Here is a 72,089-nt window from a genome sequence, read left to right as displayed (position 1 = left end):
ATGTGTTTGTGACACTTCTTACATTAGCCACAGGGTGTCACTGTTACTGAGCAGTGTGGTGTGCACAAGGCTTGCCAGTGAAGAACAACTGCTAGGCATCTCACTCTGCAGTTTAACCCTCTGGGGTCCGAGGGCATTTTTTAGACAGTTCACTCACCTGGCATAAATGTTTTATTACTGCTGTTAACAGCTCTCCCTGCATCCCACAATCAAGTTTTATGTCTCTTCTTTTTCAGGACAACCTGTGCTTTCAGAATATATATGTTTTTGTTGTGTTTTATAAGTGTAATAAAGGTTTACGATCAAAAATAGGCAAGGAAAAAAATAAAGTGAAAAATAATTTTCCACACACATTTATTCAAAACACAGCAAACTACAACCCCTGGCTAAAATTATGGAATCACCGGCCTTGGAGGATGTTCATTCAGTTGATTAATTTTGTAGAAAAAAAGCAGATCACAGACATGACACAAAACTAAAGTCATTTCAAATGGCTACTTTCTGGCTTTAAGAAACACTATAAGAAATCAGGAAAAAAAAAATTGTGGCAGTCAGTAACGGTTACTTTTTTAGACCAAGCAGAGGGAAAAAAAATATGGAATCACTCAATTCTGAGGAAAAAATTATGGAATCATGAAAAACAAAAGAACGCTCCAACACATCACTAGTATTTTGTTGCACCACCTCTGCTTTTGTAACAGCTTGCAGTCTCTGAGGCATCGACTTAATGAGTGACAAACAGTACTCTTCATCAATCTGGCTCCAACTTTCACTGATTGCTGTTGCCAGATCAGCTTTGCAGGTTGGAGCCTTGTCATGGACCATTTTCCTCAACTTCCACCAAAGATTTTCAATTGGATTGAGATCCGGACTATTTGCAGGCCATGACATTGACCCTATGTGTCTTTTTGCAAGGAATGTTTTCACAGTTTTTGCTCTATGGCAAGATGCATTATCATCTTGAAAAATGATTTCATCATCCCCAAACATCCTTTCAATTGATGGGATAAGAAAAGTGTCCAAAATATCAATGTAAACTTGTGCATTTATTGATGATGTAATGACAGCCATCTCCCCAGTGCCTTTACCTGACATGCAGCCCCATATCATCAATGACTGTGGAAATTTAGATGTTCTCTTCAGGCAGTCATCTTTATAAATCTCATTGGAACGGCACCAAACAAAAGTTCCAGCATCATCACCTTGCCCAATGCAGATTCGAGATTCATCACTGAATATGACTTTCATCCAGTCATCCACAGTCCACGATTGCTTTTCCTTAGCCCATTGTAACCTTGTTTTTTTCTGTTTAGGTGTTAATGATGGCTTTTGTTTAGCTTTTCTGTATGTAAATCCCATTTCCTTTAGGCGGTTTCTTACAGTTCGGTCACAGACATTGACTACAGTTTCCTCCCATTCATTCCTCATTTGTTTTGTTGTGCATTTTCGATTTTTGAGACATATTGCTTAAAGTTTTCTGTCTTGACGCTTTGATGTCTTCCTTGGTCTACCAGTATGTTTGCCTTTAACAACCTTCCCATGTTGTTTGTATTTGGTCCAGAGTTTAGACACAGCTGACTGTGAACAACCAACATCTTTTGCAACATTGTGTGATGATTTACCTTCTTTTAAGAGTTTGATAATCCTCTCCTTTGTTTCAATTGACATCTCTCGTGTTGGAGCCATGATTCATGTCAGTCCACTTGGTGCAACAGCTCTCCAAGGTGTGATCACTCCTTTTTAGATGCAGACTAACGAGCAGATCTGATTTGATGCAGGTGTTAGTTTTGGGGATGAAAATTTACAGGGTGATTCCATAATTTATTCCTCAGAATTGAGTGAGTCCATATTTTTTTCCCTCTGCTTGGTCTAAAAAAGTCACCGTTACTGACTGCCACAATTTTTTTTTCCTGATTTCTTATAGTGTTTCTTAAAGCCAGAAAGTTGCCATTTGAAATGACTTTAGTTTTGTGTCATGTCTGTGATCTGCTTTTCTTCTACAAAATTAAACAACTGAATGAACATCCTCCAAGGCCGGTGATTACATAATTTTTGCCAGGGGTTGTATTTTGAATACTTGGATAAAGTAAAGCATTCTGAGAAATGAAGTATGCTTCCACCATTTTCCATAATTTGAAAGTTATAATACATCAAATTAAATTTTTAAATTACTTTTATTCTTATTTGTCAATGAGAAATGTTTGCTGTAATTAAAATATGTGTACCTTGAAGTTCATAGTAATAATATTTGTATGAAATATGTAAAATGGAATATTCTGTAAAGCATGATTCTGGAGTACACCAAAATTATCAATTGAAATTTCATGGAATTGCAATTCTACTTCCTGTTTGCAACTTCAATTCAAATTCATGAAATTGAATTGGAATTTGGGAGACATTTTCAATTCAGTTTGGAATTTTGCTCAAGCCTGCATATAAGGACACCAAAGTTTGTTTGAGGCATTTCAATCTAACATCAAACATGGCTGCTGTGGCAGCTATATTGAAAATGCCACCTAGAGCTGTTGTTCTGCAGTTTTAAAAGAGATCTAGCTGAAATTTGGTACGAGGGTAGTTAGTGTGTAGTTCCAAAACATATCCAAGGGGTTTTACGATGTTTAAGTTTTGACTTTGATATGTCCTTTGGAGTTTGGCAATACCCACTTTTGTAACAGAAATTCTAAAGTCTTGTATCATCCAGGTGAGCTCGTGTGCCCGTGGCACTATTTTTGTTATTGTAATATTGAATGATTTTCACAAATAAAGCCATGAAAAAATACACACAGTGCGTACAGGATTACAGCTGCCGGCGCTAATGTTCTTTGCTAAATATTGCGTCGTTGTTCCGATTGTCACATCTTTCGGAAATTTACAGACATTTTTCACAGTGTTGTCCATAGATTCAGTCACATCTGTGTTGTTATGTGAAGCATGCATGTCCACGTTCAAAAGCTTTGCTCTCAGTGGCGTTCCACATGAGCGGCTTGTGGAGTACTCGGCGTGCATGCGCCAAATAATGTCACAATGGTCTGTTGATAATGGCACGTACTGCGAGGGACAGGCAAACAGCCAATCACATAACAGGTCTGTGTAAGTTTACGCCATCACCATGTCACTCAACCAGAGTTGACATGTCTGCTGGGTGCTAAGGAGCACAAGATAATTAATGTTATTCTACCAGGTACAAAGCATGAGTAAAATGTTTTTTTTGTGTGTGTGTGTGTGTTTCTTTGTTTGTTTTGCCACTGGACAGATGATCTTATGTGAGATAAAAGTGCAGTGTAATTAAATGTTTGGAAACTAGGTGCATTGAGATTGAGGCAAGTTTTACACTGAATGCTCTTCCTGACTCAAGTCCAGTGACAAACGTACACCGCCTTATTGTCTTCCCAAGTGGTCTCTTAGCCAAGTACTGATCAGGACCCACTCCACTGAGATCTGACACCATCAGGTGTAGACAGAGCAAACTGTCTGGGCAGTTGTCTTTTCTGTCAAATCAAGAAAAAAAATGTTTGAAAGCAGGGGTCACCAACCTTACTCCTGGAGACCATCCATCTTGCATGTTTTCCCTGGTGTACAAGCTGCTACTGCAGCTAATTAATTGTTCCCCTTCACCCCGGTGGGAGACGGAGAAATGCTATTTGACCGTGCATGTCTGCCTGCATGTGTCCGGGCTAACAGAATACTCACAGTAGCTTTCCACAGGTTGAGTATAGAGAAAGAGGTGGGTGGAGATGCTGCTATTCTGGCATTGCAGTTTTTTTTTGTTGTTGTTCTTCAGTCTGGGAGACAGGCATCACCAAGCTCTGGAAAGGAAAACGTGACAGCTGTAGGAAATATTGCACTGTTCTCTGTGTTGGGAAAAGTGATTTGCAAGGACAGGATTCAGTCCCAATTACTTGCTGCTCAGCGACTGGAACAGTTTAGCTTCACAGCAAATCACCCATTGCCTGCATCCTTGCTCTGCAACATTTTATTTGCAGCCTACATTGGTTTGATTTGGTTGACCAGACTGCTCTCTGGGACATCCTGAAAAATGTCAGGATTCCTAATAAGTTGCTGGACCTCATAGCTAGCCTATATATGAGTACTGTAAGTGTTGTGTGAAACAGGGGCAGAATGTTGGGTTTTACTTAAAAATCTTCTGTTAAAAATAGACTTGAAAATGTACCATATTTATACCAGCAAAACTTTCAATTTTATGCTACTAACACCCCCATGCTCCTGACTTTTCAAAGTTGATCGTAAGGCTTTACTGGGGATTACTACTGTAGTATTCATTGTGTGTGTGACTAAATAAAAATTCATGGTCTCCTTTTCATTTTACAGCTGTATTAGTGGGGCAGATAATATCAAACACCAGAATATAGTGGATCTTTTTGGAGAGATTGACCCCAAAGTAAGTTAATTTCATGCACGCATCTTGCAGAGTTCCAATGCATTTTCACTATATCACATTTTATTACAAGTGTGCTTAATGCGCATTATATTACAAATGGTAGAAGACCCTCACGGTGGTTATAAAACCCTCTTTGCCATGCAGGAATCTAAACACAGGCGTACTGACAGGTCTGTGTTGTGTTGTTTGCTGAAAGCAGAGGCTGGGAAGTCATGGCCACGACTCACCAAGGATAAGGCAAAGGTACGACAGACAGTTAACTCACCTTGCATTTTGTGTTCCAGTTTGTTTTATATACAGACCCGTTTCTATCAATTTTTACCATAATTCTGAAAGTAAATATCTTGTCTTTAATTTGGATTAAATTCTTCTATAGTTTTCCAACCACCCCCTTCACCACTACCATACACACACATTAACAACACTACAGTTTAATAATCAGCTAAACTGTTAATAAGATTTCCATACTGGGCAAATTGGTATTGCAAGAGTATTCATTGAATTTATTTGTTTTCATGGACCTTATCCAAATTCACAAACACAATATATCAAAAATACATTCAAAAATATATAAGCAAAAAATGAAAATAAATAAATAAATCAAAAACCATCGTCACACATGGGCAAAGAAAATTGTCTATATATGTTTAAAGGTTTGACCCAGATTGCTCGTTATACCAACAGATGCAGTTTCAGAAGTTTTTTTTCAAAAGGCATTCATTAGAAGTGAGTTTAAGTAATCTGGTAATAAATTCCATTCCTTCATACCCCTAAATATGATAGTGTTCTTAATGGCATTAGTTCTAGCAACAGGTAGCATGAAGTTTCCCACCACAGCATGTCTAGTTGTGTATCTATGATTTTCTGAACTGAAAGAAAAATTCCTAAACAAAATATAAGGTAACTTAGTGACAATAATCTTCCTGGTAAACATAAGTGAATACAAAAGTCGGTCTTTAACTAACAGCCAGTTTAAATTCTTGTGCATTTTGATGATATTTGTCCTGTAACTGCACTTAAGTGCTATACGAGCAGCCCTATAATCTGAATAATCTGCAGTTTATTTATCATTTCTCCAGTAGCATTTGACCAATGGTTACTGTTCTTCCCCAAAGTAAGACTAAGGCACATTTCCACTGCAGTATTAAATAGAACTAGAAATTACTCAGGTCTGTAAGTAAATGTGGCACAAGGTTTGTGTGTGTGTGTGTGTGTGTGTGTGTGTGTGTGTGTGTGTGTGTGTGTGTGTGTGTGTGTGTGTGTGTGTGTGTGTGTGTGTGTGTGTGTGTGTGTGTGTGTGTGTGTGTGTGTGTGTCCAGTTGTCAATTTCTTACAACATTTTAATTTTTGAATGTATTACCCCTTAGTGCAACTGGCTAAGTGTGGACTTCAATAATTGGAAAGATTGGGCAGATGACTCGGATGAGGACTTGTCCAGTTTTGACAAATTCTCTGAGGTAAATGTGAAGACGTGAGTGTTTAAAGTGTTCCTACAGTCAGGTATAAAATGCTGATATGTTAATTGATGCCTTATCTATGTTTCAACAGATGATGAACAGTATGGGAGGAGATGATTTACCGGACTTTGATGGTGCAGATGACGAGGTAGGCTTATTGTTTTCGTGCAGGAGTTTTAAATGTTTCCTTTACTACAGAATCATGTCTTGAAGGATAAGTTCATTTTTTTTAACCCCTCATACAATATGAAGCAATCGTGAAAGGTGGCTGCAGCAATCAGAGACTCGATTAACAGTCTAACATGAATGGGATTAAGAGAAGTGAAATTGATCTGTGAAGTGAATTTGGACAGTTGTAATTGTTTGAAGAATTGTAATTTATGTTTTTGTTTTCTTTTTAAAAGCATGATTCTGCAGACAGTGATGATGAAAGTAAGTATACCACCCCCCACCCCCATTTTTTTTTTTTTTTTTGTAAGTAGTAGTCTTATGCATGTCTTTAGATGTGGGAGGAAGCCAGAGCCCCTGGAGGGAACCCACGCGAGCACAGGGAGAACATGTAAACCCCAGATAGAAAGGCTCCCGGTGGATAGCGATCCCACGACCTTCTTGCTCAGAGGCAACAGTGCTAACCACTAAGCCACAGTGCTGCCTGAAATTTCATGTTTCCTTCAAAATGTTCCCAAGTGTTTTTGTTTAACAGGGCAAGGAATTTTCAACACAGCATTTCTATTCCTAGTTTTATTTTGGATGCTTACATTTATTTTACTTTGCACGCACAGAAACAAAATTATTTCAACAAAACTACTAGGGTCAAAATTATTAGACTCCTTAGGAATTGACCTTTTTGTTTAGCCATTGCACATACCACCTTTGTGCAATGATGTGCTTTAACTTTGTAATGCTCAAAGCTTGTAAAATCAAGTTAAAACTGGGGGGTTATCAATTAAGATTTTAATGTTTGTTTTTAAAGCTACTGTATTTATGGCCTTGCACCTCCCTACTTGTCTGAAATTTTAACTTTGCACACTTACAGTAGGACATTACGGGTATCTGGCCAGCTTTACTTTGATGTTCCGAGGTCAAGATACAAGCGCTGCGGTGATCATGCTTTCGGGGATAGCTGGCCCCAGACTGTGGAACAAGCTACCTCTTGAATTACGTACTATTCCTGACCTAGCATTTTTTAATGTGTGTTATTTTTGTGAATTTGTGTTTTTAATGTTAAGCACTTTGGACACAAGTCGGTGCTGTAAAGCACTCTATAAATAAGTGTTGATTGATTGATTATCTTCCCATATACACATAGTATAAAAACTCCAGTAAGGGGTTGAGCTGTCACTTGAGATTTTGTATGCCTATCTTTAGATAAGTCTTGGTGGTAGCTCTCAAACTAGCTGTCATCTGTATTTTAGTTTGATTTATGTCAACAACAACATGAGAACACTGTCGTGATGAAAAAAAAGTATTACCTTCAAAGGGAGCTTAGGAGCAACACTAAATTTTTTTGTTTTATTATTCTGATCATCTTGAGATGTACAGTAGTGTTCAGAATAATAGTAGTGCTGTGTGACTAGAAAGATTAATCCAGGTTTTGAGTATATTTCTTATTGTTACATGGGAAACAAGGTACCAGTAGATTCAGTAGATTCTCACAAATCCAACAAGACAAAGCATTCATGATATGCACACGCTTAAGGCTATGAAATTGGGCTATTAGTAAAAAAAAAAAGTAGAAAAGGGGGTGTTCACAATAATAATAGTGTGGCATTCAGTCAGTGAGTTCATCAATTTTGTGGAACAAACAGGTGTGAATCAGGTGTCCCCTATTTAAGGATGAAGCCAGCACCTGTTGAACTTGCTTTTCTCTTTGAAAGCGTGAGGAAAATGGGATGTTCAAGACATTGTTCAGAAAAAACAGCGTAGTTTGATTAAAAAGTTGATTGGAGAGGGGAAACTTATACGCAGGTGCAAAAAATTATAGGCTGTTCATCTACAACGATCTCCAATGCTTTAAAATGGACAAAAAAAACAGACGCGTGGAAGTAAATGGAAAACAACCATCAAAATGGATAGAAGAATAACCAGAATGGCAAAGGCTCACCCATTGATCAGCTCCAGGATGATCAAAGACAGTCTGGAGTTGCCTGTAAGTGCTGTGACAGTTAGAAGACGCCTGTGTGAAGCTAATTTATTTGCAAGAATCCCCCGCAAAGTCCCTCTGTTAAATAAAAGATGTGCAGAAGAGGTTACAGTTTGCCAAAGAACACATCAACTGGCCTAAAGAGAAATGGAGGAATATTTTGTGGACTGATAAGAGTAAAATTGTTCTTTTTGGGTCCAAGGGCCGCAGACAGTTTGTGAGACGACCCCCAAACTCTGAATTCAAGCCACAGTTCACAGTGAAGACAGTGAAGCATGGTGGTGCATGCATCATGATATGGGCATGTTTCTCCTACTATGGTGTTGGGCCTATATATCGCATACCAGGTATCATGGATCGGTTTGGATATGTCAAAATACTTGAAGAGGTCATGTTGCCTTATGCTGAAGAGAACATGCCCTTGAAATGGGTGTTTCAACATGACAATGACCCCAAGCACACTAGTAAACGAGCAAAATCTTGGTTCCAAACCAACAAAATTAATGCCTCGCAGATGTGAAGAAATCATGAAAAACTATGGTTATACAACTAAATACTAGTTTAGTGATTCACAGGATTGCTAAAAAAGCAGTTTGAACATAATAGTTTTGAGTTTGTAGCATCAACAGCAGATGCTGCTATTATTGTGAACACCCCCTTTTCTACTTTTTTTTACTAATAGCCCAATTTCATAGCCTTAAGAGTGTGCATATCATGAATGCTCGGTCTTGTTGGATTTGTGAGAATCTACTGAATCTACTGGTACCTTGTTTCCCATGTAACAATAAGAAATATACTCAAAACCTGGATTAATCTTTTAAGTCACATAGCACTACTATTATTCTGAACACTACTGTATAACAAATCTAAAATTCTCCTTATACCTCAGAGTTCCTTGGACATTTCCATTGTTCTGAGTATATTGGTCAGTCCAGTGAGTGCTGTCAAAGAGAAACTACCAGTTGTAGTCAATCATGATCATTAACGAGAAGTTCATAGCCCTTGGCCTTGTTTGGTTAAAAGACGTAGAACCTTCATCACCACTTATTAAAAGATTAAAGTAAATGTATGTATATTATTTAAGCCTCTAAGTATTATTTTGACCCTGTGTGGATGACAGAAGAACCAAAATAAATTCTAACTTGTGCACCCAATTCTTTTTTTAAGTCATGAATGATGTATGCTGCATAATTATTAATTGTTCCACGCAGAAACTTGGTGGTTCATTTTGCTTACATTTAGTCACATTTTACAGTATAACTGGAATAGAAAGAAAAAATGTTAAAAAAAAAAATCACAATCCCAGCATGATGTACATTTGGCACCTGACCCCTCTGGTGAATTCTGTGTGCAGAAGTGCCCTCAATTCTTGCTTCCACCAAATAGCCTTCACACCAAAGTACATGCATTATATGTAATAATAAGAGTCTTTATTGTCATTGTACATACATACAATTAAATTATTCCTCTGCATTTAACCCATCCTAATTACAGTTGGACACAATCCAACCACTAAGGGGCAGTGGGCAGCCACAGTCCACCGCCTGGGGACCAACCCCAGATGTCGAGGTTCTTGCCTTGGTCAGGGGCAGAGAAAGGAACAGACCCTAAATAAGCATGTTTTTGATTGTGGGAGTAAACTGGAGTGCCCAGAGGAAACCCACGCAGACACTGGGAGAACATGCAAATTCCAAACAGAAAGGGTGGGAAATGATCCCATGACCTTCTTGCTGTGAGGCACCAGTCAAGTGCTAACCACTAAGCCACCATGGCATGCATCCTGAAGTAAGAAAATGATACAAACGCTGTATTTAAAATGTTTTGTTTGAAATGTATAGAAAACATCCCCCCACCCACCCACCCAAATGCCATATTTTAGAAGTCCACTGGAGGGAATGGAAAAAAAAATGGGATGAAAAAAGTTCATGTCAGCTCCGCTGTAGTTATGGTCAACATCATAATTTGAGATGGCTCCAAACTGAGATTTATGTTGAAATGTGTCACTGCTGGATTCCTGGTCGTTGCTTTGCAGCAGCCAGTCACATTCTTTTAAATGTTTTCAGTCATTCAAAGTCATTTTGGTCATTTTTATTTTCTCCCTTCCAGAAATGCCTGACCTTGAGTAGATGAACAGGGATGCCACCTCAGTAGTAAATAAAGTGAGTTTGGAGGAGGGACTATACATGAGTTGGTAGACAGGCTGGAGAAGAAACCTCATCTCTCTGTTTCCAAAGAGAAACTCCTCCAAGAAGTGACTGGGAATGACTGTTGGATACAGACATGCACAGAGATCCTGGGCGATGTACAGTGCTGTGCTTTGCTGTTCTGCATGAACAATTCTGTTCAAATTAAAATGTTGTTCGTTGACTTCAGTGACTGTAATGGGGCGTGCCTATGTCTTACACTTTCTCTGTTTTTTGCGCTGGCCTTTTATGTATTGAACATGGTGATTTATAATGGAAAAACTCAAAATTCCTTTTTTTTTTCTAAAGGTTTGTTTTATTTTTAATGACATATCCTCCCTTCATGTTTGTAAAGTGAATTGGCATTTTAAGTGAAAACGCAAGGAGCTTTTGTTGTGTTTGTTAGTTTAGACCACATTAATCCTAGATACGTTTTTCACCAGTTATACAGCTTCTTGAGAAAGTGGAATAGAGAAGGATTTTCTTTAAAAAAAATGTGCAGTTTGCCAGAAGGCACAATGGGAAACCCGAGCTGGGATTTGATCTGTTATTTTGCTTTACAGTCCTCTTCTAGTCCACCCCAACATGAAGCTGTGAACAGTGGTCCAACAGGAAGATGTTGCACCATTCTCATTTCTCCACTCCTCCGCAGTAGCCTGTAACTCTTTTAGCGTTGTCACTGTGTCTTGATGGCTTTCCTCACTCCTCTCCTTCCAGCAGAGTCACTGATTTTCAGATCTGCTTACTTGACTCATATTTGCCCCACAGTACCATAAGTTTGTATTTCCTAATGATTGATGTGAATGAAGTCCAAGACCTTTTCAGACTTGGAAGTGATCATGTATCCACCCAGACATGTGTCAAGAGAACTGGCTGTAAAGGTGATGATTTAATCCTTATGTTTTGGATAAATGGCCCCTGTCCCAATTTTTTTATTATTATTGAAGCTGTTACAGGTCTGAAATGCAGGAATGGATGTGTATTAACAAATGTAGTTGTCCACACAAATCATGAAATATCTTGTGTTCATACTGTCTGCAATGAAACAGTAGTCAAAGTAAATGTGAGAATCAATGCTTCCCCCCAACAGCAAAATAAAATATAAACTCTGATGGTCTGAATATTTTTGGACCATCACAGTTTAGATTTCTGGCCCTAACTGATTAGTTGCCCAGAGCGGAGTCCAGGTGAAACAATTTTCTTTGATCTATCAAATTGCTAAGAAATGCAACTAGAACAACATAAAGTTCATGTTTCTCACTTTGATTCTCAAAATGAGCTTTTTAGTCTGGCATATCTGATAACTACTCTTAAAGGCTTTGACCCCATTACCTTTGATAACTTGACTTAAACCTCCAAGAAGTCAACAGTGGGGTTAGCGTGAACCTCATCCAGCTCTGGGCTTTTGGTGAGCTGTAGGAGATTAAGATTATGTGCCATTTGAAAGAGGGCCTATAAAGGTTGAAAATTAAAGATCATGTAACAAAACTTAAGCCTGTCTTACAATGCAGCTAAAGACAGACACAAGCTTTAGTTCAAGTGACAGTGGGGCCTTCCTGTGCATTTTTTTTTTTTTATTTATTATTTGAGATCAACTGACGCAGTTGTGCATTTTCCAGCATGTGCTGAGATTACAGTTGTAGAATGATGCAATCTCTGCGGAGTTCTGTTCTATGCCACTGTACAAAAAATATTGCACATTGTAGCAGATCCAAAAATGAATTTTCTTCCATATGCATACTGAGGAAAAGGCAGAAACCTTGTTATCTATCAAACGTCTCCTAAATCCAACAGTACAGGTCACAAATGTGATTAACAAGATAGAATTGTGCTTTGAAAATGTGTTTGGTTCAGTATGTGTTGAACATTTTTGCAGTTGTCTGTGGGAGTTTGATTTTACGTTTATAATAAACTTTCAGACTGCTGAATACAAAGACGAGATGTGAATAATGTTTGAAATTGAACCCAAAGCTCAGGAAGTCTGCATGTATGCGTAATGTCGTGTTATGACCAGTAGGTGGAGCCAACTGGCTTTAACATACGGCTTTCAAGTTTACAGTATTTATATTTGGACGGGGGTCGTGCGCTTAAACTTTTGTGTGTGTCAATCTAAAACATTTTGTTTCAGTCCATTAAAATAATGCATAGAATGCTGCATTTTGACGTAATTGATGCTGACGGCATTTTGAACTTGTTTTTCCATTGTATATGATCTAATGTGCTCTAGGGAAACTATCCAAAAGGATCTGACTCCAGGTCAGAAATGTCTTTTTCTGTTATACAAGGCCAGAGAGCTGTCTGGGAGAAAACCAGTTTGAAGCTGGGGAAAGAAGGTAAATCAGTCGTTAGAACTGAGCAAACACTGAACACAGCCAATGCAACAGTTGGCCTGTGGCCTTTGTGTGGAAATTGCATGTTCTCCCTGTGTTGGCTTGAGTTTCCTCTGGGTGCTGCGGGTTCCAACCACATTTAAAAGACATGCAGGTTACGTGACTGAAAAACTAAGTCTCCCTTGTAAAAGAGATCTCAATCTCAATGGGACAAAAATAAGGTGAAATTATTGGTGAAATGTGCAATACATGTACAAAAAGCAATACATGAGTACAGTCTGGCGCCATGTGGTGGAGAGTACCTCGATTGGAATGACCCTAACAGAGTGAGATTGACAAAGACACAAGACAGTAAATGACAGCGAGACTCGGGGCCTGCAGCAACTGCATTCAAGAAGATGGTATAATCAAGAATTTGGCTGGCTGTGAGATAAGTAATTTGTGCAGCATTTTCCTTACCCAGTCATCCTGGGCTTGAGCGATGGAAGAATGATGTCTGGAGTTCCTAAGCACTGTGATTCTGGCATCTGGTAGCTTGAAAAACTTGATATTCTTTCATGGAGCTCGGAGACAGGGTTGTGATCCTTAGCTGTGGATGCACTGGAAGCTCTGGAAACAGGAAGCTTTGGTACAGATGTCTTTGGTACTAGTTCTCTCCAGACGATTCTTGGGTACACTCAGAATTACTTTGCGTCAAATAAACAGTTATTTAGTGTAGTATCTCACTGGGCTGGAGACACAAATTTGTGACCCCCCCGGTGACACATCAATTCCTCAACTACAACTGACCTCAGAACTAAACTGTCTGATATCTTTGCGTCATGTTTGGAAAATTCCCATTCAGTAGATAGTCTTGTGGACAGTTTAAACTCAGCGCTCAAAACTACACTTGACATGATTGCTCCACCTATATTAAAACCGCACCCCCCAAAACATAGTCACCTTGGTTCAATGATGATTTGCATGACCTCAAACATAAGGCTAGAGGTCTAGAATGGAAATGGTGTAGTTCAAAATTAGAAGTATTCAACCTTGCGTGGTGTGATGCTATCTTAGACTATAAGCATGCATTACTGGCTACAAAGTGGGTCTATTACTCTGATTTGGTCAACAAAAACAAGCATAACTCATTCTTGTTCGACACGGTGGCAACACGTATACATGGACAACCACCTGTAGTTCGGTCTCCTTTTACAGCACAAGATTTCCTGGATTACTTTGAGAAGAAAATAGAAGACATTAGGTTAAACATATCCCAGCATGCCTTAACCCAGCCACTACACCCTGCTATTGAGGTGGGCGCCACTACTGAGGTGTTACCTAGATTTACAGAATTTAATAGTATTTCATTAGGCATGCTGACAAAACTCGTGGCGTCTACAAAAAGCACAACCTGTTTATTCGATCCTATACCAACAAAACTGTTTAAGGACCTGTGGCCCATTCTTGGGCCAACTGTGCTGGAAATGATCAATCTGTCATTAACCTCTGGATCTGTTCTGAAATGTTTTAAATCTGCAGTGATTAAACCGTCATTTAAGAAATCAAATCATCATCATCAATTTTATTTATATAGCGCCAAATCACAACAAACAGTTGCCCCAAGGCGCTTTATATTGTAAGGCAAGGTGATACAATAATTACGTAAAAACCCCAACGGTCAAAACAACCCCCCGTGAGCAAGCACTTGGCGACAGTGGGAAGGAAAACTCCCTTTTAACAGGAAGAAACCTCCAGCAGAACCAGGCTCAGGGAGGGGCAGTCTTCTGCTGGGACTGGTTGGGGCTGAGGGAGAGAACCAGGAAAAAGACATGCTGTGGAGGGGAGCAGAGATCAATCACTAATGATTAAATGTAGAGTGGTGCATACAGAGCAAAAAGAGAAAGAAACAGTGCATCATGGGAACCCCCCAGCAGTCTAAGTCTATAGCAGCATAACTAAGGGATGGTTCAGGGTCACCTGATCCAGCCCTAACTATAAGCTTTAGCAAAAAAGGAAAGTTTTAAGCCTAATCTTAAAAGTAGAGAGGGTGTCTGTCTCCCTGATCTGAATTGGGAGCTGGTTCCACAGGAGAGGAGCCTGAAAGCTGAAGGCTCTGCCTCCCATTCTACTCTTACAAACCCTAGGAACTATAAGTAAGCCTGCAGTCTGAGAGCGAAGCGCCCTATTGGGGTGATATGGTACTATGAGGTCCCTAAGATAAGATGGGACCTGAACTTTGGATGCTGTAGCTCCTCTAAAAAAGAGAGCTTTAAATCAGAAGTGCCTGACTCCGTGGTATAACTCACAAACTCGTAGCTTAAAGCAGATAACCGTAAGTTGGAGAGGAAATGGCGTCTCACTAATTAGAAGATCTTCACTTAGCCTGGAAAAAGAGTCTGTTGCTCTATAAAAAAGCCCTCCGTAAAGCTAGGACATCTTTCTACTCATCACTAATTGAAGAAAATAAGAACAACCCCAGGTTTCTTTCAGCACTGTAGCCAGGCTGACAAAGAGTCAGAGCTCTATTGAGCTGAGTATTCCATTAACTTTAACTAGTAATGACTTCATGACTTTCTTTGCTAACAAAATTTTAACTATTAGAGAAAAAAATTACTCATAACCATCCCAAAGACGTATCGTTATCTTTGGCTGCTTTCAGTGATGCCGGTATTTGGTTAGACTCTTTCTCTCCGATTGTTCTGTCTGAGTTATTTTCATTAGTTACTTCATCCAAACCATCAACATGTTTATTAGACCCCATTCCTACCAGGCTGCTCAAGGAAGCCCTACCATTATTTAATGCTTCGATCTTAAATATGATCAATCTATCTTTGTTAGTTGGCTATGTACCACAGGCTTTTAAGGTGGCAGTAATTAAACCATTACTTAAAAAGCCATCACTTGACCCAGCTATCTTAGCTAATTATAGGCCAATCTCCAACCTTCCTTTTCTCTCAAAAATTCTTGAAAGGGTAGTTGTAAAACAGCTAACTGATCATCTGCAGAGGAATGGTCTATTGAAGAGTTTCAGTCAGGTTTTAGAATTCATCATAGTACAGAAACAGCATTAGTGAAGGTTACAAATGATCTTCTTATGGCCCTCGGACAGTGGACTCATCTCTGTGCTTGTTCTGTTAGACCTCAGTGCTGCTTTTGATACTGTTGACCATAAAATTTTATTACAGAGATTAGAGCATGCATAGGTATTAAAGGCACTGCGCTGCGGTGGTTTGAATCATATTTGTCTAATAGATTACAATTTGTTCATGTAAATGGGGAATCTTCTTCACAGACTAAAGTTAATTATGGAGTTCCACAAGGTTCTGTGCTAGGACCAATTTTATTCACTTTATACATGCTTCCCTTAGGCAGTATTATTAGACGGTATTGCTTAAATTTTCATTGTTACGCAGATGATACCCAGCTTTATCTATCCATGAAGCCAGAGGACACACACCAATTAGCTAAACTGCAGGATTGTCTTACAGACATAAGACATGGATGACCTCTAATTCCTGCTTTTAAACTCAGATAAACTGAAGTTATTGTACTTGGCCCCACAAATCTTAGAAGCATGGTGTCTAACCAGATCGTTACTCTGGATGGCATTTCCCTGATCTCTAGTAATACTGTGAGAAATCTTGGAGTCATTTTTGATCAGGATATGTCATTCAAAGCGCATATTAAACAAATATGTAGGACTGCCTTTTGGCATTACGCAATATCTCTAAAATCAGAAAGGTCTTGTAAAACTGAAGTTATTGTACTGGCCCCACAAATCTTAGAAACATGGTGTCTAACCAGATCCTTACTGTAGATGGCATTACCCCTGAGCTCTAGTAATACTGTGAGAAATCTTGGAGTCATTTTGATCAGGATATGTCATTCAAAGCGCATATTAAACAAATATGTAGGACTGCTTTTTGCATTTACGCAATATCTCTAAAATCAGAAAGGTCTTGTCTCAGAGTGATGCTGAAAAAACTAATTCATGCATTTATTTCCTCTAGGCTGGACATTGTAATTCATTATTATCACGTTGTCCTAAAAGTTCCCTAAAAAGCCTTCAGTTAATTCAAAATGCTGCAGCTAGTACTGACGGGGACTAGAAGGAGAGAGCATATCTCACCCATATTGGCCTCTCTTCATTGGCTTCCTGTTAATTCTAGAATAGAATTTAAAATTCTTCTTCTTACTTATAAGGTTTTGAATAATCAGGTCCCATCTTATCTTAGGGACCTCGTAGTACCATATCACCCCAATAGAGCGCTTCGCTCTCAGACTGCAGGCTTACTTGTAGTTCCTAGGGTTTGTAAGAGTAGAATGTGAGGCGGAGCCTTCAGCTTTCAGGCTCCTCTCCTGTGGAACCAGCTCCCAATTCAGATCAGGGAGACAGACCACCCTCTCTACTTTTAAGATTAGCTTAAAACTTTCCTTTTGCTAAAGCTTATAGTTAGGCTGGATCAGGTTACCTGATCCAGCCCTAAGTTATGCTGCTATAGACGTAGACTGCTGGGGGTTCCCATGATGCACTGTTTCTTTCTCTTTTTGCTCTGTATGCACCACTCTGCATTTAATCATTAGTGATCGATCTCTGCTCCCCTCCACAGCATGTCTTTTTCCTTGTTCTCTCCCTCAGCCCCAACCAGTCCCAGCAGAAGACTGCCCCTCCCTGAGCCTGGTTCTGCTGGAGGTTTCTTCCTGTTAAAAGGGAGTTTTTTCTTCCACTGTAGCCAAGTGCTTGCTCACAGGGGGTCGTTTTGACCGTTGGGGTTTTACATAATTATTGTATGGCCTTGCCTACAATATAAAGCGCCTTGGGGCAACTTTTTGTTGTGATTTGCGGCTATATAAAAAAAAAATTGATTGAAATTGATTGATTGATTATTCAAAACCTTATAAGTAAGAAGAAGAATTTAAATTCTATTCTAGAATTAACAGGAAGCCAATGAAGAGAGGCCCAATATGGGTGAGATATGCGCTCTCCTTCTAGTCCCCATTAGTACTCTAGCTGCAGCATTTGAATAACTGAAGGCTTTTCAGGGAACTTTTAGGACAACCTGATAATAATGAATTACAATAGTCCAGCCTAGAGGAAATAAATGCATGAATTAGTTTTTCAGCTCACTCTGAGACAAGACCTTTCTAATTTTAGAGATATTGCGTAAATGCAAAAAGCAGTCCTACATATTTGTTTAATATGCGCTTTGAATGACATATCCTGATCAAAATGACTCCAAGATTTCTCACAGTATTACTAGAGGTCAGGGTAATGCCATCCAGAGTAAGGATCTGGTTAGACACCATTTTCTAAGATTTGTGGGGCCAAGTACAATAACTTCAGTTTTTATCTGAGTTTAAAAGCAGGAAATTAGAGGTCATCCATGTCTTTATGTCTGTAAGACAATCCTGCAGTTTAGCTAATTGGTGTGTGTCCTCTGGCTTCATGGATAGATAAAGCTGGGTATCATCTGCGTAACAATGAAATTTAAGCAATGCCGTCTAATAATACTGCCTAAGGGAAGCATGTATAAAGTGAATAAAATTGGTCCTAGCACAGAACCTTGTGGAACTCCATAATTAACCTTAGTCTGTGAAGAAGATTCCCCAGCCAAAGAACGATACATCTTTGGGATGGTTATGAGTAATTTTTTCTCTAATAGTTAAAATTTTATTAGCAAAGAAAGTCATGAAGTCATTACTAGTTAAACTTAAAGGAATACTCGGCTCAATAGAGCTCTGACTCTTTGTCAGCCTGGCTACAGTGCTGAAAAGAAACCTGGGGTTGTCTTATTTCTTCAATTAGTGATGAGTAGTAAGATGTCCTAGCTTTACGGAGGGCTTTTTTATAGAGCAACAGACTCTTTTTCCAGGCTAAGTGAAGATCTTCTAAATTAGTGAGACGCCATTCCTCTCCAACTTATGTGTTATCTGCTTTAAGCTGCGAGTTTGTGAGTTATACCATGGAGTCAGGCACTTCTGATTTAAAGCTCTCTTTTTCAGAGGAGCTACAGCATCCAAAGTTGTCTTCAATGAGGATGTAAAACTATTGACGAGATACTCTATCTCACTTACAGAGTTTAGGTAGCTACTCTGCACTGTTGGTATATGGCATTAGAGAACATAAAGAAGGAATCATATCCTTAACCTAGTTACAGCGCTTTCTGAAAGACTTCTAGTGTAATGAAACTTATTCCCCACTGGGTAGTCCATCAGAGTAAATGTAAATGTTATTAAGAAATGATCAGACAGAAGGGAGTTTTCAGGGAATACTGTTAATCTTCAATTTCCATACCAATAAGTCAGAACAAGATCTAAGATATGATTAAAGTGGTGGGTGGACTCATTTACATTTTGAGCAAAGCCAATTGAGTCTAAAATAGATTAAATGCAGTGTTGAGGCTGTCATTCTCAGCTTCTGTGTGGATGTTAAAATCCCCACTGTAATTATCTTATCTGAGCTAAGCACTAAGTCAGACAAAAGGTCTGAAAATTCACAGAGAAACTCACAGTAACGACCAGGTGGACGATGGATAATAACAAATAAAACTGGTTTTTGGGACTTCCAATTTGGATGGACAAGACTAAGAGTCAAGCTTTCAAATGAATTAAAGCTCTGTCTGGGTTTTTGATTAATTAATAAGCTGGAATGGAAGATTGCTGCTAACCCTCCGCCTCGGCCCATGCTACGAGCATTCTGACAGTTAGTGTGACTCGGGGGTGTTGACTCATTTAAACTAACATATTCATCCTGCTGTAACCAGGTTTCTGTAAGACAGAATAAATCAATATGTTGATCAATTATTATATCATTTACTAACAGGGACTTAGACCACATTTAACTGTTTTAGTCTGTAGTGCAGTTGAAGGTGCTATATTATTTTTTCTTTTTGAGTTTTTATGCTTAAATAGATTTTTGCTGGTTATTGGTGGTCTGGGAGCAGGCACCGTCTCTACGGGGATGGGGTAATGAGGGGATGGCAGGGGGAGAGAAGCTGCAGAGAGGTGTGTAAGACTACAAATCTGCTTCCTGGTCCCAACCCTGGATAGTCACGGTTTGGAGGATTTCAGAAAATTGGCCAGATTTCTAGAAATGAGAGCTGCTCCATCCAAAGTGGGATGGATGCCGTCTCTCCTAACAAGACCAGGTTTTCCCCAGAAGCTTTGCCAATTATCTGTAAAGCCCACCTCATTTTTTGGACACCACTCAGACAGCCAGCAATTCAAGGAGAACATGCGGCTAAACATGTCACTCCCGGTCCGATTGGGGAGGGGCCCAGAGAAAACTACAGAGTCCGACATTGTTTTTGCAAAGTTACACTCCGATTCAATGTTAATTTTAGTGACCCTAGTGTATTGAAAAAATTACAGGCCAATATCAAATCTATCGTTCTGTTCCAAAATTTTAGAAAAGGTGGTTTCACGGCAGCTTGTAGACCACTCACTGAGAATGATCTTTTGACCACTGCAGTCTGCTTTTAGGAAATATCACTCCACAGAGAGAGCTCTCACTAAAGTGAATGATCTGCGAGTAGTGGATCTAACAACCACTACGGTTTTGGTGTTGTTAGATCTTAGTGCTGCGTTTGATACCGTGGATAATCATATTTTGCTCGATAGGTGAGAATCTTTTTGGGATTACGGTAGTGCTCTTGCGTGGCTGACGTCATACCTGTCCATTCATTCTCAATATGTTTTGTATAATAACACTACCTCTAATCTTAGTGACAAATATTTGGGGTTCCACGGGGATCCGTTTAGGCCCCTTGCTTTTCTCCCTGTATGTAGCACCTCTTGGGCGTATACTGCGGTGTTTTGGGATTGCCTTTCATTGGTATGCTAATAATACTCAGTTGTACATGCCCATAACTGTGGGAAATCTCATTCCCATAAAATTCCTGGAGGACTGTCTTCTATCAGTGAGAAGCTGGATGTCTTCTTACTTTTAAACTCTGATAAAACTGAAATGATGGTTTTGGTCCAGCAAGACATTGGCAACAATTTGACCAGCTGGTGCTCAGGCTGAGTTCATGTGTCATACATCATATGGACAAAGTGAGGAACCTTGGGGCAATTTTTGATCTCACATTGTTCTTTGACCTCCACATCAGGGATGTTACTAGGACTGCTTTTTTCCATCTGCAAAATATAGCAAGGATCCGCCCCATCCTGTCCATGGCTGATGCTGAGACCTTGATTCATGCTTTTGTTTCTTATAGATCAGATTATTGTAATGTGCTATTTTCAGAGTTACTGCAGTCCAGCATTAGGTTCAATTGGTTCAGAACACTGCTGCCAGACTTTGGCACGAAGGAGAAGGTTTGAATATTTCACACCATTTTGGCATCTTTACACTGGCTCACTGTCTCTGTGAAAGCAGATTTTAAGGTTTTGTTATTGACTTATAAAGTTGTTCATGGACTGGCACCGTCTTATCTGGCCGATCTGGTGAAACCCTATGTGCCGGCCCGGGCTTTTGCGGTCACAGGATGCGGGACTACTCTGTGTTCCCAGGGTGAAGAAAAAGTCAGCTGGTCAAGTGCTTTTTCTTATCGTGCACCCTCTCTATGGAACGGTCTTCCTGTGACCATGAGGCACTCAGAGTCTGTGGACATTTTTAAGTCAATTAAAACCTATTTTTATTCTTTTTCTTATGAATAGCTTTTTAAAATCAGTTTTATTCTTTGACTTCTGTTTTAATTATGTATTTTAATTTTTAAATTTTTATTTATTTATTTTAAATTTTATATTGAATTGTTCTGTTTGAGGCACCTTGAGACAGCTTTTGTGTGTGATTGGGCGCTTTATAAACTGATTAAATTGAAATTAATTGAATTAAGACCTCTGGCATAATTTGAACAATATATAAGCAGTATGCAGCTTATAGACTCTCCCAAATGTCATAAACTGCAACTCTGTATAAGGAATTTTAGACAATTAGAAACAATTAATGTTAAAGAATGCCTTTACTTTTGTTATTGTACTATTTATTTATTTTTTTTCTGTCTTTCTGTTTATAATGATAATACTATGAGTGCTATTGTGGCCTCGTCCTTTGTTCGTTTGCTGTCCGTTTTACTGTTAGTGTATTTGTTGAAAAAAAGGGAAAAAAAAAAAACGAGTTAAAACACCTTAATAATATTGAAATACAAATAAACTTGATTGTTGGTTTGTTTGTTTATTTTGCCATTGAAATTGGCTATTGTTGGGTATTTTCTCCTCCAAACATTCTTAAAACCTTTTATAAGACAAACAGAGTCAAGAAACACCAGTGAGACAGAAAGTCAAATTAATCACGCGCGGAGTGCAGTCCAGGCTGTACACCAAGGCTACACTAAAGTCTGGCCTGTGCTCCCGCTCTTTTTATTAGAGATGCCCTCATTACATCATAAAACTTGTCCTAAGGGGGGGGGGGGGGGGGGGGACAACGCGAGACAAGTTTCTTCCCGTAACATAAACACATACATCAATAAGCGCAGCTGTAAGGAAAAAACAGTTCTTTCTTTTACTCTTATCGTCAAGGTCAGCACATCTCGTTCGTCTGTTGCAGTTATCAGCTGTTGTGCATCTGCCTGGAGTGTCCTGGTCTTCACACTAAGCACATCACAACAGTCAAACAACCTTCAGGTCTATTACTTCCAGTTCATGACTGACCCCGTCATGCTTCACTCCCAGTCGTTAGCGGCTACAAAAACAAGTTGTATAATAATAATAAGTACATCCAGCTCTTCATTCCCAGTTCAGATTGACCCCAGCATGCTAAAACAAGGTTGAATAACACATACAGTCTCAGGGTTAGGTGCAAAACAGCACAACACCGTTCTCATGAGAAAGAAGACAAAGGTACAAATGTTTAACAGTGATAACATATATACAAAATCTTTAACATTCCCCTCCTGTTTATCGCCTGTTAAACATACAGTAGTAGTTATCACCTAGCTTAGCACTTCTTTTTGAGATTTTCACTAAGAGTTCATCATGGTATGTTCTATAGGCTTACACCCCAGAGGTGATGTCATCATTGTCACCATCATCGGTGTCTGGGTCATCATACTTCCATTGGTCTGGGTACAGGTCATGGAGTCATCGTCCTCCTCGGTGTCGTCTTGCCCAGGAGTGGATATGATGCTGGTCCCCCTCCTGGTCCTGGACTTATTGCTGTGGGTTATCATTCTATTTACAAGGCCTCGGAGACATGGAATACAACAACATCCACACAATGTTAGAATTGCAGCAAATACTGCTATAGACACTAATAGTGAAGAAATCAAAGACCTCCATCTTCCCATCCCTTCCAGCCACCAATCCCAGCCTTCGTGTTTACTCCACTGTGCTCTTTTCTTCCTGTTCAACGTCCTCAGCCGTCAATGGCTTGAGTGAGACTGCCGTCTGCAGCCGTGTTGTTGGGAATGAATGTGCAGCATTGTTCTCCGACATGGCACAAACACCTCCTTTCTCCGCCAACAACATATCCAGAGCAATACGATTCTGGAAGGCCATAAGGGACGTGGCTTCTAACTGTGAATGGACAGCCTTAAATCCTTCCTCAGTCCAATTTCCTAATTTCTGTACATTGTAGTGGATGTAGTTTATTCTGTCCACGTTTTTATTAATTGAACACCACCAACAGATGGAAGATTCGAATCCAGCTGCTATTTGATCAATCAGTTTATACTCATCGGGCACTCCTCTGGGGACTCCTATTGCGTCAATATGTTGGATTTCCTACTCCTTTCCACTCTCTTTTACTCTGTCTGGCTATGCCTTTCTGACAATCTTCAGGAATAAGAGGCGGCATATGTCGTAACGTCTTCGGGGTCATGGGTATGGCTTTAACTGGTAACAATAATGATATTAATGCACATAACCTGACACATTTCATGGCAGTCTGTCAAGATTCTGTTATCACCACACCACCATACGTCACTCCTCCCGACAGGTTTGAATGTGGGAGTACTACGGACCACATCTTACACCACAGGGTGGGCTTAAGCTACCCAAAGTCTTACTTGTCCCTGTCAAGTGTACACATGTATGGTTAGCATGCCCAACTTTGCTTGAAAATAAAGGTTTGATCTTAGTCAATTTGGTCAATGGATAGATCTTGTCCCACTTAGAACAATTGTTGTTTGCTGCAATGTATGTCTGTGTCATAACAGTCAGCAGACAGTCTTTGGGTAATGCTGCCGGTATTACCTGTAATATAGGTCTGGGTCCCATACATACAACACAGTCCTTCTTTGCTGCTAGTCCTGCTTGTTCTGCCATTAAAAGCCAATTGTTATTTTGTCCACTATTCTGTAGTTACTAGGAACCAGTCATCTGCCTTCATGTCTTTTGTGCCTTGTACGGACATCCCCTTTGCTTGTATGGGCACCCCCTTTGCTTGTATGGACACCCCTTTGACGTACTTAATTCGGTCAATATTGGTTGCTGTACTCTATCTGTTTCACAGAGGAAAAAATGGAAATACGGATCTTTTCTGGTTTGTATACCCAAAGGAGGAACAACCAACAGTCTCCCTCTATATCAGGTGGGAATATGGTTCCTTTTTCTGTGGTATTCACCACTATAGACAGCTTATCATCTGTTTGATACATTTTGAGAATTTGACTCTGGTACTTAGCCCACTCGGTTTGTGCCCATCTTGGTGTCCATCTACTCCATTCACGGCTACCAACGTTTCCATCTCTTATCTTGTTGATCATTGGTATACCATGAGAAACTATTTCCGTAATTAGTCCCTCTGTCACCATCCCCACCATCCCATATTCCATGGGTAAGAGCACTATGGTACAGAGATGACCACAGAAGCTTTTCTAGGAATGCAGGCTTGTATACCAAATCGGTACGCATTGTTCCTATCACAGCTATTAGTGGCATTTATTATTGGACTGGGGTCTTCGTTACTTCCTATGTACTGTGGCATTTATTATTGGACTGGGGTCTTCGTTACTTCTTTTTGGTCTCTGCAATCTGCGGAGGTGATCCTTATTATCATGTCCCGTGCTTATGGCTTTTAATAATAAGCCCAATCCAAAAAAGAAAAGTAGCATAACAAGGACTGTCCATGGGGTCCAGAAACCCTCGTTCTTTTGTTTTTTTTCTTTCGCCATTTCTGCACACTACAGCACACCTATGTTCAGAACAGTGGCTTCTTAATGTCTTCTACCTTTCGTGTCTAACCTGGATCTTAACACCAAGCTCACACTATTACTAGTCTTGTCCTACTGTTCTTACTGTTTGTCTGTGTCTGCAGAATGACTTTCTTACAGCGAGTAAATGAATCCATGTACTTCTTTCCCCAATTTTCAAGGTGGGGTGTTGAGTAGTACTTGATGGGGCCCTTCCCATTTAGGTGAATGCCAGTTTTCTCTTGATGCTTCTTATCAACACCCAGTCTCCAGGTACCACTTTAGGGTCCTCCTGTGGAGAAATGGGATCATCAGTGTTGGAACTCTCCCTCGTTGTCCTTCTAACATTTTTCTCATGTAATCCGCCAAATTGGTCCTCAGGTACATCCCAAATTTGCCCATAATATGGCAATCGATATTTTCTGCCAAACAATGTTTCATACGGTGTCAACCCCATGGTACTAGTTATGTTTATATACATTTTTACCAAATCTACACAATGTGTCCATGGTCTGCCTGTTTTCCTCCATTGTCTTTCTAAGTCTTTTTTACTGTTCCATTCATCTTTCACTAATCCGGCGCTTTGTGGATGATAAGCACAATGATTTTTGAGATTGACCTGTAGCGCTTCTCCTACGTATTGCACTATTGTATTAACAAAATGCGCTCCATTATCTGAATAGACTGTTTCTGGTATTCCAAATCGTGGAATGATGTCTTTGCATAATGCCTTAGCCACTGTAAGTGCATCTGCATGTTTTGTAGGGAACAATTCTACCCATTTTGAGAAGGCATCAATTATGACTAAACAAAATTCCTTCCCTTCATGTTTACTCAGCTGTATATAATCCATATGAATCACTTGAAAGGGATATTGTGGTGTTGGAAATTTGCCTCTTTGGGGTCTCAAATTGCCTTGTGAGTTGTGTTTTGCACATATCATGCATGCTCTACAATGCTGTTTTGCATATGCATCGAACCCATAAAGACAAAAAATAGATTGCAATTGCGATATCATACCCCCTGATGAGACATGCGTCACGCCATGGCTCATAATAGCTGCCCATTTAAACATATTTTTTGGCAATATGGGTTTCTTTTGTGGTCATACGTACAAATAATTTGCATACGTAGCTCCTTTATTTATCCACATCTGTTTTTCTCTTTCAGTTGCCTGCTGTTGCATGTCAGCAAGCAGTGTATGACCTAAATGCAAATCTGGAGTGGTTTCCTGTACCAAAAAAATAGAAGAAGTTGCTGCTGCCTCTTTTGCTGCTCTGTCAGCAAAATCATTTCCTTTTGAAATACTGTCAGAGCCTTTGGTGTGAGCCGCACATTTGCATATAGCAATTTGTTTAGGCAATTTCACAGCTTTCAGTTGTGCAGTTAGGAGTGTGGCATGAGTCACTGGCTTTCCAGATGATGTCACCATTCCACGCTCTCCCCACAGTTTTGCAAACACATGCACTGTGCTGAAAGCGTACTGGCTGTCTGTATAAATTGTTACAGCCGTACCTTTAAACAGATAGCAAGCTGCGTTAAAGCAACTAATTCAGCTGCTTGTGCTGAAAATGACGATGGCAATGAAGCAGAATCCAATACTTCTGAATTGTGACAACAGCATATCCAGATTGTGTTTGTCCATAAGCGTTTTAGTGGAAGAACCATCCACATACACAATTGTACTGTTTGGGATGGGTGTGTCCTGGAGGTCTGGGCGTGCTTTCGTACAGACCGTAGCTACATCAAGACAATTGTGCGGCTCACCATCCTCAGGTAAAGGTATCAATGTGGATGGATTCAATGTTGTACAGCGCTCTACCGTAAGATGTGGTTGTGATAATAGCAAGGACATACACGAAAGATGTCTTGCTGGGGACAAAAGGCTCATGTTTGTCTGCAACAGAAGTGCAGAAACTGCATGTGGAACTTTCAGTGTCAACTGATGGAATAGAACAACATTACTGCTACTTTGAACAGCCATAGAGGCTGCAATAACAGCTTGTACGCATGGTGGTAGAGCACTTGCCACTGCATCCAATTAGATGAGTAGTAGGCAACTGGCCTCAATTTTGAGCCATACATTTGAACCAAACACTAGTCATGAACTTATTCTTACAATCAACTGTTTGAATGAATGGTTTACTATAATCTGTGTAGTGCCAAACTGTGGATGACACTAATGTTGTTTTACTTTTACAAAAGTTTCCTCAGCTTCTTTGTTCCATTCCAACACGGTTGACATTGAAATATCATCCTTGTACATCAAATCAGAAAGTGGACTAGTCAATTCTGCATAGCAGGGAATCCATGCCCTGCAGTAATTAGTCAGTCCAAGAAATGACATCATCTGCTTTTTGGTTTGTGGTTTTGGAGCGTGCAAAATTGCTTCCTTCCTGTCAGACAGGATCGTGCGCCCTGTGGCTGATAATTGATGTCCTAAATATTTTACTTTATCCCTACACAACTGAACTTTGTTTTTACTCACTTTGTGGCCATTATCAAATAAGAAACATAATAATGCTACTGTGTCAGTTATGCAATTTTCTCGTGTGTCAGAGGCAATCAAGATGTCATCAACATACACCAATAGTTGGCTATCTGCCGGTGGAACGAAATTGGCTAAACATGCTGACATGACTTGAGAATAAATAGTTGGACTCTCTGCGTAACCCTGCGGTAATCTGGTGAATGTATATCGTTGTCCTTTAAAGGTAAAAGCAAACCAGAATTGACTATCTGGATGTACTGGCACAAAGAAAAATGCATTACTTATGTCAATTACTGAGAAACTATTAGAATTTGGTCTCAGCGAATTTAACAAGGGTGTGGATCTGGGACACATGGTGCTCTTTTAATCACAGCAGCATTTACTGCCTGCAGATCTTGAATCATTCTCCACCCCACTGAGGGCGGAGCTTTTTTACAGGAAATATGGTTGTGTTACATGGTGAATCTGGACATGGCACTATTACTCCTGCTGTTAATAAATTCTCTACTACTGGCCTGATTCCTTCATTGCATCAGGTTTCAATGGATACTGTCTTACACATGGTCTGTATTCTGTTTTTTGGTCTTATACTACAGGTTGTGCATTTTTTATCAGTCCTACGTCTGAAGGACCTGTTGTCCACAATCCTGATGGTACCGAAGAGAGAAAATCATCTTCTTCAGGACTCAACTGAAACACTCAGGATTGTGAAGTGGACACATCAATGTGTGTTCCAGCTGTCCAGCACCAATGAGACATTAACTGGCACTTTATACAATTTAGTTGATGGACTGAACTCCGTTCGTGGTCCAACTCTGCTCCAATCAGTAGCTGACAAAGCTGTTATGACTGTCAGTCCCAATTCTTGCCATTCTGTCAAATATGGCTTACAAGTGACACATGCAAAGGCATACCTGTGAATCTCAATTTTAAAATGTCTTCAGTGGCACCTGTCACTGTTATGACAGCTGTTGAGTTGCCATCATGAATCAAATCGGTCATTGTCAGCTTCACAGGTGAAACGTTTTTTCAATTTGTTTCATAGTCACCCATCCCGGACCTGGAGGATCTTTTATGCCACATTGTGACATGCAGGTCAGGTGGTGACATCTTTTGTTCAGGATTTTTTAGTAGGGCTGTCGCTTGCAAGACGACATCTTTACCCCCATCCTGCAGCATCTTCTTCTGAAATGTCAAATGTATAGTAATAGTGGAATGTGGGGTCATCGCTTTCTTCTCTTACCATGTTAACGCCTCCTGTGCGTTCAACAACTAATTTCCCTTGTTCCACAATTATGGACAAGCCCAATGCAGTCAATCCGTCTCGTCCTAAAGTTAACTGGACATTGTGGCATGTTCAACACTGACATAGTACATGTCAGGCCAAATGGATCTGTCAACGTTATGGGTTTAGTGATAGGGACGTCTGATGTTTGTCCATTTGCAGAGCGAACCCTAAAATTTCGTTGCTTAATTGATGGACAGGTATGTTGTCATTACATGTGGTTCTACATGCTCCTGTATCACAAAGGAATGTCACTGGTCGTCCATTTACCAACAAAGTCACTTCTGGTTTTGGTACCGGATTTCCCAGTAAGGCACACAGATCCATATCACAATCAGACTGCCTATCTGATGTGGAATCATGGATTATGGATTCTAGTCATTGTGGATACTGTGGCTGCGGAGGGATTATTCCGTTGTGGAATTCCTCCTGCTGCTCCCTCAGTAGGTGGATTCGGACAATTTCTATACTATGTCCCTCTCTCCACAGTTCCACAAATCAGGGGACCACGTGGTGGCCCTCCCTGTCTGTGCTGCTGTTGTGGTTGCATGGTCCTTGACGTTGTGGCTGTCCACCTTGTCTGTTTTGCCATGGCTTTTGGGGGCGTTTGCACTGCTTCTGCTGTCTTAAGTTACCCTGTTGGTAACATATTTCATCATCTCCTGGTGCTACATACACTCCTTTGTTGCTGTTCCCTGTCTTTTTCTGCTTTAAGACTCCTTCTGCATGACAGCAGTGTGTATGTGTTTTCTTCCAATGTGCCTGTAGGCAATCCAATCCAATGTTTCTGTATCCAAGCTTTTATATCCTTATTGGAATGTTGGATCAGAGCGTTTTTCAATTGTTGTTCATACACTGGTGTTCCTGGCAATATGCCACTATGGACCCTAAATACACTCTCAAATCTGCATCTAAACTCTGTCACATGGTTCTCCTTCTTTCTGTGTTGTCCTGGTAATTTCAGTATAATTTATCTTTGGTCCTAACACACCTTTTGACCGGTGTACTCATAGCTTCACTCTTGTTTTCAAGACTGGATCATCATGTGGCAAGGTTTACAGCCATCCTGGTCTGCAGGATTCCAGTCTCCGGCGTATCTGACTCCATTAGGGCCACATGCTTTCATCCACACCTGTTGACTTTCAGGTCCACTAAGGTGGTAAGAACTTCTAATGTTTTCTATATCCTGCATAAAATCCCTCGATATCGACATGTGGCGATGGTATCATGGTCGACTGCTGCTTTGATATCATCAGCATTCCATGTTCGATATACGAGCATGGTTGATCGATGTCCTGCTGTTCCTGCACGAGGATTTGGTACTTCTATCATAGGATAGGCACCTCCCTGGTCACTGTGTTCCACCATGGGAGGGGCTGTGGGCACTTTCGCTTGACTGCGTTGTTTGTGGTTTTTTCTGGTTTTTCTGGTTTTGTCACTTTTTACCTAGGTTTTACTGCCAAATCATACTGTGGTGGCGGTACATCGTCATCCTCTGGTAGAGGAGATAAAGGTGTTGTTGTCACCGGACGATCCAGCCGGCGGTGGTTGTTGAGGCTGTTCTGGTTCTCTGTCGCTGAATTATCACATCTTCTTCTGCCTTAACTACAGCTTTCTTTTCCCTTGCTTTCTCTAATCGTCGCTTCTCTCGCTCCCTTCTGTCTGTTCTCTGCTTCCTCCTCCCAAAATGCCACTAAATCTGCCCCTACTTTCTGCATCTTTTTCTCATCACCTTTATGTTGCTGTTCTAACTCCTTCTTTAGCTCTGTATACTGATCAGGTTCAGTCGTCCGTCAAAGTCATGTTTATTTATCCAGGTCTCCAATTTCTTTGTTGCTTTTGGATTTTTTGCTTCCATAAATTTCCAGTCGTCAGTTGATAAATTTTCCTTATTTTTAGACGTCTTACCCCCCATTTTTATTATCCCTTGTTATAATTTGGACTTCAGACGGGGGCACACCTAGGGTGTTCTAAATCTGAAGTTTTCACACTTTCTTTGGACGTGACAATTAATTTGCCGTTGTGTGGTTGATTCCTTTCACCTCCCCGTAGGAAGCGGAATCACTTGCCTCCGCATCCACACACACGGTTGTCACTAACGTTGTCCAAAGTATTACACTTCACACAGTTATTCTATTTACACTTACACAAAACACTATTTACACATAGAAACACTTTTAATAATCGTACGCGTATTTCTTATGCCAGGGGAGCTCGCCCTCCCGTGAAATTTAAACTAATGTCCTGCATTAGGGGACTCCGCCGTCCCTGCCAATTTAACTGCTTTTTTACAGTGCACGTATTTCTACCCGGGATTTCCTTTACGTATTAAAACAGAGGAGTCCGTACCCTCCTTCCGGAATTTAACTACGGGCGTCCCTCGCAACCGTAGAGGAGTCCGCCCTCCTCGCGATTTTAACTGCTTTGCATTAACAGACGATTCCACGCCATCGCTTACGGATTTAACTGTTTATGTGATCTGATCACCACTCACTCAGTACTGTTACAAAGAAATTCTACTCACTGACTCGACCTCCTGTCTGTCTTCTTCGGGAAAATCTCGTCAACCAGACGATGCCAACGGTGGTCGACAATTGCAGACACGATCAATCGATCGGACCTTGGCCAAGGATTTACGTCTGGACTTGGCGACCCCCGCCGGACACCTCCGGTGTTGTTGAGATCCCGGACGTAGCCCCCAGTCAATGTTGGGTATTTTCTCCTCCAAACATTCTTAAAACCTTTGATAGACAACAGAGTCAAGAAACACCAGTGAGACAGAAAGTCAAATTAAGCACGCGCGGAGGTGCAGTCCAGGCTGTACACCAAGGCTACACTAAAGTCTGGCCTGTGCTCCCGCTCTTTTTATTAGAGATGCCCTCATTACATCATAAAACTTGTCCTAAGGGGGAGGGGGACAACGCGAGACAAGTTTCTTCCCGTAACATAAACACATACGTCAATAAGCGCAGCTGTAAGGAAAAACAGTTTTCTTTCTTTACTCTTATCGTCGAAGGTCAGCACATCTCGTTCGTCTGTTGCAGTTATCAGCTGTTGTGCTCATCTGCCTGGAGTGTCCTGGTCTTCACACTAAGCATCATCATCACAACAGTCAAAACAACCTTCAGGTCTATTACTCCCAGTTTCATGACTGACCCCGTCATGCTTCACTCCCAGTCGTTAGCGGCTACAAAAACAAGTTGTATATAATAATAAGTACATCCAGCTCTTCATTCCCAGTTCAGATTGACCCCAGCATGCTAAAACAAGGTTGAATAACACATACAGTCTCAGGGTTAGGTGCAAAAACAGCACAAACACCGTTCTCATGAGAAAGAAGACAAAGGTACAAATGTTTAACAGTGATAACATATATACAAAATCTTTAACAGCTATCACTTCTCAAAATAACACAACTTCTCAAGGCCCGGGATCCTCAAAGACTAATTAGTCAGAGCGCAGAAAACGAGGTAAAAGCTGACTGGGTTTGAGTCAGGTTTGCCATTCAATGCGGGAACAGCCACGGAGGCATAGTGCGTGTTTGAACGTGGAGGATTGTCGATATCCCTCCGCTCAGTGCTTTGCAATTTGTCATTTTAAGGTTTCCCATAATCCCCCTGTGCTTCCCAGAATGCACCACGATGCCAGAAGCGTTCCAGTGTCTCACGGCGCATGTAAACACTGGCAAAGTGAGGATGTGAATGGCGCCAATTCAGTGGTTCACAAGCGATTATGATGATGACGCGTTCTCTCGAGTTGAGAGGGTTATCTAGAAGAGGTGTAGCACTTGTGATAAACTTCTGCCGTGCCCCGATGTTGTCTTGTCCACACTTCACGAGGTGTGTTTACATTGTGCCCTGAACCGGAAGTCTGCTGAAACCGACCTCTCGCGTGAGTCACGGACCACCAGAAGGCACAAGATTCACAACTGCAAAACACCGAATATGGCTCTGTGGCTTTGCAGCAGCAGAGGTGGGGAGACCCGCTGCCACTCGGTGATAACAGAGACTAGATCTGAGTTGTCAAACACCAGAAAAGTCTCCAGTGACGCCAGGAAAAGTAGCTTGTTTTGTCGCTAGTCCCCAGATTTAATGAGAAAGTCGCTAAGTTGGCAACACTGAGTCCCTCAAACTAGTTGAGGTGTGCCTTACAGCATTATACTTGTAATGTTGTTGTCACACTGTGGCGAACAGAGCAAATCGATTAGTTGCGTATAAAAATTTTTTTTATTTTTTGGTCGGAAAATTGCGTAATCCCTCAATCTTCCGTGGATTTGGAGTTGTGATGGATGGATGACATCACATTTCCATGGCAACACAGTGTGCTACATTCAGAAGAACAATTTTCCCAGTTTCACGACATATGCGTGCTGGGGGAAGCCGAATTTGAGCGGGATTCACAGAGATCTGAATGCATATGTGAATAGAATCCGTCTCACTTGGGAATCATGACATTATAGCTACTTCCTCACTATGTTCGTGCAATGTTAGCATCTTATCACTGTGCCAGAGTTCAGTGTGGCTGCATCACCAAGGACATCAAACAACTCTCCAGCTCCTCACCAAGAGAATCTGCTGGGTGCACTGTGACATCCAGATAAAGCACACAGCTGTGCAGTCTTTTTCTTCAGTCTGATTTTGGCTAAATGAACAGCGTGCTGCATGTTGCTGCATCTGGAACTGTTCTATCTCCGCCCTTGCAGAATGCAAACCTGGCACTGGAGCTTTGGCCAATGGGAAGTCCAGTCTGAAGCACTGGACAGCCACAGGACATAAATGCATGCGTATCAGTATAAGTAAAGTAAGTAAAGAACCAAGTAGAGGACAAAACTGTAAACAAATGTGTAGCCACCAGGAAAGCTCTCTGCCCAATGTCTGCTCAAAGTTTTGAGCATACACAAAACCTTCTGACGGACCTTTTGCCATTTCCTGCAACTTCAGCTTTACATCTTATCTAAAATTACAAACTAAGGCCTTGTCCACACGGAAACGGATATGATCCAAGAAATCCATTCCAAGAAATATCTCTGTACATAGACTGTAGTATATATGCTAGGCCTGTTTGTGGTGCTGTAACACTCCCACAAAAAATGGAGAAGACATGAAGCATGTGCATAACCGTTGTAAGGAGCTAATCAATGTAGCAGCAGAGAAGCTACTACTTTGTAAAACTGTGTAAAATAAAGCTTTTTAAGAGAAAGAGGGTTTGCGTTGATCATCTGAAATAGACTTACTGCAAGCGTGTTAAAAGCAGTGTGTTCGCATACTTAAAAAAAGGCACGCCTCCATGTTTTGGTCCAGTGGCTGCACTCCACCTTGCACATGGTGCGAAAGGACACATACTTAAAGTGCATCAAATTTAACTATTAAAAAAAAAGAAGCCTTTTTCAGGCTCATCCATATCAGATTTGATCAGCTTTTTCATCTATTCATCAACAGGGTGCACAGTGGATTTATCAGTGGGGCTTTGAGGAAAGTTACACTCACGGCCCAGTTTTCACAGGCTGCGTTCACCACACGTGCAGCCTGACTGACTGGTGACTTCACTGGCCACCAGCGCTTACAATTCAGGAAAGCTCTGCAAATTTTCCACACACTTTATTCAAAACACAGCAAACTACAACCCCTGGCTAAAATTATGGAATCACCGGCCTTGGAGGATGTTCATTCAGTTGATTAATTTTGTAGAAAAAAAGCAGATCACAGACATGACACAAACTAAAGTCATTTCAAATGGCTACTTTCTGGCTTTAAGAAACACTATAAGAAATCAGGAAAAAAAAAATTGTGGCAGTCAGTAACGGTTACTTTTTTAGACCAAGCAGAGGGAAAAAAAATATGGAATCACTCAATTCTGAGGAAAAAATTATGGAATCATGAAAAACAAAAGAACGCTCCAACACATCACTAGTATTTTGTTGCACCACTGCTTTTGTAACAGCTTGCAGTCTCTGAGGCATCGACTTAATGAGTGACAAACAGTACTCTTCATCAATCTGGCTCCAACTTTCACTGATTGCTGTTGCCAGATCAGCTTTGCAGGTTGGAGCCTTGTCATGGACCATTTTCCTCAACTTCCACCAAAGATTTTCAATTGGATTGAGATCCGGACTATTTGCAGGCCATGACATTGACCCTATGTGTCTTTTTGCAAGGAATGTTTTCACAGTTTTTGCTCTATGGCAAGATGCATTATCATCTTGAAAAATGATTTCATCATCCCCAAACATCCTTTCAATTGATGGGATAAGAAAAGTGTCCAAAATATCAATGTAAACTTGTGCATTTATTGATGATGTAATGACAGCCATCTCCCCAGTGCCTTTACCTGACATGCAGCCCCATATCATCAATGACTGTGGAAATTTAGATGTTCTCTTCAGGCAGTCATCTTTATAAATCTCATTGGAACGGCACCAAACAAAAGTTCCAGCATCATCACCTTGCCCAATGCAGATTCGAGATTCATCACTGAATATGACTTTCATCCAGTCATCCACAGTCCACGATTGCTTTTCCTTAGCCCATTGTAACCTTGTTTTTTCTGTTTAGGTGTTAATGATGGCTTTTGTTTAGCTTTTCTGTATGTAAATCCCATTTCCTTTAGGCGGTTTCTTACAGTTCGGTCACAGACATTGACTACAGTTCCTCCCATTCATTCCTCATTTGTTTTGTTGTGCATTTTCGATTTTTGAGACATATTGCTTAAAGTTTTCTGTCTTGACGCTTTGATGTCTTCCTTGGTCTACCAGTATGTTTGCCTTTAACAACCTTCCCATGTTGTTTGTATTTGGTCCAGAGTTTAGACACAGCTGACTGTGAACAACCAACATCTTTTGCAACATTGTGTGATGATTTACCTTCTTTTAAGAGTTTGATAATCCCTCCTTTGTTTCAATTGACATCTCTCGTGTTGGAGCCATGATTCATGTCAGTCCACTTGGTGCAACAGCTCTCCAAGGTGTGATCACTCCTTTTTAGATGCAGACTAACGAGCAGATCTGATTTGATGCAGGTGTTAGTTTTGGGGATGAAAATTTACAGGGTGATTCCATAATTTATTCCTCAGAATTGAGTGAGTCCATATTTTTTTCCCTCTGCTTGGTCTAAAAAAGTCACCGTTACTGACTGCCACAATTTTTTTTTTCCTGATTTCTTATAGTGTTTCTTAAAGCCAGAAAGTTGCCATTTGAAATGACTTTAGTTTTGTGTCATGTCTGTGATCTGCTTTTCTTCTACAAAATTAAACAACTGAATGAACATCCTCCAAGGCCGGTGATTACATAATTTTTGCCAGGGGTTGTATTTTGAATACTTGGATAAAGTAAAGCATTCTGAGAAATGAAGTATGCTTCCACCATTTTCCATAATTTGAAAGTTATAATACATCAAATTAAATTTTTAAATTACTTTTATTCTTATTTGTCAATGAGAAATGTTTGCTGTAATTAAAATATGTGTACCTTGAAGTTCATAGTAATAATATTTGTATGAAATATGTAAAATGGAATATTCTGTAAAGCATGATTCTGGAGTACACCAAAATTATCAATTGAAATTTCATGGAATTGCAATTCTACTTCCTGTTTGCAACTTCAATTCAAATTCATGAAATTGAATTGGAATTTGGGAGACATTTTCAATTCAGTTTGGAATTTTGCTCAAGCCTGCATATAAGGACACCAAAGTTTGTTTGAGGCATTTCAATCTAACATCAAACATGGCTGCTGTGGCAGCTATATTGAAAATGCCACCTAGAGCTGTTGTTCTGCAGTTTTAAAAGAGATCTAGCTGAAATTTGGTACGAGGGTAGTTAGTGTGTAGTTCCAAAACATATCCAAGGGGTTTACGATGTTTAAGTTTTGACTTTGATTATGTTCCTTTGGAGTTTGGCATACCCACTTTTGTAACAGAAATTCTAAAGTCTTGTATCATCCAGGTGAGCTCGTGTGCCCGTGGCACTATTTTTGTTATTGTAATATTGAATGATTTTCACAAATAAAGCCATGAAAAATACACACAGTGCGTACAGGATTACAGCTGCCGGCGCTAATGTTCTTTGCTAAATATTGCGTCGTTGTTCCGATTGTCACATCTTTCGGAAATTTACAGACATTTTTCACAGTGTTGTCCATAGATTCAGTCACATCTGTGTTGTTATGTGAAGCATGCATGTCCACGTTCAAAAGCTTTGCTCTCAGTGGCGTTCCACATGAGCGGCTTGTGGAGTACTCGGCGTGCATGCGCCAAATAATGTCACAATGGTCTGTTGATAATGGCACGTACTGCGAGGGACAGGCAAACAGCCAATCACATAACAGGTCTGTGTAAGTTTACGCCATCACCATGTCACTCACCAGAGTTGACATGTCTGCTGGGTGCTAAGGAGCACAAGATAATTAATGTTATTCTACCAGGTACAAAGCATGAGTAAAATGTTTTTTTTGTGTGTGTGTGTGTGTTTTCTTTGTTTGTGTTGCCACTGGACAGATGATCTTATGTGAGATAAAAGTGCAGTGTAATTAAATGTTTGGAAACTAGGTGCATTGAGATTGAGGCAAGTTTTACACTGAATGCTCTTCCTGACTCAAGTCCAGTGACAAACGTACACCGCCTTATTGTCTTCCCAAGTGGTTCTCTTAGCCAAGTACTGATCAGGACCCCACTCCACTGAGATCTGACACCATCAGGTGTAGACAGAGCAAACTGTCTGGGCAGTTGTCTTTTCTGTCAAATCAAGAAAAAAATGTTTGAAAGCAGGGGTCACCAACCTTACTCCTGGAGACCATCCATCTTGCATGTTTTCCCTGGTGTACAAGCTGCTACTGCAGCTAATTAATTGTTCCCCTTCACCCCGGTGGGAGACGGAGAAATGCTATTTGACCGTGCATGTCTGCCTGCATGTGTCCGGGCTAACAGAATACTCACAGTAGCTTTCCACAGGTTGAGTATAGAGAAAGAGGTGGGTGGAGATGCTGCTATTCTGGCATTGCAGTTTTTTTTTGTTGTTGTTCTTCAGTCTGGGAGACAGGCATCACCAAGCTCTGGAAAGGAAAACGGGACAGCTGTAGGAAATATTGCACTGTTCTCTGTGTTGGGAAAAGTGATTGCAAGGACAGGATTCAGTCCCAATTACTTGCTGCTCAGCGACTGGAACAGTTTAGCTTCACAGCAAATCACCATTGCCTGCATCCTTGCTCTGCAACATTTTATTTGCAGCCTACATTGGTTTGATTTGGTTGACCAGACTGCTCTCTGGGACATCCTGAAAAATGTCAGGATTCCTAATAAGTTGCTGGACCTCATAGCTAGCCTATATATGAGTACTGTAAGTGTTGTGTGAAACAGGGGCAGAATGTTGGGTTTTACTTAAAAATCTTCTGTTAAAAATAGACTTGAAAATGTACCATATTTATACCAGCAAAACTTTCAATTTTATGCTACTAACACCCCCATGCTCCTGACTTTTCAAAGTTGATCGTAAGGCTTTACTGGGGATTACTACTGTAGTATTCATTGTGTGTGTGACTAAATAAAAATTCATGGTCTCCTTTTCATTTTACAGCTGTATTAGTGGGGCAGATAATATCAAACACCAGAATATAGTGGATCTTTTTGGAGAGATTGACCCCAAAGTAAGTTAATTTCATGCACGCATCTTGCAGAGTTCCAATGCATTTTCACTATATCACATTTTATTACAAGTGTGCTTAATGCGCATTATATTACAAATGGTAGAAGACCCTCACGGTGGTTATAAAACCCTCTTTGCCATGCAGGAATCTAAACACAGGCGTACTGACAGGTCTGTGTTGTGTTGTTTGCTGAAAGCAGAGGCTGGGAAGTCATGGCCACGACTCACCAAGGATAAGGCAAAGGTACGACAGACAGTTAACTCACCTTGCATTTTGTGTTCCAGTTTGTTTATATACAGACCCGTTTCTATCAATTTTTACCATAATTCTGAAAGTAAATATCTTGTCTTTAATTTGGATTAAATTCTTCTATAGTTTTCCAACCACCCCCTTCACCACTACCATACACACACATAACAACACTACAGTTTAATAATCAGCTAAACTGTTAATAAGATTTCCATACTGGGCAAATTGGTATTGCAAGAGTATTCATTGAATTTATTTGTTTTCATGGACCTTATCCAAATTCACAAACACAATATATCAAAAATACATTCAAAAATATATAAGCAAAAAATGAAAATAAATAAATAAATCAAAAACCATCGTCACACATGGGCAAAGAAAATTGTCTATATATGTTTAAAGGTTTGACCCAGATTGCTCGTTATACCAACAGATGCAGTTTCAGAAGTTTTTTTTCAAAAGGCATTCATTAGAAGTGAGTTTACGTAATCTGGTAATAAATTCCATTCCTTCATACCCTAAATATGATAGTGTTCTTAATGGCATTAGTTCTAGCAACAGGGTAGCATGAAGTTTCCCACCACAGCATGTCTAGTTGTGTATCTATGATTTTCTGAACTGAAAGAAAAAATTCCTAAACAAAATATAAGGTAACTTAGTGACAATAATCTTCCTGGTAAACATAAGTGAATACAAAAGTCGGTCTTTAACTAACAGCCAGTTTAAATTCTTGTGCATTTTGATGATATTTGTCCTGTAACTGCACTTAAGTGCTATACGAGCAGCCCTATAATCTGAATAATCTGCAGTTTATTTATCATTTCTCCAGTAGCATTTGACCAATGGTTACTGTTCTTCCCCAAAGTAAGACTAAGGCACATTTCCACTGCAGTATTAAATAGAACTAGAAATTACTCAGGTCTGTAAGTAAATGTGGCACAAGGTTTGTGTGTGTGTGGTGTGTGTGTGTGTGTGGTGTGTGTGTGTGTGTGGTGTGTGTGTGTGGTGTGTGGTGTGTGTGTGTGTGTGTGTGTGTGTGTGTGTGTGTGTGTGTGTGTGTGTGTCCAGTTGTCAATTTCTTACAACATTTTAATTTTGAATGTATTACCCCTTAGTGCAACTGGCTAAGTGTGGACTTCAATAATTGGAAAGATTGGGCAGATGACTCGGATGAGGACTTGTCCAGTTTTGACAAATTCTCTGAGGTAAATGTGAAGACGTGAGTGTTTAAAGTGTTCCTACAGTCAGGTATAAAATGCTGATATGTTAATTGATGCCTTATCTATGTTTCAACAGATGATGAACAGTATGGGAGGAGATGATTTACCGGACTTTGATGGTGCAGATGACGAGGTAGGCTTATTGTTTTCGTGCAGGAGTTTAAATGTTTCCTTTACTACAGAATCATGTCTTGAAGGATAAGTTCATTTTTTTTAACCCCTCATACAATATGAAGCAATCGTGAAAGGTGGCTGCAGCAATCAGAGACTCGATTAACAGTCTAACATGAATGGGATTAAGAGAAGTGAAATTGATCTGTGAAGTGAATTTGGACAGTTGTAATTGTTTGAAGAATTGTAATTTATGTTTTTGTTTTCTTTTTAAAAGCATGATTCTGCAGACAGTGATGATGAAAGTAAGTATACCACCCCCCACCCCCATTTTTTTTTTTTTTTTTGTAAGTAGTAGTCTTATGCATGTCTTTAGATGTGGGAGGAAGCCAGAGCCCCTGGAGGGAACCCACGCGAGCACAGGGAGAACATGTAAACCCCAGATAGAAAGGCTCCCGGTGGGATAGCGATCCCACGACCTTCTTGCTCAGAGGCAACAGTGCTAACCACTAAGCCACAGTGCTGCCTGAAATTTCATGTTTCCTTCAAAATGTTCCCAAGTGTTTTTGTTTAACAGGGCAAGGAATTTTCAACACAGCATTTCTATTCCTAGTTTTATTTTGGATGCTTACATTTATTTTACTTTGCACACACAGAAACAAAATTATTTCAACAAAACTACTAGGGTCAAAATTATTAGACTCCTTAGGAATTGACCTTTTTGTTTAGCCATTGCACATACCACCTTTGTGCAATGATGTGCTTTAACTTTGTAATGCTCAAAGCTTGTAAAATCAAGTTAAAACTGGGGGGTTATCAATTAAGATTTTAATGTTTGTTTTTAAAGCTACTGTATTTATGGCCTTGCACCTCCCTACTTGTCTGAAATTTTAACTTTGCACACTTACAGTAGGACATTACGGGTATCTGGCCAGCTTTACTTTGATGTTCCGAGGTCAAGATACAAGCGCTGCGGTGATCATGCTTTCGGGGATAGCTGGCCCCAGACTGTGGAACAAGCTACCTCTTGAATTACGTACTATTCCTGACCTAGCATTTTTTAATGTGTGTTATTTTTGTGAATTTGTGTTTTAATGTTAAGCACTTTGGACACAAGTCGGTGCTGTAAAGCACTCTATAAATAAGTGTTGATTGATTGATTATCTTCCCATATACACATAGTATAAAAACTCCAGTAAGGGGTTGAGCTGTCACTTGAGATTTTGTATGCCTATCTTTAGATAAGTCTTGGTGGTAGCTCTCAAACTAGCTGTCATCTGTATTTTAGTTTGATTTATGTCAACAACAACATGAGAACACTGTCGTGATGAAAAAAAAGTATTACCTTCAAAGGGAGCTTAGGAGCAACACTAAATTTTTTTGTTTTATTATTCTGATCATCTTGAGATGTACAGTAGTGTTCAGAATAATAGTAGTGCTGTGTGACTAGAAAGATTAATCCAGGTTTTGAGTATATTTCTTATTGTTACATGGGAAACAAGGTACCAGTAGATTCAGTAGATTCTCACAAATCCAACAAGACAAAGCATTCATGATATGCACACGCTTAAGGCTATGAAATTGGGCTATTAGTAAAAAAAAAAAAGTAGAAAAGGGGGTGTTCACAATAATAATAGTGTGGCATTCAGTCAGTGAGTTCATCAATTTTGTGGAACAAACAGGTGTGAATCAGGTGTCCCCTATTTAAGGATGAAGCCAGCACCTGTTGAACTTGCTTTTCTCTTTGAAAGCGTGAGGAAAATGGGATGTTCAAGACATTGTTCAGAAAAACAGCGTAGTTTGATTAAAAAGTTGATTGGAGAGGGGAAACTTATACGCAGGTGCAAAAAATTATAGGCTGTTCATCTACAACGATCTCCAATGCTTTAAAATGGACAAAAAAAACAGACGCGTGGAAGTAAATGGAAAACAACCATCAAAATGGATAGAAGAATAACCAGAATGGCAAAGGCTCACCCATTGATCAGCTCCAGGATGATCAAAGACAGTCTGGAGTTGCCTGTAAGTGCTGTGACAGTTAGAAGACGCCTGTGTGAAGCTAATTTATTTGCAAGAATCCCCCGCAAAGTCCCTCTGTTAAATAAAAGATGTGCAGAAGAGGTTACAGTTTGCCAAAGAACACATCAACTGGCCTAAAGAGAAATGGAGGAATATTTTGTGGACTGATAAGAGTAAAATTGTTCTTTTTGGGTCCAAGGGCCGCAGACAGTTTGTGAGACGACCCCCAAACTCTGAATTCAAGCCACAGTTCACAGTGAAGACAGTGAAGCATGGTGGTGCATGCATCATGATATGGGCATGTTTCTCCTACTATGGTGTTGGGCCTATATATCGCATACCAGGTATCATGGATCGGTTTGGATATGTCAAAATACTTGAAGAGGTCATGTTGCCTTATGCTGAAGAGAACATGCCCTTGAAATGGGTGTTTCAACATGACAATGACCCCAAGCACACTAGTAAACGAGCAAAATCTTGGTTCCAAACCAACAAAATTAATGCCTCGCAGATGTGAAGAAATCATGAAAAACTATGGTTATACAACTAAATACTAGTTTAGTGATTCACAGGATTGCTAAAAAAGCAGTTTGAACATAATAGTTTTGAGTTTGTAGCATCAACAGCAGATGCTGCTATTATTGTGAACACCCCCTTTTCTACTTTTTTTTACTAATAGCCCAATTTCATAGCCTTAAGAGTGTGCATATCATGAATGCTCGGTCTTGTTGGATTTGTGAGAATCTACTGAATCTACTGGTACCTTGTTTCCCATGTAACAATAAGAAATATACTCAAAACCTGGATTAATCTTTTAAGTCACATAGCACTACTATTATTCTGAACACTACTGTATAACAAATCTAAAATTCTCCTTATACCTCAGAGTTCCTTGGACATTTCCATTGTTCTGAGTATATTGGTCAGTCCAGTGAGTGCTGTCAAAGAGAAACTACCAGTTGTAGTCAATCATGATCATTAACGAGAAGTTCATAGCCCTTGGCCTTGTTTGGTTAAAAGACGTAGAACCTTCATCACCACTTATTAAAAGATTAAAGTAAATGTATGTATATTATTTAAGCCTCTAAGTATTATTTTGACCCTGTGTGGATGACAGAAGAACCAAAATAAATTCTAACTTGTGCACCCAATTCTTTTTTTTAAGTCATGAATGATGTATGCTGCATAATTATTAATTGTTCCACGCAGAAACTTGGTGGTTCATTTTGCTTACATTTAGTCACATTTTACAGTATAACTGGAATAGAAAGAAAAAATGTTAAAAAAAAAAATCACAATCCCAGCATGATGTACATTTGGCACCTGACCCCTCTGGTGAATTCTGTGTGCAGAAGTGCCCTCAATTCTTGCTTCCACCAAATAGCCTTCACACCAAAGTACATGCATTATATGTAATAATAAGAGTCTTTATTGTCATTGTACATACATACAATTAAATTATTCCTCTGCATTTAACCCATCCTAATTACAGTTGGACACAATCCAACCACTAAGGGGCAGTGGGCAGCCACAGTCCACCGCCTGGGGACCAACCCCAGATGTCGAGGTTCTTGCCTTGGTCAGGGGCAGAGAAAGGAACAGACCCTAAATAAGCATGTTTTTGATTGTGGGAGTAAACTGGAGTGCCCAGAGGAAACCCACGCAGACACTGGGAGAACATGCAAATTCCAAACAGAAAGGGTGGGAAATGATCCCATGACCTTCTTGCTGTGAGGCACCAGTCAAGTGCTAACCACTAAGCCACCATGGCATGCATCCTGAAGTAAGAAAATGATACAAACGCTGTATTTAAAATGTTTTGTTTGAAATGTATAGAAAACATCCCCCCACCCACCCACCCAAATGCCATATTTTAGAAGTCCACTGGAGGGAATGGAAAAAAAAATGGGATGAAAAAAGTTCATGTCAGCTCCGCTGTAGTTATGGTCAACATCATAATTTGAGATGGCTCCAAACTGAGATTTATGTTGAAATGTGTCACTGCTGGATTCCTGGTCGTTGCTTTGCAGCAGCCAGTCACATTCTTTTAAATGTTTTCAGTCATTCAAAGTCATTTTGGTCATTTTTATTTTCTCCCTTCCAGAAATGCCTGACCTTGAGTAGATGAACAGGGATGCCACCTCAGTAGTAAATAAAGTGAGTTTGGAGGAGGGACTATACATGAGTTGGTAGACAGGCTGGAGAAGAAACCTCATCTCTCTGTTTCCAAAGAGAAACTCCTCCAAGAAGTGACTGGGAATGACTGTTGGATACAGACATGCACAGAGATCCTGGGCGATGTACAGTGCTGTGCTTTGCTGTTCTGCATGAACAATTCTGTTCAAATTAAAATGTTGTTCGTTGACTTCAGTGACTGTAATGGGGCGTGCCTATGTCTTACACTTTCTCTGTTTTTTGCGCTGGCCTTTTATGTATTGAACATGGTGATTTATAATGGAAAAACTCAAAATTCCTTTTTTTTTTTAAAGGTTTGTTTTATTTTTAATGACATATCCTCCCTTCATGTTTGTAAAGTGAATTGGCATTTTAAGTGAAAACGCAAGGAGCTTTTGTTGTGTTTGTTAGTTTAGACCACATTAATCCTAGATACGTTTTTCACCAGTTATACAGCTTCTTGAGAAAGTGGAATAGAGAAGGATTTTCTTTAAAAAAAAATGTGCAGTTTGCCAGAAGGCACAATGGGAAACCCGAGCTGGGATTTGATCTGTTATTTTGCTTTACAGTCCTCTTCTAGTCCACCCCAACATGAAGCTGTGAACAGTGGTCCAACAGGAAGATGTTGCACCATTCTCATTTCTCCACTCCTCCGCAGTAGCCTGTAACTCTTTTAGCGTTGTCACTGTGTCTTGATGGCTTTCCTCACTCCTCTCCTTCCAGCAGAGTCACTGATTTTCAGATCTGCTTACTTGACTCATATTTGCCCCACAGTACCATAAGTTTTGTATTTCCTAATGATTGATGTGAATGAAGTCCAAGACCTTTTCAGACTTGGAAGTGATCATGTATCCACCCAGACATGTGTCAAGAGAACTGGCTGTAAAGGTGATGATTTAATCCTTATGTTTTGGATAAATGGCCCCTGTCCCAATTTTTTTATTATTATTGAAGCTGTTACAGGTCTGAAATGCAGGAATGGATGTGTATTAACAAATGTAGTTGTCCACACAAATCATGAAATATCTTGTGTTCATACTGTCTGCAATGAAACAGTAGTCAAAGTAAATGTGAGAATCAATGCTTCCCCCCAACAGCAAAATAAAATATAAACTCTGATGGTCTGAATATTTTTGGACCATCACAGTTTAGATTTCTGGCCCTAACTGATTAGTTGCCCAGAGCGGAGTCCAGGTGAAACAATTTTCTTTGATCTATCAAATTGCTAAGAAATGCAACTAGAACAACATAAAGTTCATGTTTCTCACTTTGATTCTCAAAATGAGCTTTTTAGTCTGGCATATCTGATAACTACTCTTAAAGGCTTTGACCCCATTACCTTTGATAACTTGACTTAAACCTCCAAGAAGTCAACAGTGGGGTTAGCGTGAACCTCATCCAGCTCTGGGCTTTTGGTGAGCTGTAGGAGATTAAGATTATGTGCCATTTGAAAGAGGGCCTATAAAGGTTGAAAATTAAAAGATCATGTAACAAAACTTAAGCCTGTCTTACAATGCAGCTAAAGACAGACACAAGCTTTAGTTCAAGTGACAGTGGGGCCTTCCTGTGCATTTTTTTTTTTTTTATTTATTATTTGAGATCAACTGACGCAGTTGTGCATTTTCCAGCATGTGCTGAGATTACAGTTGTAGAATGATGCAATCTCTGCGGAGTTCTGTTCTATGCCACTGTACAAAAAATATTGCACATTGTAGCAGATCCAAAAATGAATTTTCTTCCATATGCATACTGAGGAAAAGGCAGAAACCTTGTTATCTATCAAACGTCTCCTAAATCCAACAGTACAGGTCACAAATGTGATTAACAAGATAGAATTGTGCTTTGAAAATGTGTTTGGTTCAGTATGTGTTGAACATTTTTGCAGTTGTCTGTGGGAGTTTGATTTTACGTTTATAATAAACTTTCAGACTGCTGAATACAAAGACGAGATGTGAATAATGTTTGAAATTGAACCCAAAGCTCAGGAAGTCTGCATGTATGCGTAATGTCGTGTTATGACCAGTAGGTGGAGCCAACTGGCTTTAACATACGGCTTTCAAGTTTACAGTATTTATATTTGGACGGGGGTCGTGCGCTTAAACTTTTGTGTGTGTCAATCTAAAACATTTTGTTTCAGTCCATTAAAATAATGCATAGAATGCTGCATTTTGACGTAATTGATGCTGACGGCATTTTGAACTTGTTTTTCCATTGTATATGATCTAATGTGCTCTAGGGAAACTATCCAAAAGGATCTGACTCCAGGTCAGAAATGTCTTTTTCTGTTATACAAGGCCAGAGAGCTGTCTGGGAGAAAACCAGTTTGAAGCTGGGGAAAGAAGGTAAATCAGTCGTTAGAACTGAGCAAACACTGAACACAGCCAATGCAACAGTTGGCCTGTGGCCTTTGTGTGGAAATTGCATGTTCTCCCTGTGTTGGCTTGAGTTTCCTCTGGGTGCTGCGGGTTCCAACCACATTTAAAAGACATGCAGGTTACGTGACTGAAAAACTAAGTCTCCCTTGTAAAAGAGATCTCAATCTCAATGGGACAAAAATAAGGTGAAATTTATTGGTGAAATGTGCAATACATGTACAAAAAGCAATACATGAGTACAGTCTGGCGCCATGTGGTGGAGAGTACCTCGATTGGAATGACCCTAACAGAGTGAGATTGACAAAGACACAAGACAGTAAATGACAGCGAGACTCGGGGCCTGCAGCAACTGCATTCAAGAAGATGGTATAATCAAGAATTTGGCTGGCTGTGAGATAAGTAATTTGTGCAGCATTTTCCTTACCCAGTCATCCTGGGCTTGAGCGATGGAAGAATGATGTCTGGAGTTCCTAAGCACTGTGATTCTGGCATCTGGTAGCTTGAAAAACTTGATATTCTTTCATGGAGCTCGGAGACAGGGTTGTGATCCTTAGCTGTGGATGCACTGGAAGCTCTGGAAACAGGAAGCTTTGGTACAGATGTCTTTGGTACTAGTTCTCTCCAGACGATTCTTGGGTACACTCAGAATTACTTTGCGTCAAATAAACAGTTATTTAGTGTAGTATCTCACTGGGCTGGAGACACAAATTTGTGACCCCCCCGGTGACACATCAATTCCTCAACTACAACTGACCTCAGAACTAAACTGTCTGATATCTTTGCGTCATGTTTGGAAAATTCCCATTCAGTAGATAGTCTTGTGGACAGTTTAAACTCAGCGCTCAAAACTACACTTGACATGATTGCTCCACCTATATTAAAACCGCACCCCCCAAAACATAGTCACCTTGGTTCAATGATGATTTGCATGACCTCAAACATAAGGCTAGAGGTCTAGAATGGAAATGGTGTAGTTCAAAATTAGAAGTATTCAACCTTGCGTGGTGTGATGCTATCTTAGACTATAAGCATGCATTACTGGCTACAAAGTGGGTCTATTACTCTGATTTGGTCAACAAAAACAAGCATAACTCATTCTTGTTCGACACGGTGGCAACACGTATACATGGACAACCACCTGTAGTTCGGTCTCCTTTTACAGCACAAGATTTCCTGGATTACTTTGAGAAGAAAATAGAAGACATTAGGTTAAACATATCCCAGCATGCCTTAACCCAGCCACTACACCCTGCTATTGAGGTGGGCGCCACTACTGAGGTGTTACCTAGATTTACAGAATTTAATAGTATTTCATTAGGCATGCTGACAAAACTCGTGGCGTCTACAAAAAGCACAACCTGTTTATTCGATCCTATACCAACAAAACTGTTTAAGGACCTGTGGCCCATTCTTGGGCCAACTGTGCTGGAAATGATCAATCTGTCATTAACCTCTGGATCTGTTCTGAAATGTTTTAAATCTGCAGTGATTAAACCGTCATTTAAGAAATCAAATCATCATCATCAATTTTATTTATATAGCGCCAAATCACAACAAACAGTTGCCCCAAGGCGCTTTATATTGTAAGGCAAGGTGATACAATAATTACGTAAAAACCCCAACGGTCAAAACAACCCCCCGTGAGCAAGCACTTGGCGACAGTGGGAAGGAAAAACTCCCTTTTAACAGGAAGAAACCTCCAGCAGAACCAGGCTCAGGGAGGGGCAGTCTTCTGCTGGGACTGGTTGGGGCTGAGGGAGAGAACCAGGAAAAAGACATGCTGTGGAGGGGAGCAGAGATCAATCACTAATGATTAAATGTAGAGTGGTGCATACAGAGCAAAAAGAGAAAGAAACAGTGCATCATGGGAACCCCCCAGCAGTCTAAGTCTATAGCAGCATAACTAAGGGATGGTTCAGGGTCACCTGATCCAGCCCTAACTATAAGCTTTAGCAAAAAGGAAAGTTTTAAGCCTAATCTTAAAAGTAGAGAGGGTGTCTGTCTCCCTGATCTGAATTGGGAGCTGGTTCCACAGGAGAGGAGCCTGAAAGCTGAAGGCTCTGCCTCCCATTCTACTCTTACAAACCCTAGGAACTATAAGTAAGCCTGCAGTCTGAGAGCGAAGCGCCCTATTGGGGTGATATGGTACTATGAGGTCCCTAAGATAAGATGGGACCTGAACTTTGGATGCTGTAGCTCCTCTAAAAAAGAGAGCTTTAAATCAGAAGTGCCTGACTCCGTGGTATAACTCACAAACTCGTAGCTTAAAGCAGATAACCCGTAAGTTGGAGAGGAAATGGCGTCTCACTAATTTAGAAGATCTTCACTTAGCCTGGAAAAAGAGTCTGTTGCTCTATAAAAAAGCCCTCCGTAAAGCTAGGACATCTTTCTACTCATCACTAATTGAAGAAATAAGAACAACCCCAGGTTTCTTTTCAGCACTGTAGCCAGGCTGACAAAGAGTCAGAGCTCTATTGAGCTGAGTATTCCATTAACTTTAACTAGTAATGACTTCATGACTTTCTTTGCTAACAAAATTTTAACTATTAGAGAAAAAATTACTCATAACCATCCCAAAGACGTATCGTTATCTTTGGCTGCTTTCAGTGATGCCGGTATTTGGTTAGACTCTTTCTCTCCGATTGTTCTGTCTGAGTTATTTTCATTAGTTACTTCATCCAAACCATCAACATGTTTATTAGACCCCATTCCTACCAGGCTGCTCAAGGAAGCCCTACCATTATTTAATGCTTCGATCTTAAATATGATCAATCTATCTTTGTTAGTTGGCTATGTACCACAGGCTTTTAAGGTGGCAGTAATTAAACCATTACTTAAAAAGCCATCACTTGACCCAGCTATCTTAGCTAATTATAGGCCAATCTCCAACCTTCCTTTTCTCTCAAAAATTCTTGAAAGGGTAGTTGTAAAACAGCTAACTGATCATCTGCAGAGGAATGGTCTATTTGAAGAGTTTCAGTCAGGTTTTAGAATTCATCATAGTACAGAAACAGCATTAGTGAAGGTTACAAATGATCTTCTTATGGCCTCGGACAGTGGACTCATCTCTGTGCTTGTTCTGTTAGACCTCAGTGCTGCTTTTGATACTGTTGACCATAAAATTTTATTACAGAGATTAGAGCATGCCATAGGTATTAAAGGCACTGCGCTGCGGTGGTTTGAATCATATTTGTCTAATAGATTACAATTTGTTCATGTAAATGGGGAATCTTCTTCACAGACTAAAGTTAATTATGGAGTTCCACAAGGTTCTGTGCTAGGACCAATTTTATTCACTTTATACATGCTTCCCTTAGGCAGTATTATTAGACGGTATTGCTTAAATTTTCATTGTTACGCAGATGATACCCAGCTTTATCTATCCATGAAGCCAGAGGACACACACCAATTAGCTAAACTGCAGGATTGTCTTACAGACATAAAGACATGGATGACCTCTAATTTCCTGCTTTTAAACTCAGATAAAACTGAAGTTATTGTACTTGGCCCCACAAATCTTAGAAGCATGGTGTCTAACCAGATCGTTACTCTGGATGGCATTTCCCTGATCTCTAGTAATACTGTGAGAAATCTTGGAGTCATTTTTGATCAGGATATGTCATTCAAAGCGCATATTAAACAAATATGTAGGACTGCCTTTTTGCATTTACGCAATATCTCTAAAATCAGAAAGGTCTTGTAAAACTGAAGTTATTGTACTTGGCCCCACAAATCTTAGAAACATGGTGTCTAACCAGATCCTTACTGTAGATGGCATTACCCTGAGCTCTAGTAATACTGTGAGAAATCTTGGAGTCATTTTTGATCAGGATATGTCATTCAAAGCGCATATTAAACAAATATGTAGGACTGCTTTTTTGCATTTACGCAATATCTCTAAAATCAGAAAGGTCTTGTCTCAGAGTGATGCTGAAAAACTAATTCATGCATTTATTTCCTCTAGGCTGGACTATTGTAATTCATTATTATCACGTTGTCCTAAAAGTTCCCTAAAAAGCCTTCAGTTAATTCAAAATGCTGCAGCTAGAGTACTGACGGGGACTAGAAGGAGAGAGCATATCTCACCCATATTGGCCTCTCTTCATTGGCTTCCTGTTAATTCTAGAATAGAATTTAAAATTCTTCTTCTTACTTATAAGGTTTTGAATAATCAGGTCCCATCTTATCTTAGGGACCTCGTAGTACCATATCACCCCAATAGAGCGCTTCGCTCTCAGACTGCAGGCTTACTTGTAGTTCCTAGGGTTTGTAAGAGTAGAATGTGAGGCAGAGCCTTCAGCTTTCAGGCTCCTCTCCTGTGGAACCAGCTCCCAATTCAGATCAGGGAGACAGACACCCTCTCTACTTTTAAGATTAGGCTTAAAACTTTCCTTTTTGCTAAAGCTTATAGTTAGGGCTGGATCAGGTGACCCTGAAACCATCCCTTAGTTATGCTGCTATAGACGTAGACTGCTGGGGGGTTCCCATGATGCACTGTTTCTTTCTCTTTTTGCTCTGTATGCACCACTCTGCATTTAATCATTAGTGATCGATCTCTGCTCCCCTCCACAGCATGTCTTTTTCCTGGTTCTCTCCCTCAGCCCCAACCAGTCCCAGCAGAAGACTGCCCCTCCCTGAGCCTGGTTCTGCTGGAGGTTTCTTCCTGTTAAAAGGGAGTTTTTCCTTCCCACTGTAGCCAAGTGCTTGCTCACAGGGGGTCGTTTTGACCGTTGGGGTTTTACATAATTATTGTATGGCCTTGCCTTACAATATAAAGCGCCTTGGGGCAACTGTTTGTTGTGATTTGGCGCTATATAAAAAAAAAAATTGATTGAAAATTGATTGATTGATTATTCAAAACCTTATAAGTAAGAAGAAGAATTTTAAATTCTATTCTAGAATTAACAGGAAGCCAATGAAGAGAGGCCAATATGGGTGAGATATGCTCTCTCCTTCTAGTCCCCATTAGTACTCTAGCTGCAGCATTTTGAATTAACTGAAGGCTTTTCAGGGAACTTTTAGGACAACCTGATAATAATGAATTACAATAGTCCAGCCTAGAGGAAATAAATGCATGAATTAGTTTTTCAGCATCACTCTGAGACAAGACCTTTCTAATTTTAGAGATATTGCGTAAATGCAAAAAAGCAGTCCTACATATTTGTTTAATATGCGCTTTGAATGACATATCCTGATCAAAAATGACTCCAAGATTTCTCACAGTATTACTAGAGGTCAGGGTAATGCCATCCAGAGTAAGGATCTGGTTAGACACCATGTTTCTAAGATTTGTGGGGCCAAGTACAATAACTTCAGTTTTTATCTGAGTTTAAAAGCAGGAAATTAGAGGTCATCCATGTCTTTATGTCTGTAAGACAATCCTGCAGTTTAGCTAATTGGTGTGTGTCCTCTGGCTTCATGGATAGATAAAGCTGGGTATCATCTGCGTAACAATGAAAATTTAAGCAATGCCGTCTAATAATACTGCCTAAGGGAAGCATGTATAAAGTGAATAAAATTGGTCCTAGCACAGAACCTTGTGGAACTCCATAATTAACCTTAGTCTGTGAAGAAGATTCCCCAGCCAAAGATAACGATACATCTTTGGGATGGTTATGAGTAATTTTTTCTCTAATAGTTAAAATTTTATTAGCAAAGAAAGTCATGAAGTCATTACTAGTTAAACTTAAAGGAATACTCGGCTCAATAGAGCTCTGACTCTTTGTCAGCCTGGCTACAGTGCTGAAAAGAAACCTGGGGTTGTTCTTATTTTCTTCAATTAGTGATGAGTAGTAAGATGTCCTAGCTTTACGGAGGGCTTTTTTATAGAGCAACAGACTCTTTTTCCAGGCTAAGTGAAGATCTTCTAAATTAGTGAGACGCCATTTCCTCTCCAACTTATGTGTTATCTGCTTTAAGCTGCGAGTTTGTGAGTTATACCATGGAGTCAGGCACTTCTGATTTAAAGCTCTCTTTTTCAGAGGAGCTACAGCATCCAAAGTTGTCTTCAATGAGGATGTAAAACTATTGACGAGATACTCTATCTCACTTACAGAGTTTAGGTAGCTACTCTGCACTGTGTTGGTATATGGCATTAGAGAACATAAAGAAGGAATCATATCCTTAAACCTAGTTACAGCGCTTTCTGAAAGACTTCTAGTGTAATGAAACTTATTCCCCACTGCTGGGTAGTCCATCAGAGTAAATGTAAATGTTATTAAGAAATGATCAGACAGAAGGGAGTTTTCAGGGAATACTGTTAAGTCTTCAATTTCCATACCATAAGTCAGAACAAGATCTAAGATATGATTAAAGTGGTGGGTGGACTCATTTACATTTTGAGCAAAGCCAATTGAGTCTAATAATAGATTAAATGCAGTGTTGAGGCTGTCATTCTCAGCTTCTGTGTGGATGTTAAAATCGCCCACTGTAATTATCTTATCTGAGCTAAGCACTAAGTCAGACAAAAGGTCTGAAAATTCACAGAGAAACTCACAGTAACGACCAGGTGGACGATGGATAATAACAAATAAAACTGGTTTTTGGGACTTCCAATTTGGATGGACAAGACTAAGAGTCAAGCTTTCAAATGAATTAAAGCTCTGTCTGGGTTTTTGATTAATTAATAAGCTGGAATGGAAGATTGCTGCTAACCCTCCGCCTCGGCCCATGCTACGAGCATTCTGACAGTTAGTGTGACTCGGGGGTGTTGACTCATTTAAACTAACATATTCATCCTGCTGTAACCAGGTTTCTGTAAGACAGAATAAATCAATATGTTGATCAATTATTATATCATTTACTAACAGGGACTTAGACCACATTTAACTGTTTTAGTCTGTAGTGCAGTTGAAGGTGCTATATTATTTTTTCTTTTTGAGTTTTTATGCTTAAATAGATTTTTGCTGGTTATTGGTGGTCTGGGAGCAGGCACCGTCTCTACGGGATGGGGTAATGAGGGGATGGCAGGGGGAGAGAAGCTGCAGAGAGGTGTGTAAGGCTACAAATCTGCTTCCTGGTCCCAACCCTGGATAGTCACGGTTTGGGAGGATTTCAGAAAATTGGCCAGATTTCTAGAAATGAGAGCTGCTCCATCCAAAGTGGGATGGATGCCGTCTCTCCTAACAAGACCAGGTTTTCCCCAGAAGCTTTGCCAATTATCTGTAAAGCCCACCTCATTTTTTGGACACCACTCAGACAGCCAGCAATTCAAGGAGAACATGCGGCTAAACATGTCACTCCCGGTCCGATTGGGGAGGGGCCCAGAGAAAACTACAGAGTCCGACATTGTTTTTGCAAAGTTACACTCCGATTCAATGTTAATTTTAGTGACCCTAGTGTATTGAAAAAAATTACAGGCCAATATCAAATCTATCGTTCTGTTCCAAAATTTTAGAAAAGGTGGTTTCACGGCAGCTTGTAGACCACTCACTGAGAATGATCTTTTTGACCACTGCAGTCTGCTTTTAGGAAATATCACTCCACAGAGAGAGCTCTCACTAAAGTGAATGATCTGCGAGTAGTGGATCTAACAACACCACTACGGTTTTGGTGTTGTTAGATCTTAGTGCTGCGTTTGATACCGTGGATAATCATATTTTGCTCGATAGGTTGGAGAATCTTTTTGGGATTACTGGTAGTGCTCTTGCGTGGCTGACGTCATACCTGTCCATTCATTCTCAATATGTTTTGTATAATAACACTACCTCTAATCTTAGTGACATAAGATTTGGGGTTCCACGGGGATCCGTTTTAGGCCCCTTGCTTTTCTCCCTGTATGTAGCACCTCTTGGGCGTATACTGCGGTGTTTTGGGATTGCCTTTCATTGGTATGCTAATAATACTCAGTTGTACATGCCCATAACTGTGGGAAATCTCATTCCCATAAAATTCCTGGAGGACTGTCTTCTATCAGTGAGAAGCTGGATGTCTTCTTACTTTTAAACTCTGATAAAACTGAAATGATGGTTTTTGGTCCAGCAAGACATTGGCAACAATTTGACCAGCTGGTGCTCAGGCTGAGTTCATGTGTCATACATCATATGGACAAAGTGAGGAACCTTGGGGCAATTTTTGATCTCACATTGTTCTTTGACCTCCACATCAGGGATGTTACTAGGACTGCTTTTTTCCATCTGCAAAATATAGCAAGGATCCGCCCCATCCTGTCCATGGCTGATGCTGAGACCTTGATTCATGCTTTTGTTTCTTATAGATCAGATTATTGTAATGTGCTATTTTCAGAGTTACTGCAGTCCAGCATTAGGTTCAATTGGTTCAGAACACTGCTGCCAGACTTTGGCACGAAGGAGAAGGTTTGAATATTTCACACCATTTTGGCATCTTTACACTGGCTCACTGTCTCTGTGAAAGCAGATTTTAAGGTTTTGTTATTGACTTATAAAGTTGTTCATGGACTGGCACCGTCTTATCTGGCCGATCTGGTGAAACCCTATGTGCCGGCCCGGGCTTTTGCGGTCACAGGATGCGGGACTACTCTGTGTTCCCAGGGTGAAGAAAAAGTCAGCTGGTCAAGTGCTTTTTCTTATCGTGCACCCTCTCTATGGAACGGTCTTCCTGTGACCATGAGGCACTCAGAGTCTGTGGACATTTTTAAGTCAATTAAAACCTATTTTTATTCTTTTTCTTATGAATAGCTTTTAAAATCAGTTTTATTCTTTGACTTCTGTTTTAATTATGTATTTTAATTTTTAAATTTTTATTTATTTATTTTAAATTTTATATTGAATTGTTCTGTTTGAGGCACCTTGAGACAGCTTTTGTGTGTGATTGGGCGCTTTATAAACTGATTAAATTGAAATTAATTGAATTAAGACCTCTGGCATAATTTGAACAATATATAAGCAGTATGCAGCTTATAGACTCTCCCAAATGTCATAAAACTGCAACTCTGTATAAGGAATTTTAGACAATTAGATAAGACAATTAATGTTAAAGAATGCCTTTACTTTTGTTATTGTACTATTTATTTATTTTTTTTCTGTCTTTCTGTTTATAATGATAATACTATGAGTGCTATTGTGGCCTCGTCCTTTGTTCGTTTGCTGTCCGTTTACTGTTTAGTGTATTTGTTGAAAAAAGGGACAAAAAAAAAAAACGAGTTAAAACACCCTTATAATATTGAAATACAAATAAACTTGATTGTTGGTTTGTTTGTTTATTTTGCCATTGAAATTGGCTATGTTGGGTATTTCTCCTCCAAACATTCTTAAAACCTTTTTATAAGACAAACAGAGTCAAGAACACCAGTGAGACAGAAAGTCAAATTAATCACGCGCGGAGTGCAGTCCAGGCTGTACACCAAGGCTACACTAAAGTCTGGCCTGTGCTCCCCGCTCTTTGTTATTAGAGATGCCCTCTTACATCATAAAACTGTGTCCTAAGGGGGGGGGGGGGGGGGGGGGGACAACGCGAGACAAGTTTCTTCCCGTAACATAAACACATACATCAATAAGCGCAGCTGTAAGGAAAAAACAGTTTCTTTCTTTTACTCTTATCGTCAAAGGTCAGCACATCTCGTTCGTCTGTTGCAGTTATCAGCTGTTGTGCATCTGCCTGGAGTGTCCTGGTCTTCACACTAAGCATCACATCACAACAGTCAAAACAACCTTCAGGTCTATTACTTCCAGTTCATGACTGACCCCGTCATGCTTCACTCCCAGTCGTTAGCGGCTACAAAAACAAGTTGTATAATAATAATAAGTACATCCAGCTCTTCATTCCCAGTTCAGATTGACCCCAGCATGCTAAAACAAGGTTGAATAACACATACAGTCTCAGGGTTAGGTGCAAAACAGCACAACACCGTTCTCATGAGAAAGAAGACAAGGTACAAATGTTTAACAGTGAAACATATATACAAAATCTTTAACATTCCCCTCCTGTTTATCGCCTGTTAAACATACAGTAGTAGTTATCACCTAGCTTAGCACTTCTTTTTGAGATTTTCACTAAGAGGTTCATCATGGTATGTTCTATAGGCTTACACCCCAGAGGTGATGTCATCATTGTCACCATCATCGGTGTCTGGGTCATCATACTTCCATTGGTCTGGGTACAGGTCATGGGAGTCATCGTCCTCCTCGGTGTCGTCTTGCCCCAGGAGTGGATATGATGCTGGTCCCCCTCCTGGTCCTGGACTTATTGCTGTGGTTATCATTCTATTTACAAGGCCTCGGAGACATGGAATACAACAACATCCACACAATGTTAGAATTGCAGCAAATACTGCTATAGACCACTAATAGTGAAGAAATCAAAGACCTCCATCTTCCCATCCCTTCCAGCCACCAATCCCAGCCTTCGGTGTTTTACTCCACTGTGCTCTTCATCTTCCTGTTCAACGTCCTCAGCCCGTCAATGGCTTGAGTGAGACTGCCGTCTGCAGCCGTGTTGTTGGAATGAATGTGCAGCATTGTTCTCCGAACATGGCACAAAACCTCACTTTCTCCGCCAACAACATATCCAGAGCAATACGATTCTGGAAGGCCATAAGGGACGGGGCTTCTAACTGTGAATGGACAGCCTTAAATCCTTCCTCAGTCCAATTTCCTAATTTCTGTACATTGTAGTGGATGTAGTTTATTCTGTCCACGTTTTTATTAATTGAACACCACCAACAGATGGAAGATTCGAATCCAGCTGCTATTTGATCAATCAGTTTATACTCATCGGGCACTCCTCTGGGGACTCCTATTGCGTCAATATATGTTGGATTTCCTACTCCTTTCCACTCTCTTTTTACTCTATGTCTGGCTATGCCTTTCTGACAATCTTCAGGAATAAGAGAGGCGGCATATGTCGTAACGTCTTCAGGGGTCATGGGTATGGCTTTAACTGGTAACAATAATGATATTAATGCACAATAACCTGACACATTTCATGGCAGTCTGTCAAAGATTCTGTTATCACCACACCACCACCATACGTCACTCCTCCCGACAGGTTTGAATGTGGGAGTACTACGGACCACATTCTTACACCAGGCAGTGTGGCTTAAGCTACCCAAAGTCTTACTTGTCCCTGTCAAGTGTACACATGTATGGTTAGCATGCCCAACTTTGCTTGAAAATAAAGGTTTGATCTTAGTCAATTTGGTCAATGGATAGATCTTGTCCCACTTAGAACAATTGTTGTTTGCTGCAATGTATGTCTGTGTCATAACAGTCAGCAGACAGTCTTTGGGTAATGCTGCCGGTATTACCTGTAATATAGGTCTGGGTCCCATACATACAACACAGTCCTTCTTTGCTGCTAGTCCTGCTTGTTCTGCCATTAAAAGCCAATTGTTATTTTGTCCACTAATTCCTGTAGTTACTAGGAACCAGTCATCTGCCTTCATGTCTTTTGTGCCTTGTACGGACATCCCCTTTGCTTGTATGGGCACCCCCTTTGCTTGTATGGACACCCCTTTGACGTACTTAATTCGGTCAATATTGGTTGCTGTACTCTATCTGTTTCACAGAGGAAAAAATGGAAATACGGATCTTTTCCTGGTTTGTATACCCAAAGGAGGAACAACCAACAGTCTCCCTCTATATCAGGTGGGAATATGGTTCCTTTTTCTGTGGTATTCACCACTATAGACAGCTTATCATCTGTTTGATACATTTTGAGAATTTGACTCTGGTACTTAGCCCACTCGGTTTGTGCCCATCTTGGTGTCCATCTACTCCATTCATCGGCTACCAACGTTTCCCATCTCTTATCTTGTTGATCATTGGTCATATACCATGAGAAACTATTTCCGTAATTAGTCCCTCTGTCACCATCCCCACCATCCCATATTCCATGGGTAAGAGCACTATATGGTACAGAGATGACCACAGAAGCTTTTCTAGGAATGCAGGCTTGTATACCAATCGGTACGCATTGTTCCTATCACAGCTATGTACTGTGGCATTATTATTGGACTGGGGTCTTCGTTACTTCCTATGTACTGTGGCATTTATTATTGGACTGGGGTTCTTCGTTTACTTCTTTTGGTCTCTGCAATCTGCGGAGGTGATCCTTATTATCATGTCCCGTGCTTATGGCTTTTAATAATAAGCCCAATCCAAAAAGAAAAGTAGCATAACAAGGACTGTCCCATGGGGTCCAGGAAACCCTCGTTCTTTTGTTTTTTTTTCTTTCGCCATTTCTGCACACTACAGCACACCTATGTTCAGAAACAGTGGCTTCTAATGTCTTCTGCTACCTTTCGTGTCTAACCTGGATCTTAACACCAAGCTCACACACTATTAATAGTCTTGTCCTACTGTTCTTACTGTTGTCTGTGTCTGCAGAAATGACTTTCTTACAGCGAGTTAAATGAATCCATGTACTCTTTCCCCAATTTTCAAGGCTGTGGGTGTTGGAGTAGTACTTGATGGGGCCCTTCCATTTAGGTGAATGCCAGTGTTTTCTCTTGATGCTTCTTATCAACACCCAGTCTCCAGGTACCACTTTAGGGTCCTCCTGTGGAGAAATGGGATCATCAGTGTTTGGAACTCTCCCTCGTTGTCCTTCTAACATTTTTTCATGTAATCCGCCAAATTGGCTTCCTCAGGTACATCCCAAATTTGCCCATAATATGGCCATCGATATTTTCTGCCAAACAATGTTTCATACGGTGTCAACCCCATGGTACTAGTTATGTTTATATACATTTTTACCAAATCTACACAATGTGTCCATGGTCTGCCTGTTTCCTCCATTGTCTTTCTAAGTCTGTTTTTTTACTGTTCCATTCATCCTTTCCACTAATCCGGCGCTTTGTGGATGATAAGCACAATGATTTTGAGATTGACCTGTAGCGCTTCTCCTACGTATTGCACTATTGTATTAACAAAATGCGCTCCATTATCTGAATAGACTGTTTCTGGTATTCCAAATCGTGGAATGATGTCTTTGCATAATGCCTTAGCCACTGTAAGTGCATCTGCATGTTTTGTAGGAACAATTCTACCCATTTTGAGAAGGCATCAATTATGACTAAACAAAATTCCTTCCCTTCATGTTTACTCAGCTGTATATAATCCATATGATCACTTGAAAGGGATATTGTGGTGTTGGAAATTTGCCTCTTTGGGGTCTCAAATTGCCTTGTGAGTTGTGTTTTGCACATATCATGCATGCTCTACAATGCTGTTTTGCATATGCATCGAACCCATAAAGACAAAAAATAGATTGCAATTGCGATATCATACCCCCTGATGAGACATGCGTCACGCCATGGCTCATAATAGCTGCCCATTTAAACATATTTTTTGGCAATATGGGTTTCTTTTGTGGTCATACGTACAAATAATTTGCATACGTAGCTCCTTTATTTATCCACATCTGTTTTTCTCTTTCAGTTGCCTGCTGTTGCATGTCAGCAAGCAGTGTATGACCTAAATGCAAATCTGGAGTGGTTTCCTGTACAAAAAAAATAGAAGAAGTTGCTGCTGCCTCTTTTGCTGCTCTGTCAGCAAAATCATTTCCTTTTGAAATACTGTCAGAGCCTTTGGTGTGAGCCGCACATTTGCATATAGCAATTTGTTTAGGCAATTTCACAGCTTTCAGTTGTGCAGTTAGGAGTGTGGCATGAGTCACTGGCTTTCCAGATGATGTCACCATTCCACGCTCTCCCCACAGTTTTGCAAACACATGCACTGTGCTGAAAGCGTACTGGCTGTCTGTATAAATTGTTACAGCCGTACCTTTAAACAGATAGCAAGCTGCAGTTAAAGCAACTAATTCAGCTGCTTGTGCTGAAAATGACGATGGCAATGAAGCAGAATCCAATACTTCTGAATTTGTGACAACAGCATATCCAGATTGTGTTTGTCCATAAGCGTTTTTAGTGGAAGAACCATCCACATACACAATTGTACTGTTTGGGATGGGTGTGTCCTGGAGGTCTGGGCGTGCTTTCGTACAGACCGTAGCTACATCAAGACAATTGTGCGGCTCACCATCCTCAGGTAAAGGTATCAATGTGGATGGATTCAATGTTGTACAGCGCTCTACCGTAAGATGTGGTTGTGATAATAGCAAGGACATACACGAAAGATGTCTTGCTGGGGACAAAAGGCTCATGTTTGTCTGCAACAGAAGTGCAGAAACTGCATGTGGAACTTTCAGTGTCAACTGATGGAATAGAACACCATTACTGCTACTTTGAACAGCCATAGAGGCTGCAATAACAGCTTGTACGCATGGTGGTAGAGCACTTGCCACTGCATCCAATTTAGATGAGTAGTAGGCAACTGGCCTCAATTTTGAGCCATACATTTGAACCAAAACACTAGTCATGAACTTATTCTTACAATCAACTGTTTGAATGAATGGTTTACTATAATCTGGTAGTGCCAAAACTGTGGATGACACTAATGTTTGTTTTACTTTTACAAAAGTTTCCTCAGCTTCTTTGTTCCATTCCAACACGGTTGACATTGAAATATCATCCTTGTACATCAAATCAGAAAGTGGACTAGTCAATTCTGCATAGCAGGGAATCCATGCCCTGCAGTAATTAGTCAGTCCAAGAAATGACATCATCTGCTTTTTTGGTTTGTGGTTTTGGAGCGTGCAAAATTGCTTCCTTCCTGTCAGACAGGATCGTGCGCCCTGTGGCTGATAATTGATGTCCTAAATATTTTACTTTATCCCTACACAACTGAACTTTGTTTTTACTCACTTTGTGGCCATTATCAAATAAGAAACATAATAATGCTACTGTGTCAGTTATGCAATTTTCTCGTGTGTCAGAGGCAATCAAGATGTCATCAACATACACCAATAGTTGGCTATCTGCCGGTGGAACGAAATTGGCTAAACATGCTGACATGACTTGAGAATAAATAGTTGGACTCTCTGCGTAACCCTGCGGTAATCTGGTGAATGTATATCGTTGTCCTTTAAAGGTAAAAGCAAACCAGAATTGACTATCTGGATGTACTGGCACAAAGAAAAATGCATTACTTATGTCAATTACTGAGAAACTATTAGAATTTGGTCTCAGCGAATTTAACAAGGTGTGTGGATCTGGGACACATGGTGCTCTTTTAATCACAGCAGCATTTACTGCCTGCAGATCTTGAATCATTCTCCACCCCACTGAGGGCGGAGCCTTTTTTACAGGAAATATGGGTGTGTTACATGGTGAATCTGGACATGGCACTATTACTCCTGCTGTTAATAAATTCTCTACTACTGGCCTGATTCCTTCAATTGCATCAGGTTTCAATGGATACTGTCTTACACATGGTCTGTATTCTGTTTTTGGTCTTATAACTACAGGTTGTGCATTTTTTATCAGTCCTACGTCTGAAGGACCTGTTGTCCACAATCCTGATGGTACCGAAGAGAGAAAATCATCTTCTTCAGGACTCAACTGAAACACTCAGGACTGTGAAGTGGACACATCAATGTGTGTTCCAGCTGCCAGCACCAATGAGACATTAACTGGCACTTTATACAATTTAGTTGATGGACTGAACTCCGTTCGTGGTCCAACTCTGCTCCAATCAGTAGCTGACAAAGCTGTTATGACTGTCAGTCCCAATTCTTGCCATTCTGTCAAATATGGCTTACAAAGTGACACATGCAAAGGCATACCTGTGAATCTCAATTTTAAAATGTCTTCAGTGGCACCTGTCACTGTTATGACAGCTGTTGAGTTGCCATCATGAATCAAATCGGTCATTGTCAGCTTCACAGGTGAAACGTTTTTCAATTTGTTTTCATAGTCACCATCCGGACCTGGAGGATCTTTATGCCACATTGTGACATGCAGGTCAGGTGGTGACATCTTTTGTTCAGGATTTTTTAGTAGGGCTGTCGCTTGCAAGACGACATCTTTACCCCATCCTGCAGCATCTTCTTCTGAAATGTCAAATGTATAGTAATAGTGGAATGTGGGGTCATCGCTTTCTTCTCTTACCATGTTAACGCCTCCTGTGCGTTCAACAACTAATTTCCCTTGTTCCACAATTATGGACAAGCCCAATGCAGTCAATCCGTCTCGTCCTAAAAGGTTAACTGGACATTGTGGCATGTTCAACACTGACATAGTACATGTCAGGCCAATGGATCTGTCAACGTTATGGGTTTAGTGATAGGGACGTCTGATGTTTGTCCATTTGCAGAGCGAACCCTAAAAATTTCGTTGCTTAATTGATGGACAGGTATGTTGTCATTACATGTGGTTCTACATGCTCCTGTATCACAAAGGAATGTCACTGGTCGTCCATTTACCAACAAAGTCACTTCTGGTTTTGGTACCGGATTTCCCAGTAAGGCACACAGATCCATATCACAATCAGACTGCCTATCTGATGTGGAATCATGGATTATGGATTCTAGTCATTGTGGATACTGTGGCTGCGGAGGATTATTCCGTTGTGGAATTCCTCCTGCTGCTCCCTCAGTAGGTGGATTCGGACAATTTCTATACATATGTCCCTCTCTTCCACAGTTCCAACAAATCAGGGGACCACGTGGTGGCCCTCCCTGTCTGTGCTGCTGTTGTGGTTGCCATGGTCCTTGACGTTGTGGCTGTCCACCTTGTCTGTTTTGCCATGGCTTTTGGGGGCGTTTGCACTGCTTCTGCTGTCTTAAGTTACCCTGTTGGTAACATATTTCATCATCTCCATGTGCTACATACACTCCTTTGTTGCTGTTCCCTGTCTTTTTCTGCTTTAAGACTCCTTCTGCATGACAGCAGTGTGTATGTGTTTCTTCCAATGTGCCTGTAGGCAATCCAATCCAATGTTTCTGTATCCAAGCTTTTATATCCTTATTGGAATGTTGGATCAGAGCGTTTTTCAATTGTTGTTCATACACTGGTGTTCCTGGCAATATGCCACTATGGACCCTAAATACACTCTCAAATCTGCATCTAAACTCTGTCCATGGTTCTCCTTCTTTCTGTGTTGTCCTGGTAATTTCAGTATAATTTATCTTTGGTCCTAACACACCTTTTGCACGTGTAATCATAGCTTCCACTCTTGTTTTCAAGACTGGATCATCATGTGGCAACGGTACGCCATCCTGGTCTGCAGGATTCCAGTCTCCGCGTATCTGACTCCATTTAGGGCCACATGCTTTCATCCACACCTGTTGGACTTCAGGTCCACTAAGGTGGTAAGAACTTCTAATGTTTTCTATATCCTGCATAAATCCCTCGATATCGACATGTGGCGATGGTATCATGTCGACTGCTGCTTTGATATCATCAGCATTCCATGTTCGATATACGAGCATGGTTGATCGATGTCCTGCTGTTCCTGCACGAGGATTTGGTACTTCTATCATAGGATAGGCACCTCCCTGGTCACTGTGTTCCACCATGGGAGGGGCTGTAGGCACTTTCGCTTGACTGCGTGTTTGTGGTTTTTCTGGTTTTTCTGGTTTTTCACTTTTTACCTTAGGTTTTACTGCCAAATCATACTGTGGTGGCGGTACATCGTCATCCTCTGGTAGAGGAGATAAAGGTGTTGTTGTCACCGACGATCCAGCCGGCGGTGGTTGTTGAGGCTGTTCTGGTTCTCTGTGCTGAATTATCACATCTTCTTCTGCCTTACCTACAGCTTTCTTTTTCCTTGCTTTCTCTAATCGTCGCTTCTCTGCTCCCTTCTGTCTGTTCTGTGCTTCCTCCTCCCAAAATGCCACTAAATCTGCCCCTACTTTCTGCATCTTTTCCTCATCACCTTTATGTTCCTGTTCTAACTCCTTCTTTAGCTTCTGTATACTGATCAGGTTCAGTCGTCCGTCAAAGTCATGTTTATTTATCCAGGTCTCCAATTTCTTTGTTGCTTTTGGATTTTTTGCTTCCATAAATTTCCAGTCGTCAGTTGATAAATTTTCCTTATTTTTAGACGTCTTACCCCCCATTTTTATTATCCCTTGTTATAATTTGGACTTCAGACGGGGGCACACCTAGGGTGTTCTAAATCTGAAGTTTTCACACTTTCTTTGGACGTGACAATTAATTTGCCGTTGTGTGGTTGATTCCTTTCACCTCCCCGTAGGAAGCGGAATCACTTGCCTCCGCATCCACACACACGGTTGTCACTAACGTTGTCCAAAGTATTACACTTTCACACAGTTATTCTATTTACACTTACACAAAACACTATTTACACATAGAAACACTTTTAATAATCGTACGCGTATTCTTATGCCAGGGGAGCTCGCCCTCCCGTGAAATTTAACTAATGTCCTGCATTAGGGGACTCCGCCGTCCCTGCCAAATTTAACTGCTTTTTTACAGTGCACGTATTTCTACCCGGGATTTCCTTTACGTATTAAAACAGAGGAGTCCGTACCTCCTTCCGGAATTTAACTACGGGCGTCCCTCGCAACCGTAGAGGAGTCCGCCCTCCTCGCGGATTTTAACTGCTTTGCATTAACAGATGATTCCACGCCATTGCTTACGGAGTTTAACTGTTTATGTGATCTGATCACCACTCACTCAGTACTGTTACAAAGAAATTCTACTCACTGACTCGACCTCCTGTCTGTCTTCTTCGGGAAAATCTCGTCAACCAGACGATGCCAACGGTGGTCGACAATTGCAGACACGATCAATCGATCGGACCTTGGCCAAGGATTTACGTCTGGACTTGGCGACCCCCGCCGGACACCTCCGGTGTTGTTGAGCTCCCGGACGTAGCCCCCAGTCAATGTTGGGTATTTTCTCCTCCAAACATTCTTAAAACCTTTTATAAGACAAACAGAGTCAAGAAACACCAGTGAGACAGAAAGTCAAATTAATCACGCGCGGAGTGCAGTCCAGGCTGTACACCAAGGCTACACTAAAGTCTGGCCTGTGCTCCCGCTCTTTTTATTAGAGATGCCCTCATTACATCATAAAACTTGTCCTAAGGGGGGGACAACGCGAGACAAGTTTCTTCCCGTAACATAAACACATACGTCAATAAGCGCAGCTGTAAGGAAAAACAGTTTCTTTCTTTTACTCTTATCGTCGAAGGTCAGCACATCTCGTTCGTCTGTTGCAGTTATCAGCTGTTGTGCATCTGCCTGGAGTGTCCTGGTCTTCACACTAAGCATCACATCACAACAGTCAAAACAACCTTCAGGTCTATTACTCCCAGTTCATGACTGACCCCGTCATGCTTCACTCCCAGTCGTTAGCGGCTACAAAAACAAGTTGTATAATAATAATAAGTACATCCAGCTCTTCATTCCCAGTTCAGATTGACCCCAGCATGCTAAAACAAGGTTGAATAACACATACAGTCTCAGGGTTAGGTGCAAAACAGCACAACACCGTTCTCATGAGAAAGAAGACAAAGGTACAAATGTTTAACAGTGATAACATATATACAAAATCTTTAACAGCTATCACTTCTCAAAATAACACAACTTCTCAAGGCCCGGGATCCTCAAAGACTAATTAGTCAGAGCGCAGAAAAACGAGGGTAAAAGCTGACTGGGTTTGAGTCAGGTTGCCATTCAATGCGGGAACAGCCACGGAGGCATAGTGCGTGTTTGAACGTGGAGGATTGTCGATATCCCTCCGCTCAGTGCTTTGCAATTTGTCATTTTAAGGTTTCCCATAATCCCCCTGTGCTTCCCAGAATGCACCACGATGCCAGAAGCGTTCCAGTGTCTCACGGCGCATGTAAACACTGGCAAAGTGAGGATGTGAATGGCGCCAATTCAGTGGTTCACAAGCGATTATGATGATGACGCGTTCTCTCGAGTTGAGAGGGTTATCTAGAAGAGGTGTAGCACTTGTGATAAACTTCTGCCGTGCCCCGATGTTGTCTTGTCCACACTTCACGAGGTGTGTTTACATTGTGCCCTGAACCGGAAGTCTGCTGAAACCGACCTCTCGCGTGAGTCACGGACCACCAGAAGGCACAAGATTCACAACTGCAAAACACCGAATATGGCTCTGTGGCTTTGCAGCAGCAGAGGTGGGGAGACCCGCTGCCACTCGGTGATAACAGAGACTAGATCTGAGTTGTCAAACACCAGAAAAGTCTCCAGTGACGCCAGGAAAAGTAGCTTGTTTTGTCGCTAGTCCCCAGATTTAATGAGAAAGTCGCTAAGTTGGCAACACTGAGTCCCTCAAACTAGTTGAGGTGTGCCTTACAGCATTATACTTGTAATGTTGTTGTCACACTGTGGCGAACAGAGCAAATCGATTAGTTGCGTATAAAAATTTTTTTTATTTTTTGGTCGGAAAATTGCGTAATCCCTCAATCTTCCGTGGATTTGGAGTTGTGATGGATGGATGACATCACATTTCCATGGCAACACAGTGTGCTACATTCAGAAGAACAATTTTCCCAGTTTCACGACATATGCGTGCTGGGGGAAGCCGAATTTGAGCGGGATTCACAGAGATCTGAATGCATATGTGAATAGAATCCGTCTCACTTGGGAATCATGACATTATAGCTACTTCCTCACTATGTTCGTGCAATGTTAGCATCTTATCACTGTGCCAGAGTTCAGTGTGGCTGCATCACCAAGGACATCAAACAACTCTCCAGCTCCTCACCAAGAGAATCTGCTGGGTGCACTGTGACATCCAGATAAAGCACACAGCTGTGCAGTCTTTTTCTTCAGTCTGATTTTGGCTAAATGAACAGCGTGCTGCATGTTGCTGCATCTGGAACTGTTCTATCTCCGCCCTTGCAGAATGCAAACCTGGCACTGGAGCTTTGGCCAATGGGAAGTCCAGTCTGAAGCACTGGACAGCCACAGGACATAAATGCATGCGTATCAGTATAAGTAAAGTAAGTAAAGAACCAAGTAGAGGACAAAACTGTAAACAAATGTGTAGCCACCAGGAAAGCTCTCTGCCCAATGTCTGCTCAAAGTTTTGAGCATACACAAACCTTCTGACGGACCTTTTGCCATTTCCTGCAACTTCAGCTTTACATCTTATCTAAAATTACAAACTAAGGCCTTGTCCACACGGAAACGGATATGATCCAAGAAATCCATTCCAAGAAATATCTCTGTACATAGACTGTAGTATATATGCTAGGCCTGTTTGTGGTGCTGTAACACTCCCACAAAAAATGGAGAAGACATGAAGCATGTGCATAACCGTTGTAAGGAGCTAATCAATGTAGCAGCAGAGAAGCTACTACTTTGTAAAACTGTGTAAAATAAAGCTTTTTAAGAGAAAGAGGGTTTGCGTTGATCATCTGAAATAGACTTACTGCAAGCGTGTTAAAAGCAGTGTGTTCGCATACTTAAAAAAAAGGCACGCCTCCATGTTTTGGTCCAGTGGCTGCACTCCACCTTGCACATGGTGCGAAAGGACACATACTTAAAGTGCATCAAATTTAACTATTAAAAAAAAAGAAGCCTTTTTCAGGCTCATCCATATCAGATTTGATCAGCTTTTTCATCTATTCATCAACAGGGTGCACAGTGGATTTATCAGTGGGGCTTTTGAGGAAAAGTTACACTCACGGCCCAGTTTTTCACAGGCTGCGTTCACTCACACGTGCAGCCTGACTGACTGGTGACTTCACTGGCCACCAGCGCTTACAATTCAGGAAAGCTCTGCAACTTGTAACGACATGAAAAAAGAAACAATTACATTTAAATTGAACAATCTACATGATGGTGCTGTGTCATTATTCCATTGCTTAGGCAGAACCCTGTACACTCATCATGGGCATAAATGTCTTGATAATTTTTGGGGGGCTTTTAAGGATTTCTTTGAACTATTCTTTTGCCAGGGTGGAATGACTTAAAAAAAACAAGAATTGGGTGCACAAGTTTGGATTTATTTTGGATTTTGTCTAATCCATACAAGGTCAGATTTGTGCATATATCCACCCCCATCAATATTTAGCTAAATGTCTCTTAGCAAGCTACACCTTGACCAGACACTTTTGAAAGCCATCAACAAGCTTCTGGCATAATTCTGGTTGCATATCTGGCCACTCATCTTGGCAGAATTGGTACAGTTCATTTAAATTGGTTTGTTTCCTGGTTCGGACCCAGCATTTAAGTGTAGTCCACAAATTTTCAATAGGGTTGAGGTCAGGGCTTTGCAATGACCATTCCAGAAGCTTAATGTTTGCCTACTTTATCCAACCTATGACCAGGTTAGTGCTAGAAATTGGTTCACCAAAGTATTTAGCTCACAAATGTAATCAAATATATGAAGGAAATTGTGTATCAATGTAAATAAATGAAAAATAAAATCAGTCATTTCCAGTTAGATGTTTTCTGTCTTCCCTCTGTGCATAAATGTTCACACTTATCTGTCATTGGATGAAAAGTGGAAAATCCCTCACACTCCTTGCACGGTCGCTCAGTTTTTGAGAACTGTCTATGCAGATTTACCATAGAGTGCCATATTGTTTGTATTTCTTCTTCACTGATGTAAATAAAGTCCAAGACATATTCTGTATCAGCTTTACCATCAGAGAGCCTCGTCCACAACCACCACAAAAGACTCCAAGCTGTCATTGATGTTAAAGGGGGAAACACACGGTATTAAGAACAGGGGTATGTAAACTTTGATCAGGGTCATTTAGGTAGTTTCTATTGTCATTAGTAATCACAGTTGTTTGACAATAAATGGCTTCACCCAACCACTAACTATGAGTGAGAAAAGGTTCCTATGTCCTATAAGCCATTGACATCAGCTATTCGCAATAAAAATAGCACACACTATCACTATTCATCAGCTTCAGCAATTTGTAATTAGTATAACTGGATCCTTGTCCTCCAAAATCTGAATTTAGTCACTTCAGTTATGATCCTTGGTTAATCAGAAGTCCAGAGAGTGAAAAGTTAGTTTTCAAAGGTTTAAATTTTTAGAAATCCAAGATGGCTGTCATTACTTTTTTTTGGGGGGGGGGGGGGGGGGGGGGGGATTGGAAGCCTTGTCTTTTGGATTTCTCATTTCATAGGCTTTCTGCAAATGTAGTTTACTGATCCCTCAGGAAGACTCCCTCAGGGAAACTGAGGTTCCAGCAGCATTGTATAGCAGCACACAGGGTAAGAAGCACACAGAGCATCAAAAGTGAAAGTAAAAAAGAAAAACAAATTGCAGTATAAATAGCAGACATACTGGTTTACTGGCTACTACTGTTCCTCTCGTCCTGTTACTCCTCCTCAGCCTGAGTGAGGAGGAGTACAGTCTGATGGCCTGAGGGAGAAAGGAGTTTCTCAGTCTGTTGGTGCTGTGCTTGGGAATTCAGTGGCTGCATGTTTCTGAGGCTGTACTCAGCAGCCGTCCACATCATAAATGTCGCAACTAGGCTATCTCATTTCAAAGGCTGCTTGTAAAGCAGCCAACATATGCAGACTTTTTTCCCCTGAAAATGAAGAATTCACTGCTTTAACATTTCTCATGATTCCCCTGGCGGCCCCTGCGCTTCCCAGGATGCACCAGGGTGCCAGCAGAGTTCAGGCATTTCAAAGCCATCTAGACGATGGCTGGCGAGGATGTGGATGGTGACAATTCAGTGAATTCATGAGCGACTATGATGATGACACGTTCTCCCAAGTTGAGAGGGATATCTAGAAGAGGTGTAGCACCAGTGATGTATTTCTGCTGTGCTCTGATGTTGTCTTGTTGTCCATTCTTCACAAGGTGTGTTTACATTGTGTCCTAACTGGAACTCTGCTGAAACTGACCTCTCGCGTGAGTCATGGATCGCAAGACTGCATGAGATTCACAACTGTGAAACAGTGAATACATCAGATGTATCCTTTTGCACACAATTTCCACAACTGTCCCCAAGACAAAACAGTTAGTAAATTTAAAACAACAGAAGGACACTTTTTGGGGAACATACCATATGTATAAATGTAAATAAGTAACATAAGCAAAGCAACTAAAAGGGGTGTCAGGGATCACAAAAGCCACGGTTTTAAGACACTGATCGGATCACAAAAAAGACAAATGCTACTTTGTTTTTTAGTTAATTAAGTAATGAAAACAAGCAACTTTTGTGTGGTCCTGAATGAAAACAAGGTATCCAGTGTTTTACATAATATTTAAAAATAAAATACTCAGTCATTGTGTTAAATTGCAATATCAGAGTTTTAAAAAATCTGTGGATCTGCTGATTTTGTCGGGGGGGGTAATGCTGAGCACTACCGATGGTCTGTAATCGTGATTGTCACTGAGTTAGGAAAATCACATTTAACAATCACATGACTAATGTGGGATACAACAGTCATAAAACACCTCCACTATTCACAAAGATCAAGTGGTTTGGAGTATGTCACACTTTGCAGAAGTACTTGATATAGAAAGGAGAAGAATGACAGTGACACAGGAGAAATGCAGCATGACTGTAACTGCAGGAACTGTTCTTTCTGTAATAGGCTTCCCCCCAAGTGACCCTTAACTCAAATAAACAGGTTCAGAAAATGGGTGGATGGATGGAAGCATGATTTTTTACTGCATGGGAACCCAGGTTTGGCTGACTCTGGGTCAACCATGTCCCTGGGAGTTCATGCATTCTTTAGTGGTGACTGTGCACCAAAGCTGTACTTCAGTTCCAGAACTTTGGGTCAAGTTGTAGTACAAACAAATTTGGAAACATGGAGAAAATTAGGATAAGAAGTGCCTGTACCTTTTAATTCCTCTGTCACTCATCAAAGTATGTTTTTCATTTAAAATCACTCACCAATGCACGTTTGCATACATTTTTTTTAAGTTGATACCTCAAAAACATTTATACCCATTTCCTTATCCAGTTATTCAAATATTTATTTGAGCAGTTGTTGAGCTAGGGATCTTTGCATCCATATTGTTTCAGAAACTGGCTTGAATTTAATCAGTCTTCCACCCACTAGGGCTCTGTACTCACTATGTCATACTGTCAACGATAATAACTTTTTATGTGATTTTAAAAAACAGTATTGCATAACGATATAAATAACTGGGTTTCTGTTACAGATTAGGAGTAGCAAGATAGTGCCAGTGTGTATGGCAAGTCACCCACTCTGCTTTTTCTTGATTGTTTTACTGTTTTGGTTTAGTTGGCAATGTTTCTCCTCTCCTGGTTTATAACATCAAGCGTTACTGCTCCTGGAACCATCTGCTGGAGTTTTTCTTGGTATCATTGTGGAGAAATGAGCGCATGTCTCCCCATTTGTCACCTGTGCTGCTGTGTGGCAGATGGAGAGTAGGGGAGGGACTTGTTATCTTGTAAGGACATAAGTGCCACACCTGGAATATGGCATGTAAGACTGCAGACGTTTGGTTCTGGAAGGCTTAAAAATCTACTCACTGCCAGGACCAAGCTGACTGACCTTTAAAGTGTGACGGACCACAGCCGACTACATACAGATTCTGCTTTCTGTGCAGCTCTACTCTGCCCTTAGACAAACTTACTAAAACTGACCCAGTCTTGCCTGGCATGGCTCTGCTGATGTCCTCACGGAAAAAGAAGGTCTGAATCTTTTCAATCCAGCTGCTTGCTGCTTTGGCCTTATTTGATGTTGGAGTCTTTCCCATCTGTTTTTTCAAGTCACGATACAGCTTCCCTGTGGATATATTACAGGACATGGCCATCGTACTGAGGTTTTGTACTTCTTTCTGATCTTCAGAGCATATGTTTTAGAAAGATTCCTCCCTACTTCTTTATCAAAAGTGACTACCTCAGACATATTGATTAGGCAGCATTTACGGGGGTTGACAGCTACATGTATTCCATGCTTGGCATATACTTTTTTAAAGGCTGGTGAAGCAGATTGAATTACGGACTGTATGGCTTTGGCTCTTTGCTCCCTTGATTTCGGCATCAAATTCTGCAGGATCTTTTTCTTGTGGTAGTAAATATTCTGTCTGCTTGACACTGCAGTGGCTTCATTATCTTGGCTACCACCAGGGTGCTCTGGCATTATTACTCTCAGCCTCCATCGTCTTTGGGGTGTTACTTTCTCAGCTTT

At 40.6% G+C, this 72,089-nt stretch overlaps 2 protein-coding genes and 1 long non-coding RNA gene across 4 annotated transcripts in view; 2 read left to right on the top strand and 1 right to left on the bottom strand.

Moving 5' to 3' along the window:
• Positions 1–10,387, top strand: part of ptges3a (prostaglandin E synthase 3a (cytosolic)) — a 14,160-nt gene extending 3,773 nt beyond the window's left edge. For both annotated transcript variants that reach the window (XM_034172337.1, XM_034172336.1), the window contains exons 3-8: positions 4,330–4,399; positions 4,544–4,642; positions 5,767–5,856; positions 5,948–6,004; positions 6,261–6,288; positions 10,106–10,387. In XM_034172337.1, the coding sequence (XP_034028228.1) occupies positions 4,330–4,399; positions 4,544–4,642; positions 5,767–5,856; positions 5,948–6,004; positions 6,261–6,288; positions 10,106–10,125 (364 nt within the window). In that variant the 3' untranslated portion in view covers positions 10,126–10,387. The remainder of the gene's footprint in view (positions 1–4,329; positions 4,400–4,543; positions 4,643–5,766; positions 5,857–5,947; positions 6,005–6,260; positions 6,289–10,105) is intronic.
• Positions 10,388–27,068: 16,681 nt separating this feature from the next.
• On the bottom strand, positions 27,069–55,243 carry LOC117512320. Its single transcript, XR_004561276.1, has 4 exons — positions 55,132–55,243; positions 38,450–38,460; positions 35,643–35,654; positions 27,069–27,079 (listed from the first exon to the last, which is right to left on the bottom strand). It is a non-coding gene; the product is annotated as an uncharacterized LOC117512320 (long non-coding RNA).
• LOC117512318 (prostaglandin E synthase 3-like) lies at positions 37,931–45,757 on the top strand. Its single transcript, XM_034172332.1, has 6 exons — positions 37,931–38,038; positions 38,183–38,281; positions 39,403–39,492; positions 39,584–39,640; positions 39,896–39,923; positions 43,742–45,757. Exons 1-6 carry the CDS (start codon positions 37,946–37,948, stop codon positions 43,759–43,761), a joined length of 387 nt encoding a protein of 128 aa, XP_034028223.1. The 5' UTR covers positions 37,931–37,945; the 3' UTR covers positions 43,762–45,757.
• Positions 55,244–72,089: the final 16,846 nt, after the last annotated feature.

This window comes from Thalassophryne amazonica, chromosome 6 (assembly GCF_902500255.1).
Source record: "Thalassophryne amazonica chromosome 6, fThaAma1.1, whole genome shotgun sequence".
Classification (NCBI taxonomy): Eukaryota; Metazoa; Chordata; class Actinopteri; order Batrachoidiformes; family Batrachoididae; genus Thalassophryne; species Thalassophryne amazonica.
The sequence above is the reverse complement of the archived record's forward strand: the minus strand, read 5'-3'. Positions and strand labels throughout refer to the sequence as shown.

Excerpts from the sequence above, each read along its gene's own strand:
- LOC117512318 (XM_034172332.1), top strand. The coding sequence starts at position 37,946 with ATGGTCTCCTTTTCATTTTACAGCTGTATTAGTGGGGCAGATAATATC. Across the intron at positions 39,641-39,895 it reads TTGATGGTGCAGATGACGAG|CATGATTCTGCAGACAGTGA; the intron begins GTAGGCTTATTG and ends TCTTTTTAAAAG. Across the intron at positions 39,924-43,741 it reads TGCAGACAGTGATGATGAAA|AAATGCCTGACCTTGAGTAG; the intron begins GTAAGTATACCA and ends TCTCCCTTCCAG.